The sequence below is a fragment of the Sprattus sprattus genome, assembly GCF_963457725.1.
Source record: "Sprattus sprattus genome assembly, chromosome: 1".
NCBI classification, from domain to species: domain Eukaryota; kingdom Metazoa; phylum Chordata; class Actinopteri; order Clupeiformes; family Clupeidae; genus Sprattus; species Sprattus sprattus.
In genome coordinates this window covers 47,093,938-47,166,026 of record NC_137920.1, presented here as the reverse complement: position 1 = coordinate 47,166,026, position 72,089 = coordinate 47,093,938, and the positions used below count along the sequence as shown (strand labels likewise).

General features: G+C 41.3%; 1 protein-coding gene across 2 annotated transcripts; it reads left to right on the top strand.

The window, feature by feature from the left end:
* Positions 1 to 30,935: 30,935 nt before the first annotated feature.
* Positions 30,936 to 53,164, top strand: jakmip2 (janus kinase and microtubule interacting protein 2; the record flags this gene model as incomplete). 2 transcript variants are annotated; one of them, XM_080848538.1, is made up of 20 exons in its annotated part: positions 30,936 to 31,064; positions 31,699 to 32,196; positions 33,308 to 33,517; positions 35,764 to 35,862; positions 36,270 to 36,416; positions 36,515 to 36,655; positions 37,030 to 37,086; positions 37,203 to 37,325; positions 37,560 to 37,688; positions 38,058 to 38,141; positions 41,893 to 41,955; positions 42,095 to 42,193; positions 42,706 to 42,804; positions 43,697 to 43,750; positions 43,860 to 43,925; positions 44,063 to 44,131; positions 50,845 to 50,922; positions 51,194 to 51,397; positions 52,459 to 52,524; positions 53,114 to 53,164. In XM_080848538.1, 20 exons carry the CDS (start codon positions 30,936 to 30,938, stop codon positions 53,162 to 53,164), a joined length of 2,466 nt encoding a protein of 821 aa, XP_080704664.1. The 2 variants fall into 2 exon arrangements, with proteins under 2 accessions (XP_080704664.1, XP_080704665.1); XM_080848539.1 differs by lacking the exon at positions 41,893 to 41,955.
* Positions 53,165 to 72,089: the final 18,925 nt, after the last annotated feature.

Genomic DNA, 72,089 nt, shown 5'->3' with positions numbered 1-72,089 from the left:
CAATAGTCTAACTTAGCATGTTGGGAAAATGAGGTACAAGACTCAGGTTTCAAGATTTTCATGCTTGAAATATAAAATGTGCACTGTACTTGTGTGGATGTAGTTTAACACACTACAGTAAATGGGTTGTATCTGATTACCACGTTTCATTTTTTCTCACCTACAATTTACATGCTGTCCAGCAGATCTGGCACCACAGGCGTAACACAAATGTTTGTGTGATTGTTTATTTAATCTTTATTAGAGAAATAAAATATAAATATAGCTGTAAGCAGCGATGGCGGTTTCCTCCTCCAGACATTGCGAACCAGGGAAAAATGTGTTTTTGTGACAATTTGTCACTGTAAAGAAAAATCCATGCTGCAGACTTGCCAATGGGATATTACATTTCAAATGCATTACTTTGAAGATCCTCAAGGGCCATGGCTTCAAGCTAAGAGTGAGAAGGGGTGTGGTCATCCCTAAATTTCCTTAAATGTTGTGTGTGTGTGCTTGCGCGTGTCAAAGGAGCCTGTCCCTGTCCCTGTGTGTGTGTGTGTGTGTGTGTGTGTGTGAGAGAGAATCTGGAGCGCACACGCGCGCAAGACCAGAGGGGCAGGGGCAGAGAGGCAGACTTGAGAAACACCCTAGCAATTAGCCAAGCATGCGTATTTCAAATATTCACCAAAAATCTACTTTTCATCTTACAGTCAATTTTTTTCAGATTTGTGTTCTAAACATTCTCAAGTGTCTTCACATGAACTTGTGATTCAATCAGAGTATCTCTTTTTGACCTGTTGATGTGTAAAGCATTGTTTTAGCGTTAACAATCTATCCAATTTGCTTTATATCAATCATTTTTCAAGATATGAAGTTGCCTTTGCACATGGCAACATGTTGTAGTGTCTTCCAGTGACATATCAAGTTTGGTGTTGATTTGTCAAAGATTTGCCAAGATATGACCTCACTTCCTGTTTGGCGACTTTTCTGCTGAATTTGAGTGGCTGTACCAGACAAACGGTTGTGAGGATCAAAATTCTAAAAAGTAACTTTTGTGAGGCTAGGTCTGAAGATCATCTCTGGTGATTTTGAAGAAGATTTGCCAAAAATTGTAGGAGGAGTAGGCTTTCAAAGGTTTTTGATAAAACCGGAAATAGCGGAAAATCTATATAACCGGAAATTGACGCCATGGGATGGGTTTAATTCGTCTTGATCCAGGGAATCCAATGGTACCTCATTTTTGAAAATCGGTCATACGTTTCAAAAGTTGCGTGTGTTACAAAAGTCCAACTTTGACCTGTTGGTGGCGCTAGAGTGGTGTAATGAGAGCCATGGAACTGGGTGTGAATGAAGAAGGGACTGCCCTTAATGTGTGCCAAATTTCACAAAAAGTTACCAAATGGTTCTATGGGCTGCCATTGACTCCCATTGCAGCAACATAATAATAATACTAACAGAAACAATAGGTTACCTCCTACCGGAGGAAACCTAATTAGTTGATTTTTCTGCCAGTGAACACTGAGAACAGGTCCCTAAGCCGCAGGACGGTTAAGACATATGCACCATGGATTCATTTGTACAAGGAACACTTTATTAGGGATGTCCCCCTGGGATCAAAACAATCATGAGCTATTTAGACCAGATTAATGGGCATTGATTAGCATTTGTCTGAAGTGAGAGAGATTCTATTTTTCCCATGGTTGGTGGTCTCTTTAAAAACATAACAAACTTTTTTGACTCCTTATTCTCCCAGGTCTAACTTGATCACACTTCTTGGAGTCAGTGAAAGGGGATTCGTTGATTAAGCTGTTTGTGCTCTGTGTGTCTGGATATGTTAGACATATTGGGATCGGGTTTAAAAGTTCAGCGGAAGCGTGTGATGAAGTCCTACACAGAGCTGTCAACAAAATGACACAGCATCTGCTGAGGTTTATCAAGCATTGGCGCCCCCTATAAGTCATGTTTGGGATTTCATGTGCCTCTACTCAAACTGCTCTAAGGCTGAATCCCATTACACCCCTTAGCCCTACGCCTTTCCCCTTCCCCTCCGTTTTGCGCGTTCACGTGTAGGGGTAGGGCTATCCAAATTCACGTTAAGACAGAAAGGTAGGGGTGAGGGAAGGGCTTTCCACCCCTCCAAACGGAGATTTTCCGAGGGCACACTTCAAACGGAGGGGTGAGACCGATTTCCCCCAATGCATTGCGAACCCGTGATCATTAAAGAAGAAACATCGCGCGAGTCCCTTTAAAAATGTCAGAAACAGCAGGAAAAGCATCACAGAAATGTAAGTATTTTCTTTGTAATTCATGGTTTTAAAACTTGTTTGATGAAATGTTGCATTGTGTAAACAACAGCTGCAGGCGCCATGTTTGTTTATGTCTGGTGAGTGACAGCTGTCGCTCTCCGGTTACGTAACAGCTGACGCAGCGTACTGATGACGTACGTAATTGTTGAAGGGATATCCCAATTCGAAGGGCTAGCGTTTCAACCCCTACGCCTACACCTACGTTATTGCTCCGCTTGAAAAGGCGAGGGCCAAGGGGTAGGGGTGGAGATTAGAAATGGGATTGGGCCTAAATGTAGCTGTCAAATTCTCACAATTGGTGAATTATGTCAAATGCAGTAGTCCAAATAAAAGGTTTTATCCCTTACAATTAACATTTTTATTTGAAGGACTTTCATAGGTTAATGCATGGTTTCGCCCTTTATAACCTAATTTATAAATAACTCCTTATTCTCCCAGGTCTAACTTGATCACACTTCTTGGAGTCAGTGAAAGGGGATTCGTTGATTAAGCTGTTTGTGCTCTGTGCGTCTGGATATGTTAGACATATTGGGATCGGGTTTAAAAGTTCAGCGGAAGCGTGTGATGAAGTCCTACACAGAGCTGTCAACAAAATAACACAGCATCTGCTGAGGTTTATCAAGCATTGGCGCCCCCTATAAGTCATGTTTGGGATTTCATGTGCCTCTACTCAAACTGCTCTAAGGCTGAATCCCATTACACCCCTTAGCCCTACGCCTTTCCCCTTCCCCTCCATTTTGCGCGTTCACGTGTAGGGGTAGGGCTATCCAAATTCACGTTAAGACAGAAAGGTAGGGGTGAGGGAAGGGCTTTCCACCCCTCCAAACGGAGATTTTCCGAGGGCACACTTCAAACGGAAGGGTGAGACCGATTTCCCCCAATGCATTGCGAACCCGTGATCATTAAAGAAGAAACATCGCGCGAGTCCCTTTAAAAATGTCAGAAACAGCAGGAAAAGCATCACAGAAATGTAAGTATTTTCTTTGTAATTCATGGTTTTAAAACTTGTTTGATGAAATGTTGCATTGTGTAAACAACAGCTGCAGGCGCCATGTTTGTTTATGTCTGGTGAGTGACAGCTGTCGCTCTCCGGTTACGTAACAGCTGACGCAGCGTACTGATGACGTACGTAATTGTTGAAGGGATATCCCAATTCGAAGGGCTAGCGTTTCAACCCCTACGCCTACACCTACGTTATTGCTCCGCTTGAAAAGGCGAGGGCCAAGGGGTAGGGGTGGAGATTAGAAATGGGATTGGGCCTAAATGTAGCTGTCAAATTCTCACAATTGGTGAATTATGTCAAATGCAGTAGTCCAAATAAAAGGTTTTATCCCTTACAATTAACATTTTTATTTGAAGGACTTTCATAGGTTAATGCATGGTTTCGCCCTTTATAACCTAATTTATAAATAACTTATAAGTTCAAACTCCTTACAGATATTTAACTCCAGATGAGGAACTATAAACCATTTGAGTATCCTACAAAATGCAGAAGGCATGACCAACTGCTACCAATAGCTGTGACATGCGGCCTTCCAACAGTAGACGATAAAAAAACAAAAATAGCAAAAAAAAACACTTCGATGTAAGTTGCTAGGCTGTCAGATATATTGCATACATCACATCCTACGGATACTATTTTGAATCTTCTAATGATGCTTGCGCTATATTGGATAGGGATAGCCTGATAATTCCAACAGCCATACAGTAGCCTATACTTCTCTACTAAAAGACACCGTGTTGGCGGATAACTGAAGTGGCGTCCAGCCCGTAGGCGAAAGCCGAATCTCTTTCCTTGATTTACCCGTCCCGACTTAAGCAATTCCTCACATCAGTAAGCCTGCAGTCAGAGTAACGGTACCGTGCTTTTTTGAGAAAGAAGAGTAGGCCTACGGCGGTAGCGTGTGGTGTGGTAAGGTGGAAATAGGCCTACTGCAGTTCTCGGTGAATTCAGTGAGATCATTTTCCCATAACGATGAGGGCGGGGTCTGGGAGCATCACGGATCTCAGTGCATTGAATGGTTGCTGATGCTGCGAGGAAGAGGAAAAAATGTAGGACCATGGTGAATGATTTGGGGCTGGAAGAGCTTGAATCATGCCGGAAATTAATTACACGGTAAGCAACTATATTTGCGTTTCTTATTTCGTGTAGTCGAAGGCGACTTCTCAATATGCTACTGTTTGCCGGGTGACCATCTCAGTGTAGCGGTTTTTAAGACATGTAAGGATAGCTAGCTGAGCAATGGCTAACTACCGTTTGCGTCGAGAGTGGTCTACAAATCCCATGTGTCTAGATTATTTAACATTTTGCCTTTATAGCCTACAATAAGGTTATTACACTACTGAAACCTTTTGTTGCCATTTTTAGCAACTCTATACATCCCCATCGTAACAATTTAAGGTGGGTTTACTCGTCGCAGTCTCTGTGAAGATGACGAGAAATTGTCTTGTTGGTGTTCGGTCGTGTTATTGCTGTAGGCCACATAAAACAATGTAAGCTAGGCTACTCAATCGATGGATTTAGGATACAGCATACCATTATAGGCTACTGCAGGTTGTGGCTTGCATCAGAATATGCAGCTAGTAAACTACTTTGACATGCATGTCAAACGTGTTAAAAAGCCTATACGAGGTTAAACCAGATGTGCGTTGAACAGTGTGTGTGTGAAGTCAGCGGCGGTAGCCTGTTCCGTTGAGTGCCTATAATGCAGCAGATATGTGATATTGGGCTATTCCCCGAGTAAAGCATTTGACAAATACTACTGTTCATATGCATGTTCACCGTATAGTTTACGGTAGGTAGGCCTACGAAATTCACCATCTTTCCCTTCTTTTGTTTGGGTATGGATCTTGCTTTTTTTCTTGACCTCTATTTGTGAGCTTACAACTGAATTTTGTGAATCATCTTTGGCCTGCTGTAGATTTAAGGAAGGAAGGTTGCACTGGATGATAGTTAAACTAATCTAAAGGCCTGTGGCTTATTATGTGCCGATTGATATTTTCTGTCAACCCATCCGATGCGTTTTATTGTTCATTTTTTAAAGCAAAATTAATATTCACAGCTGTAGCACACTATAAGCTGTAATTCACTGTAGGCCTATGCACTTCTGCATAAAAATCAGCTAGATTGTAGGCTTCTAAAAATACTATACAGATAATGCATTGATTTAGCAGAGAGCTCAAAGATGGGCCCCAGGGGAGGATGTGGTCGGGGTAACCCCCCTCCACAGGTATCAGGGCCACCTTATTGTTAATGGAACCAAGTTTCTTACTGTAGTCAGGAACATCCACAGAAGGGGCCGTATACACTCCACAGAGTAGTGATATTATAGCTTACAGTGTATTTGCAATCTGAGTTCATGTGTGTACCAGGACATTAGTACTGGCAGGCTTTGTGGAAATTTAACCGTGTTATTTTTGAAATTACTAGAGTGAGGAAAAGTATTTTCTTGTGTTTAGTAGACTATTTTCCCAGATCAGAAATGGCATTTTCAAAACATCTTCCCCTACCAATGGCTTGCATGGACACGAGTGATGTAATACTGCACGATTGGGCAAGAGTCCAACACTAGCCTAATGAACTCAACATTAACTAAGAGCCTGGCCATCTTAGACACAGAAGAACTTGGACCTGCTGGACCTCGACGTAAGGTTCTATTCTCCTCACATTATTATGTGCGGTGAGATTCAAAATACTGCTTTTGGGGAGGCAAAAAAAAACTACAACACAGTTGTAATCAGTTGACTGTGCCAGTCCAGCATTAACAATCAGACAGGATAACCCCATGCTGGGCTACAGACCTGATTAACCAGGGGCTATCTTTAGCATTGGCAGGCAGGCCAATTGGAATGGGTGACATCGACCAACAGCCATTGCATAATCTCTATAACCCAAATATTATTTCCTCTGTCTGGTGAAGAGAGGAACATCCATAGGGACTCCATAGGGGACAGGCCCGTGATGCCTACACATTAGCCATGCATAGCTTCCCTGTATTCATGCGGATGACTGTAGGATACACACACAGCAATATAACTGAATGAACTCAGGATAGTAAGAGACATATTTATATCCCAGGATATTTTGTGCAACAACACAACATTCAATATAACGTCAGCAAAGCTCATCCAATTACATGTATGTTATTACAGCTGTGTGTGTGTGTGTGTCAGAGGTTCCGCTAGAGAAAAATGTTGCCGGTCGCTTGTATGGATCTGCACCGACATTTCGGCTTTTTTCTCTGGTGAAGCTGTTCGAAAATCTAAGGCTTCAGGTATTCAGTGTTTGCAAAGTTCACTTTCTACATGAAGTAGTTGTGTTTGACATGAAGTAATGTTTGATCCTTCTCACTCATCAGTTCGCTCCTTGTTTGAAACTGACGGTTTGCGCTTTATTTAAAATGCAGCATATGCGTGTTGTTTAATAACTTTGTAACCGCAGATTAGCCTGTTCCTTTAAAACATAATAAGGGCAGTGCACGTTTGCTTTATAGGCCTAAATATTAGGATTGTTGTCAAATTAAGATTGTGTTTGCGAGACGGGATTCATAAGAAATTCCAATCAGACAATTTGACCGGTGAGCTCTAATATTTTCGGACATTTCATTTTTTTTTCAGACAAAGACCGGCAATTACCGGACAACGGAAACGCTGGTGTGTGTGTGTGTGTGTGTGTGTGTGTGTGTGTGTGAGTGTGTGTAGTGGTCTGCGGGCACTCCTGCACAGTAGTACAGTAGTAATGGCTAATTCTTACTCCTGCTCCCGGCAGTGTCTAGCGACTTGCACAGAGAGGGGGACAGAGAGAACGATGTTACCTCAGTGGGGCCTAAAACTGGGTCACGGAGGCAGTGTGCTTCTGATGCATTCAGATCACATCAGCCAGGCTGGGAAAGAGGGCCACCCGCTGCAGCAGAGGCAGCCTGTCAGCTCTGTGCGTCCCCTTTCTTTTACCACAACTGGCAATGGCTGGACCATTCTCTGTGCCACCCCTTTCTTTCACCAAAACTGGCAATGGCACTACCATTCTGTGTCGTTTCTCCTACCACACGAGGAAGAGAAGTTACAAATGGCAGAAATTTAGTAGAATTTCTGCTGAGTGTGTTCAAGGACTACACGTTTTATGCCAGTTTCAAGTCATTTGAACACATTAGAAGTGTTACAGATATGAACACACCAATGTGTTATTTGGACACGCTGTGTGTCAGTAATGTATAATACTGTATGAGCACAGAAATGTATTTATTATATGGCAACTATTGATGTGAAATCTACCAAATATACAAATAAGATATAGAATACTATCTATTTATTAAATTATTTATCTTTCACTGACATTCAAGATCGGTTCAGATCACATTCCAGAACTATTCAATAAATGCAAGTCAATTTTAAAAAGTATTTACGTGTAGTAATGTGTTATTGCATCAATTACCATAACATATGGATACATCCTATAGACACACACTATAGACATGTAACATACATTGTACAGAATCATTATACAACAGTACATACAATCAAGTCACAGAAAACTAGGGATGCACTGATACCATGCTCATATACTTGTACTTAAATTCTCCGATACCACAAACTGATACCACACATTGATACCACACACTTGCTACCACACACTTGCTACCACACACTGATACCACACACTGATACCACACACTGATAGCACTTGGCAACATTACATTAAACTCAAGGCTGCCGACTGTCATTTTGTGCTGCCCAATCAGATTTGCCTACCAGAAACAGTTGGATATGAAATTGAAAGAACACTGGCATAGGCAAATTATTAGGTGCTCGTATCGGTACTCAGTATTGGCAAGAACTCGTACTCAAAAATCGGTGCATCTGGTATCGGTGCATCCTTCACCTCAAACATTTTCGCTGACAGAAGATGTCAGCAGTCACCATAGCATGGAAAACAAAGATGTAACAAGGGGAGAAACTCCACATCCTAAGCAAGTTAAAAATAGCTTGTGTCTGGGATGCAAATTTAAAACATTTGACATAATGTCAAGAGGCCTAACTTCTGCTACATCTGCTAAACCAGGGGTCGGCAATCTATGGCTCGCGAGCCAGATGTGGCTCTTTTGATCACTGCATCTGGCTCGCAGATAAATCTTAGCTGATAGTTCTTAACGCAAAAAGTAATGAATATTTCCGCTGACATTAAAAACATTAAAGAAACCACAATGCTTATTTGATCATGTTATTTTAATAACGTTAAAAATATAAACATCTCATGCATTCAACGTTTCTCATTCCACGACATCGAGACCAAAACTCTATTTTCATTGGATAATGCCATAGCCCACGTCATTGAGGTGAAGAAGTAAACTCCCCATCTTTCAGCTAGCTAACTTATACAGAGCAAGCCCTTTTAAGAAGAAGATGGCGAAAAGAAAAAAAGACGAAGAGTACCGTACATTCCAGCAGGAATGGACGGAGGAATTTGCCTTTGTTGAAAGAGCAGGTTCTGCGGTGTGTTTAATTTGCAATGATAACATTTCATCGATGAAACGCTCAAATATAAAGCGGCACTTCGACACACGCCATACTACATTTGCATCTAAATATCCACCGGGGGACAGTAGTAAGAAGGCATGTCAAGAGCTACTGAGCAGAGTGCAAGCTAGTCAGCAGCAACTCCGTGTATGGACCCGACAAGGTGACTGGAATTCGGCTAGCTTTGCTGGTTCTTTAGTAATAGTGAGGAACGGAAAGCCATTCACAGATGGCGAGTATGCTAACGGTGCAGATCCATTCAAGCGATCTGAGCGACGCAATCAAATTCCATTGCTTTGAGTGGGCGTGGTGTAGCGTGTGGAAATAGACTGGACTAGTGATTTTTCAAACCGTCAAAGACGAGAAAAATCGCTCCTCATTTGCATAAGTTTGAGCATGTTCGAATTTTCATCAGGCGCCTCGCTCAGATCGCTGGTCTACGTCACAATGGAGCTCGCTCCCGTTGAAATGCATGGGGTCGCCCAGATCGCGTCGCCCAGATCGCTTGTATGGATCTGCACCGTAAAACATTTATGCTTGATGTGGCCAATGAACTTTTTGATGACTTTTCGGATAAAGACAAGATAATCAAACGAATAAAAGACATGCCTCTGTCAGCAAAAACTGTTCACGATCGTACCATCATGATGGCTAATCAAGTGGAGGAAACACAAGTGAAGGACATAAATGCAGCGTTATGCTTTTCCCTTGCTTTAGATCAGTCAACAGACATAAGCCACATATCACAATTCAGTGTGATTGCAAGGACTGCTGCCGTATATTATTATATTGTATAACAACGTTGTTAAAAATAAATTCTGAGACTTACTATACTCTAATATGATTGGTCTTACTTAACAATGTATGTGTTTATTTGTATTCAGTGTTACAAAATATTAGGCTATATGGCTCTCACAAAAATACATTTTATAATATGTGGCTTTAATGGCTCTCTCAGCCAAAAAGATTCCCGACCCCTGTGCTAAACTTAAGCAATAAGCCCCAAGAGGCCGTGCTTTGCGCTGATTTTAGAACAGGTAAGGGAGTAGTTAGGCACGACGCGAAGCGGAGTGCCGTTAAACCCCCTTACCTGTTCTAAAATCAGCGCAAAGCACGGACTCGAGGGGCTTATTGCTTTTCTAAACCTGTTACTACACATTTGATATGGTTTCATAAATAAAGACAATTCAATTTAAGAAACAATAGTTTAATGATAAACCGTCATTCTTCCGCCACTAAAAAATATAGTTCCTAAATAAATCGTTGCCACGCAACCCTTGAAGCAACGCAACAGCCAGATGGAACACTGGGTATGAAATGCGCTATATGAATGCCTTTCCATTCGCTGCGCAGTAATATGGAATGTAATCAGGTCAAATTGTAAGGTAATGCTGGATTTTACAACGGCTTTTAGCCAATCACAATCAAGGATTTGAACAATCAGGTTTAGAATAATCATTTCATAATCCTTTCTGTACAACATATGCATACAAATGCACATAAAAATAAACAACTTCCAGTTACCTGGTATCCATGAAAAAGGGCCAATTAGGCACAATATTAAAAACCTCACAAAATAAATATGGATCCAGTTCTGTGCCGGTCCATTTACACTTAGAGGCAGCATGGATCCAGTTCTGTGCCGGTCCATTTACACTTAGAGGCAGCATGGATCCAGTTCTGTGCTGGTCCATTTACACTTAGAGGCAGAATGGATCCAGTTCTTTGTCAGTCCAGTTACACTTAGTAAATTGGTGACATGAATGATACTATGCATTGCCAGATCTTTATTTAAGGCTGCCTTCAAGGGAAACTTTGAGATTTTTCAATTGGGCCCTATTTTTAGAACTTGACTACTAGTTTTTGCCACATACAGGCTCGTAAATTTGTATCTTACGGTTGTCTTGTTTTGCTTGTCTTCACGCTTGTAAAGCGACTTTGGGTATTTAGAAAAGCTCTATATAATAATTAATTATTAGTAGTATTAGTAGTAGTAGTAAATGTGATTATAAGGGTAAGGAAAAACACCTGCATACCTTAATATGGTAAATTACTCGAAAAAGACTCTGACGTGACACCCAATTTCGGCCCTGTAGTCAGTCTAGTTTAACTGAAGATATTATAAGAAACCAATACTGCAGGACAAGCATTGCTGAAGTCAATGTTTTAAGAAAATGGATCACCAAGTTTAAAAGTGTACTGCTGCTGATGTTTACACACAGTATAGTTTTTTTTTAATTGCACACTACATGTGCTTGTATCTTTAGTGAATAGTGCTTGCCCTCACACTGCCTACTACACCATAGCTGGAGATGGGTCCAAACATGCAGAGAATTATCAGGAAGTGAGACTAGGTGCTTGGAAATTAATTTCCTGCCAAATAGTTTTTAACAGCATGTGGTACAATGAGCTGCTGTAAAAATAGAACTGACAATACTGTAATGAAGGTGTTCTAGTTAGGGATGCACGATATTATCGGCAAGACATCGGTATCGGCAGTTATCGGCTTAAAAACTTAATTATCGGTATCTGCAGATATGAAAAATTTCTGCCGATGTACCTGGCCGATAAGGTGACGTGTAAATGATGCGCACGCAAAGCAAATGTTTATGAGCGTCGGCTGTGTGGCAGTATCCTACTTCACAGTATCAGAGGATGATGACAAAATGCCTATTTGTCCGAAAACTTTTCAGGAGAAGGAGGAGGAGATGCAGCTTGGCCATAATGTAGGTTGCATGCATAGATGCAGACCACCCGCGTGTCACGCTTTACAACATTACCTGTCGCGCTAATTGACGTTAATAAGTCACGGAGTTAGTTAGACAACACTAGCTTGTTAGCTTGCATGCTACGTGACACCAGAGAAGTTGATGATACCTCATTTCACGGGATGTGAAACGTTATGTCTCAAGCCCACGCTATCTGTACATGGCTCACTATGGAATTTATACAGCTAACTTGGCAATAGCGTTACATAGCTTAGTCTAGAAATCCTAGAAGGGACGTTACTAAACTGTAAATCAGTTAACCAAGGTTAGCTTGCAAAGTTAGCCAAGCATGCTACGTGACACCAGAGAAGTTGATGATACCTCATTTCACAGGATGTGAAACGTTATGTCACAAGCCAACGCTATCTGTACATGGCTCACTTTTGCATTTATGGAATTTATACAGCTAACTTGGCAATAACATTACATAGATTAGTCTAGAAATCCTAGAATGGACATTGTTAAACTGTAAGTCAGTCAACCAAGGTTAGCTTGCAAAGTTAGCCAAGCATGCTACGTGACACCAGAGAAGTTGATGATGCCTCATTTGACCCGATGGGAAACGTTATGTCACGAGCCCACGCGATCTAGATGGCTTACTTTTCCATATGTGGAATTTAAACAGCTAACTTGGCAATAACGTTACATAGATTAGTCTAGAAATCCTAGAAGAGACGTTATTAAACTGTAAGTCAGTTAACCAACGTTAGCTTGCCAAGTAAGCCAAGCTGCATTTCCAGAGTGTAGTTGTTCAAGTTCAAGGAGGTACTGTTCAAGTATGAAAATTGTGACGTGAAAATATAAATAAATCTGCCATATTTGAAACCATTTCAGTTTCATGAGTGAATGTCTATTTCTAAATTGATACACATCAAGTCTGTAATGTCCTGTATTTACAGCAATACCCTAGCATAATAACAGATTTATTCTAGTACAGGAGAGACTTTTCAATAATTAAAAAGCTGAGGTGTATATATCGGTATCGGCATCGGCAATCGGCCAAAATGAGCTTGTAAATACCGGCATATCGGATATCGGCTAAAATTCAATATCGTGCATCCCTAGTTCTAATGTCAAATTATTTTCTTCATAAATGAGGTGACACAACAACCCATGCCAATGTGGAAAAACGTCTAACAAGCTGGGTCTTTAAAACGTCACCTGACAGTACATGGCAGGGAAGGTCCACATAAATGTGCCTGACCTTTTATATGTTTACAATATGTAAAGGCATTTTCACTGGCATTTTCATATGCAAAAACATACTATGTGGGAAAACATTTACAAGGTCTTCAACTCTGTTTGTGTGTGTGTGTGTGTGGAAGAGAAGACTGGAGAGAAGCCTCGTGAAGGTGCCCAGTGTGTGCACACTCACACTCACACACGCACATCCTCATATAGGCTGTAAGGTGAAACCTGTTTTCGTTTCAACCCGCTCCACTGTCTGGCATCTACAGATGTGGCAGTCATTGCTGTAAGTGTGCAGACAGATTTGCCATGCACTTTATATGTTTTCACAGGGACTGGCAACAGGACACATAGCCTATCATTGACATTACCAAGGTGTCATCAGCTCTTGGAACCAGTGTGTGTTGATCGGAATTCACACATTGTCTGGGTGTGACTCCACAAGTGCCTTTTATGGCAAAGGAAAAAGAAAGACATTTTCTGTTGCATGTGAGAAAGATGAGTACCTAAAGGCTTTTAAAAGTTCAGGTACTAACTTTAACTTGGAGCAGTCAACATTTGCATTTCTTTGCCAGTATGTATGCCACTTATATGATCCGCCAGCTGCTGATAATGTAAATGAAGCTAGGTACAAGGCTTTCTGTATGGCATCATCAGCCTAGCCAGAATTATCCATTCCCCCTACCACTGATGCCCTCCATCAGCACTGCAAAAGGGCAAACTACCAGGCTGCAATAATGAGGTCCTCTCTCAAACAAATTATAAGTGCTCCATCACATGCTGGATATGGTTGGCAAATAGAGGAAGGGAACTTGCATGTCACCTGGATGACTAGAAATCCGGCCCCTGACAGTGTTTTGCATGTGATACACTGCGGCTGCAAAGGTGCCTGTGAGACAAACAGATGTTCCTGTTTTTCTGCAGGATTGTGTTGCACAGACCTATGTCATTGCTGTAATTGTGCCAACACAAAAGAATCTAAGGAACTGGAAGATAACTGTCCTGAAACTGACAGTGAGGACTGAGTGTCCTTAATCTGTTATTTCTTATTCAGTTTTGTACAGTTTTATATATCATATTTCATGTTTCATAAATAGTGTTTTTATGGTTCATCAGTGTTGTTTTCATTTGTGGAAGAATGAATGAATGAATGAACAAACATATGGTCATTGGTATAAGTACAATTACTGCCTTTTATTGATACAATGACGGAGGTTTATTTGTCACATAGAAATACTACTGTTTTTTCTGTGCGAGTGTGAAGAAACAAAGATCAAGAAATATTTTTCATAAATAGCAAGTTTAAGGGAGGGAGTTTAAGGTGCAGTGTGTGTACAGTCCATGTGCAAGTGTGAAAAAAGGTGTAGGCTAATTGATGTTTATAGTCATTGTGTGTGTTAAGGATATAGCCTGACGATGTCATACTCATAATTCTAGTCAGAATATGAGTCTGATCCTGACCCATTGGGCTGTGATTATGGGGCGTGTTTCAACGAACCAGGAAAGAAAATGCCTCTTCGCTGAATTTGATACCTAGAACCAATCAGAGCAACGTAGTATTAGGCTACCATCTGATAGATTAAACTTTTACCTGATCCCGTAGGAAGGACGGAAAAAACATCTTTTCAATCGACAAATGCCTTGATTCCGTTTCTCTGTTCCTCTTTCAAAATGAAAGCGCTGTCAATATCTGTTGAGATATGCCTGCTCACGTTACTTAATTAGCAGCAAGGCTAGAAGCTACAGTTGTTTCGATGAGTTTTTGGTGTACGCGTTAGCAATGACCTAACAATAATGGTCTAGAGAGCTTTAGTTAAGCCAAACAATACTCTGCAACATTCGTGTTGCACATACACAACTAACCGAGTCAATGTAGACATTAAAAAGTCGTGTAGATAGCTTAATTCACATAAAATATTCCCCACTAAGCTCCCGAGAAGCGGCCATCTTGGTCGGAGTTCGAATCTACCGGTTAATTCAACTCAAGCGTTGGTTGATCATCTGTCCATCATCGTATAAAGCCCGCCCTTACAATTTGATTGGTGGTCAGATTGCTTTTTCGACTTTTTAGAAAACTTGAACCTCTCTCAACTAGCTCAAAGCCAGACTGAATCTCCCAGACCAAAAATGTTGTGGGCGGAGTTCAGCACTAATGAGAATCAATTTAGCCCACTTTTGAGAATGTTCGGGTGTTATTCTCTATCGGTAACGTTGACTCTAACCACACGGGAGCCGCCATCTTGCCATTTTGTTGACAAAAAGCAGCCCTCTCATTGGTGTAGCGTGATCACGTGTCGAACCGTGCCACGGCGCCCGGGCAAAATCTTATTACGCTCTGAAGACTCTAGTTCTGCATAAAACAAAGACATATCGACAATCGACTGGAATTTCAGCGACAAACTTTTTTTTGGTAGGTTAGCACGACTCGTTCTTTTTTATGAGCTAAAGATTATGTAGATGCCGGGCAGTGGAGCGGGATTCATTTTCTAAAGGACTTTTCGTGCTTCACCTTGCGGCCTAATTGAAGTGGCATTTCTCAACACAAACAAACCTGTGGTGTGTCGCATTCATGCATTCAGTGGTTAGGCCTAACACTCGTGTTCAATTTACACCGTCCAGCTGTGAGATTTCTTTTCTGGGTTAATACAGAATTTTCACCCATATTTTTATGTGATAAAGACCTGTCACTGGCCGGATGAAGCTCCAGGCATCCCAGAGAGCAGCTTAAACTAGTCTGCATCTACAGCTGGCCCAGATCCAGCACATATCAGAGTCCTCTCCTATCTGGTCTGGCTCACAGAGACACTGCAGCCCTAAGTTGACAGGCCTGGCTGTGAGTCACATTGCAACTTCTGTGGGGGCATAACCTATTGAGTCTGAAACGCAGTGTTATTTATCAACAACACGGGGCAGCCATTTGACCTGGCTTTGTGCTATTGTGTATGAGGGGAGTTAGACATAGGTTAGCCTCCTGTGCTATTGTGTATGAGGGGAGTTAGACATAGGTTAGCATCCTGAGCTATTGTGTATGAGGGGAGTTATACATAGGTTAGCCTCCTGAGCTATTGTGTATGAGGGGAGTAAGACATAGGTTAGCATCCTGAGCTATTGTGTATGAGGGGAGTAAGACATAGGTTAGCCTCCTGAGCTATTGTGTATGAGGGGAGTTATACATACCTAGACTAGCCTCCTGTGATTCATTTTCTTTTAGGGTTGCCAAAACACTGATGCAGAACGTCCAGTGTTGTTCTACATTTCCTCTGTGGATTATAATGTCACAGAAAATTATAGTTGTTCTGTAAGAATGTTTCAATCCTTCCAGGATCTTGCAAGGGTTGGTTGTGAGTGTTAAGACATTTTGTTGAAAATGCTGTGATTTTTTCTTAAATAGCTAAGAAATTCCATGACATTGTATTTCTCTGCGGGGATTTGGCGTTAAAAAGAGGAAATTGCACCAGTAATTGCAGTTGGGGAAGTGCTTGAGTTTGAACTTGAAAATCTGGGAAGTCCCCTGTACCTACCATCAATATAATATTATTAAATTAGCCAACCAACAGTGTAAAGTACATCAACAAAATAATAGTTTTTTTTTGTCTGATGACAATATTTTTCTTTGTACAAAATATAATATAAAAGATCTGGTAACATTTTGGCACTGTTCTGTCCTATTAATTTAGATGAGTCAAAATAAGGACAGGAGATGCAATTACTGTATCCCAAACCAAAATGCATCCTATGATTAAGGACCTGAACCAGTGGGAATCTGTAGAGGAATTTGGGGGATTTTATGTGGTTTGCCCTATAGACTCCATTATGATGGACACACATTTACATTGAATCATTCACCCACAGTAACTTATAATTTTGCATGGCGTGAGAGACCTGGCTGTGCTTCTTCTGTGATGATATACAGTATAGAGCTGGGCTGAGTTCCTCAGTTAGATTGGCCCTTCTTGCTAAACTTGTGCGTGGCTTGAAATATGTTCATTCCCAGTCAGAGTGCACACTCAGCATCACCTTAATGGTGTCTCTGGCTATGGGCGCGCACAGCATGTTGCTTTTATTTTTATGTTCTATTATTTGTATTGATTTAGTATTGATTTAATGTTGATTTAGTATTTATTTAAGTGTATTGTGTGTTATTATGTATTATTATTATTATTATTATTTTTATATTTTTCACTAGCAGACAAAAGCTTTGACCTTAATTAGATTTAGATTTAGAGAAGCATATGATTGGATATACAAAGTAGAGGAGTGTGGAAAGGAGGAATGGACTAAACCGAGCAGTTCCACATCCATGGGGTTCACCACACGGCTGCAGGGGCTTAACCCTGCAGACACTGAACAAGAGGCTTGATCTCAGGGCCAGCAGCTCTCTGAGATCCTTGAGCACACCATCTGGCCACCACAATGCTGCTATCGCTCAGTCCCAGGGGCAAGGTCACTGGAAAACCATCCCCTACTGTTCCTTTGACCTAGTTGGGTGCTCATAGATATATGGTGTGGTTCTAACTGTGATAGTAAAGTCTGCCTGGTGGTTGGCTTGTTGGGAAGATTAATGGGGTAGAAATAGATCTGCTCTTTCAGGGGTAGGGATGGCCACAGGCAGTCTGTGATTTGGATCGACAAGGAGTCGAAGAAATAAATCCATTGTGTTGTGCCTCCTCAGTCCAGTCTACTGTAAATCATAGTCCTATTTTTGGATGGGAACCACTGCTAGCAAGAGTGGCCCAGCAATTATGTTGGTTAAGTGATCATTTACAGTAAAGACGATGAAGTAGCCTGGATACTAGCACGAACCACCACAACATTTTTGTTCTGGGAAGTTCGGTCTGGCGCTGCTCGATTGGGGAGACAATATCAGTTTTCAGCAAAACGATCTCACCAATGAAATTGTCAGGGTGGGCTTTATACGATGATGGACAGATGAGCAACCAACGCTTGAGTTGAATTAACCGTAGATTTGAAAAAGTACCAAGATGGCGGCGTCTCGGAAGCCTGTTAGTGGGAAATATTTTATGTGAATTAAGCTATCTACACGACTTTTTTAATGTCTACATTGACTCGGTTAGTTGTGTATGTACAACACGAATGCTGCAGAGTTTTGTTTGTCTTAACTAAAGCTCTCTAGACCATTATTGTAAGGTTATTGCTAACGCTTAGACATATTGACGGGCGCATTCATTTTGAAAGAGGAACAGAGAAACGCAATTAACACTAAAAGGTCTATATCCCTCGTCCGGGATATTTTTATTTTTGAGTTTTCGTCTTAGAGACATAAAAAGAACAACCACGGAAACTTTGAACCATTTTCTAATATTATTGCTGAGGTCTTCTAGAATAGAATCATATATTCCATTTGTGCATCAATGTTTTTAGTTAAGCAAAATGTACAAAAACATCAAGGCATGTCAGACAACTTAGAAAAGTCTAAAAGGCCTTGTACCTTAGAGTGTTAAGGCATTTGTCGATTGAAAAGATGTTTTTGCCGTCCTTCCTTCGGGATCAGGTAAAAGTTTAATGTATCAAATGGTCATACTACGTTGCTCTGATTGATTCTAGGTATCCAATTGAGCGAAGAGGCATTTTCTTTCCTGGTTCGTTGAAAACACGCCCCATAATCACAGCTCAATGGAGCAGGATCAGACTCATATTCTGACTAGAATTATGAGTATGACATCATCAGGCAAATGACCAAAGGAGGAAGGAGAGAGTATTTGCCCATAACTTTTGAGTCCTCCAAGTATTGATGTTTTACAGGCAACCTAGGGTAAAAATGTTGATTTAATTTAATTTCATTGGGAATATTGTACGTCATTGTGCATCAGTAAGTCATTGTGCAGACATTCTGTCATATTTCTCAAATAAGAAATAATTCCCAAAAATTCTGTTTATAAACATCATGGTGAAACTAGTCCCTTCTTATTCACAGATGCACTGTTACCATAGTGACAGGACAGTCTAGAAATAGAAAATAAAGCCTAAAAAACACAGTATATGTTGTGATGCAACTGAGTCACTCTTTTTATCATAAGACAATAACAACAGTGCCACTGACTTTAAAATACTGTGACCCGTATCCCCCAGGATATTACTACTGTAGGGAGGTGACTCAATTTCATGGACCTGTACACCTCATCTACCAGTTTCTCACTCTATTAATAGCATTGCTGAAGCCTCCATTTTTGAGGCAGCAGTAAGTGGAATAGGAAGAGATTCCAATCACTGTTTTTTATTACGATTCATTTTTATTACGTTATTATGGCCTGCTACGATCATCAAGGTTACACAGATAGTCCTTTGACTGATCATTCCTCAGTCAACGAAGTTTATTTAGTGTCTGAGGAATGTGAATGTTCTCCCCTTCAAGCCAAATGTTTTCTGTGGTTCCTGATGAGAACTCGGCTGAGCGGAGCCGTTTAGTCACAAGGGATATGCCACCAGTCCACAGCCCAGACGTCATTACACAGTGAAATCACATGGGCTGTAATCACGCCGAACCAGCCAAGTGTCAGGCTGATCTGTGTGAAGCCCATGTGTGATGTGAATGAGGGGGGTTGTGTTCAGTGGATCCTTGTGACCAGAGACAGGGTGAAGGTCAAAAGGAGGCCAGAAGTTCACGTCGCAGTTCATACAGAGTGATTGGCGCTGAATGTTCTGTTCCCCATTGGATTACAAGGAGATGAGGGAGATAGAGGCCCCACCCAAATCAAGTGTAGACACCCCCACATTAGGTAGAATAGCCTTGGGATTTCACAAAATGGCTACATGAAGAGGCATGTCGTCCTTTTCAGAACTGGTTCTCTGAATTTTCAGTCTTTTTCTGCATGACTGACCCTGCAATGAGTTAACATTTCAACCTCACCCAACCATGAACAATAGTGGGTAATCTTTTTGATTGCAAATCAATACATACTATTTCAGAATGGAACCATCTTACTTTGTTATGGAGAAATAGCAGATCATCACGCCAGAAATGTGTCCAAGCTCCAGCACACAGTTTTTAAACACATGGAGGACATTTTAAGCTTAGAGTTTTAGTCATGCACATGGGTTGCTTTCCCCCATCATTGCACATACAGTAGGTCTCCGCTTTCCCAGCAACAGTAGCACCAAGCACAATAACACCCATGGTTGACTAGCAGGCAAGCATAGCTACCAATATTTCACATCAGTGTTTTAAACGTAAAATTGATCAGGATCAATGCTTGCTTGAGTAATTTTAGCTGACCAACCATCCATTTATCAGCTAGCCATCAATGTTACATTTAGGGATGTCCGATATTGGCTTTTTTGCCGATATCCGATATGCGATGTTGTCCAACTCTAAATTTTCGATTCCGATATCAGCCGATACCGATGTCGATATTTGGGTTATTTTTCCTCAAACCTAATTTAAGTAACATTACATATCTCCTATTGTGGAATTAACACAACATGCTTAACGTTATTGTGATGCCCCACTGGATGAATTCTTGAATGCAACAAGGCTTTCCAAATGTTAACATTGTCTGTGCAAAATAAGAAAAATACTTCCCTTAATTTAAGGGAAAAGTGCCATGTTTATTTTTTATTTTTTTAATGGTCTCAGACAACAGTTTGGATTTAACTCTCCCTGAGATAATCTTGACAATGCCCACAACAAATAGGGCAAACTTGACTTCACAAATGATAAAACATTGTACCTGAACAACTATGTGCAACATAGCAGTATGTTTCTTTAACTAAAACTCAATAACCTTAATTGAATAAATGCACAAATATGAGTCAATTACAATGTGCACTGTACTGCACAATTTTGAAAACATTTGTTTGAGCTGACTTAAAAAAAAAAAAAAAAAAAAAATCCAATACCGATATTGACCGATATTACATTTTTATGCTAATATCGGGCCGATAATATCAGTGGGCCGATAATATCGGACATCTTTAGTTACATTCATTACCTTCACATTGCATCTTAAAAACAGATATTTTTTTCCAACTCTCCCTACTTTTACAAATTTCCCAACTGCACTGCTCTTAACAATAACTAACTCTGCATTCACACTGGGAGCAGCAAGAGTGTCAAAATTCGCCAAGGCTACCCAGCTACCGACACCTTTATGCAAGTTGAAAATCATTGACAAACATACACACATTAACTTAATATGATCAACAATGTTTTGTCAAGAAGTACTGAAAACATAAAATTGCTCATGCTTACATTTTGAATGAGGATTGTTTACAGCGGTAAACTTGGCTAACAATTGCACAGCTTAACAACTGCAAACACTAGCTAGATCTCTCATTCTCATTACTAAAAGACACAAAAAAAGAACAAATGTTCCAAATTTAATACCATAACAATATTAACCCTGCAAACAGGGAACGTCCCCAGGACGTTAACAGGACATTCGCAAGGTCCCCAATCGTCCCCAATTGGTCCCCGGCACAACGTTCGCTAGAGGACGTTACCAGAACGTTTTTGACTTTCGTAGCAAGTCAACGTTTGGTCCTCCTGTGACGTTCGCATGAGTCTTATATCAGACTTTTAGGGAACATTATAACTTGGTCTCTCAGCACACGTCCCCAGGACGTCCTTCAAAAACGTCCCTGTTACCTTATCCTGCAGGTCCTCTGCGTGACGTTCGCATGAGCCTTAAAACGGACTATTAGGGAACGTTCTTATTTGGTCTCTCAGCATACGTCCCCAGGACATCCTTTAAAAACGTCCCCTTTACCTTTACCTGCAGGTCCTCTGCGTGACGTTCGCATGAGCCTTAAAACGGACTATTAGGGAACCTTATAATTTGGTCAGCACACGTCCCCAGGACGTCCTTTAAAAACGTCCCCGTTACCTTTACCTGCAGACCTCTGCGTGACGTTCGCATGAGCCTTAAAACGGACTATTAGGGAACGTTCTTATTTGGTCTCTCAGCGTACGTCCCCAGGACATCCTTTAAAAACGTCCCGTAACCTTTACCTGTGGTCCTCTGCGGGACGTTCGCATTCGGTCCTTCCAAAACGTCCCCTTGACGTCCTCTGATGGTCATCTCTGAACCAGAGGTTCCGCAAGAGAAAAATGTTTTTCATTTGGGAGACGTGTTAATGATAAGCCGGCCAAATATCTATTTCTGCTTCTAAATTAGCCTATTGAAGAAAACTGACGACCTGCATAGCTTAAATAATAACATAATAAGGTAGTTTAGAATGCAACATTATTTTCCTAAGTTTACAATGGGAAACAAAAACATTAATGTCTGATGCGCGTCAATAAGTGGCCTTTAATCGCAACCTGCTGTGGCGTTAAAATGAGCGCCGCAACATGGTCATTGCTCTGTTTAATGAGAGCAGAGATTCTTAAATTATTCGACCCTCTAGTGAATCCTTTGCGTCGCCTTTTCGCATTGCTAACAGAACATTTTACTGTGACTATCAATTACCTTGCACCTGAGCCAAGAGAACTTGTCACTCCATAACGACATAAACGCCCGACATTTCAGCTTTTTCTCTGGTGATGCTGTTCGAACATCTAGGGCTTCAGGTATTCAGTGTTTGGAAAGTTCACTTTCTACATGAAGTAGCTCAGTTCATTGTTCATCATTCAAAATTTTGAACTAAGTTCACAGCTCCAATTTTCAATATGCTGCGAGTGCGAGCTATAGCCTAATTTTTCCAAATCTCTGTCTGCAATACCGCTCTCGGATACGCAACTTCGACGCTAACGCACGGGCATAGACAGTATAATAAAATTAAACGCGTTCAGACGCAACACTGCAGGTATTACAGGTTCATCCTCGTCAGAAGGTTTACCCTCATCAGTTGTGTTTGGCCTCTGAAAAAAAGCTTTTAAGGCTAGTCTGCTTGGCCATGTTGGATCCTTCTCACTCAGTTCGCTCCTCGTTTGAAACCGAGGGTTTGCGCTTTATTTAAAATGCAGCATATGCGTGTTGTTAAATAACTTTCTAACAGCAGATTAGCCTGTTCCTTTAAAACATAATAAGGGCAGTGCACGTTTGCTTTATAGGCCTAAATATTAGGATTGTTGTCAAATCCAGATTGTGTTTGCGAGACGGGATTTTTAAAGAAATTCCAATCAGACAATTTGACCGGTGAGCTCTATAGGCTACGTTCTGTTGCAGCATCTTTGAGGGCCTGTGGAAAGCTCAATGTTAAAGCTAAAGACACTTGATAGACCTTCCTATGTATGCATTGTATTGGAATCATGCAGACATTACATTTATAGCACAGATCAGTAGAGAAGCATTCATATTTATTTTATTTCATCATTCTTAGTTTGGCTAGTTATTCTGCCTCCCTGCCCGCACGTCCGTGACGTGCCATGGATGTTAATTAAAAAAGGAATCATTAAGGAAAACCCTCAATGCGTAGTGACTGAGATCGCTACAATATGCTATGAATCTCGATTCTTCCCCTTGCCTCTTTTGCTTTGTCTTGTCTTTGTCTTAACCCTAGCACTTGCAAGTGTAAGGGCCAAGGGCTGAAAACTTTCCCCTATGAAATGAGACGCCACTCGGTTTCGGGTACCTCACTTGGCGTCGCTGGATAATACAGGATGGTACATGTAAAGCACAGGTCGATGTCTTCAAACAAGTGCTGTCATTCACAGATATCAAACGGAGTTCGAGGATAAGTTATCTGTAGACATGCGTGACTGTATGAGCTATGAAACTAGCGATTTAAAAAAGGTTTCAATTATGGTTGCAAATATATATACGACTGTATAGAGCACAAAACTAGACTGTCATAATTGTTTTGTGGACGGTACATGTAAAGCACGGATCGATGTCTCCAAAGCAAGTGCTGTCATTCACAGATATCAAACGTAATTCGTGGATAATAAAGTTATCTGTACACATGCATGGAGTCAGGCTAGTCCTAGCAAGCTACCATATAATCCAATGAAGTGGTGGCATACGCGCTAATTGTAACCTAAAACTACCGTTTGAAAGCTTCAGTTAAGACCTACAATACTATGCATAGTTCGTGTAGCACATTTCAGATCAAACCGAGTCATTATAAACATATAAAAAGTTGTGTAGATAGCTTTATTCATGTAAAATATTCCTCTCTTCAAGCAGCCATTTTTAAAAAAAGCTGGTTTCGCTGTGTGCTCTAGGATAGCCCTTGGAGGAGCAAGGTAGCTCTCCGATCAGCTTAAAAACGAGGGCCATACACCACTTAATCTTACCCCTTAATCTTGATCAAATTGGGTATTGAGACACCACTAGCTCTCACATCACTGCACGAAAAGCAAGATTATCGGGCCCGTATACGCTGTGATACAGCCGCGAATGATCACCATTCCTGGCTGATCGCGGACATTCCCCCGAAATATCTGTCTGCCGCATACTGACGGAATTTCCCGGGAAGGAACCTGCGAGTGGAGGGGGGCCGATGTGTTTAGCATTCTCACCTCCCGCTGACAGAGGTGCGAAATGCTCTTATTAGCATATTGACTGTCAGCAGTCTAGCCACACACACCCTGCTGCAGCCATTGGTTGAAAACGACAAGGAATTGAATTAAAACGTCTTGTGATGAGACGGAATGAGATTCTGTCTAAAGGTCAGCTTTCAACTGACAAAACGTATCCCCTCCCATTTACAGCTATTGCCCCATAAAAACGAAATTAAAAATAATGTAATAAATATTCTTTCTTTAGGTCCGGGGTTATCACATTTCTTGATTCACCTTCCGTTTTCAGAGTTCTGCCTTTAGGGTTTTGATTCCGTGGATGTCACGATTCTTGCTTTGCTTTACCTTTCATTTTCAGAGTTCGAAGTTTGCAATGTACTTTGGAGGCTGTTCCACTTATATTCCCGAGCGTCCTCTCTGTAATGTTCTTGAGATTCACTTTTGGCATGTAATTATACAGAGTCGGGCTTACTCTGATATTGAGATAGTCATTTCGCAACTTGGGACATGTTGGCCACTCGTGAATATCTGTCCTGTGTCTTTTCAGGTAGATTTTGAAATCTTGCACGAGCTTTGCGAGCTTTGAACCTGCCCTTTTCAGGTTGATGGTATTGTATACATGTGTCTAACCTCTTAGCCACGTTGCTGGTAAGTAAGCTTGTCGGTGCGACCAACTACCTGGTTTATCATTCCTCCCCCCTCTGGCGTATTTCTCTTCTGTTACTGGAGCGTGCGAATTGGGAATTGTTTAGTGGACTTATGTGACGTTTTAATTATGTTCACGTAAAGGCGCCCGAGGCAACATTAGAAACTTTAGACTCGAATAATAAACGTTCAATTTCTAGTCTTTTTTACACGTAGTAAGTTTTAATACACAGGATAAACACCCTGTTTTGAGAAGTGGGTATACCCAAAAAAATAAGTGGGTATACTCCGTATACCTGCGTATACACTGGACTACACCACTGGACATTCAAGGAGCAAAGATGAGACGTCGTTGTGTGGTGAGAACTGATAAAAAAAAATCGCCTGCCTTCTGTTTTCCACGGTTGATCGCATGTTATGCTAGAAATGGCTTAGCAGCATGGGTGGGATGGGGAAAGATAACACCTTTCCATTCAGACGCAAATTTAGCTAATCGGAATCTGTAAGTGGTTCCAGATATATATATATAGTTGATCTCTCTTATTTGACGAAGCAGTGAGTTAGCTGTCTTTCAATGTCTCTTGTCGAATGATCTCACATGTTTATGGTGGTATGTGTTTAAAAGTTTTAACTTAGGCTATGTGTAATGTTCCTAACTTATATATTATTCCCAGATAGCATTAGGTTAGCGGCCCACTGGCGGCCCAGCAGCGACAGAGTTGGCGGTCCAACGGCGGTACCCACCGGTGGCCCGCTGGAGTTTTGCTCATCGGTTCTCTGGTGGTCCGTCGGCGGCTCAAAAGCGGCTGCAGATAAAGGGCCGCCCTTGTGCCGCTTTTGAGCCGCCGGCGAACCACCAGAGAACCGATGGTGGGCCACCAGCTTCGAATTGGCCTTATTTATGGCCTTTATGGTCTTATTTATGGCCATAATAATTCAAATTATGTACTAAAATAGTCATCTAATACATTACAACACTTTCCATTTGCCCTCAATCAAAAAAATTACAATTATTTACTGGGCTTACCAAAGTTACCAAAATGTACCAAGGTAAAGACAGCCTGCTGATGAGAAACCTAATAATGTGTTCTATAATTTAGTAATCCAGTACAAAAACATATATCCTCAGCAACTATTACACAGACTCACCACACATAGGCTATTAGGTTCAATATTTTGTTTATTTCATAAGTGAAAGAAAGTCTCTGTAACATGGATGTGTTGACCGCCACCTGCTGCTTCACCTCCTTCAGCTCCTCCTCAATTGTGCGGAGGTGCTGTAGAACAAGTCTGTAAAAATCTATGAATAAAAAAATATATATTAGAATTGGTATTCATACCAATGACACAAAAAGTGACACATACCGATGACACAAAAAGTGTATGTAATGTAAAGAAGTTGAGACTGAAATTACCTGACTTAATCAGGGATGAATGTCCTTCCCACATAATGAGGCATTCATGGCTTGTTTCTCCCTTAATATTGGCGCCAGATTAATGAAAATGCAGTTCTACCTTGCTGGGGTGGTACTGGCAGAGATGTGGGCGAAGTTGACGGAGGAGTGGTGGTCTGAGTTGTTAACTCTGTTGAACAGATTGGAAATGAAAAGGCATAGCCTACTTAGTGAGGTGATTACTGCAATGGCAGGGTTCATACAACAATTTGTGCTAAATTTGTTCCCTTTTTAACGACTTGTGTGCAGATGTAGTCCTCTAGGACTATCACTACACATCCGTTGGATGTCTTAAAACACAAACAGTAGCAGCTGACAAAGTCCAGAAACAAAACAGAAACGTGTGGGGCTACCACTATGGGTATGATAACAGCCAAGGCTTGTTCGAGAGAGGGTGGCCTACCAGAATTGGTGAAACTAAAACGGAGCTGTAATTAACCATTTTTTGGTGACAGGACCTGTGTTAAACCTCATACGCCATCCATAAACCCCAGTAGTCTTAATTTCGAAAAAGTCATACTGTGATTTGTCTTTGCCCATCAACCCACGACATCTAAAACTGCTTGTCGATCAATACCCCATTTCGCGATAGCATCGTTGCTAACCAGTTAGCAACTTACTAGGTTTCCAATGGGAAATTGTATTGCAAGTAAGTTGCTAACTTAGTTAGCAACGATGTTGTCGAGAAACACACACCAGAAGGCTAGCCAAATTGATTTTGTTTGTTTGTTTACATTTATCATGTGTGAGTAAAATATTCCAGCGCAGCCACTTATATACGATTCGATGTACTTTGTTTATCCTACTGGCCTAATGTATTAGTCAAACGATTGAGGTAACTCTACAAGCCGGTACCCCACCGGTATGTTGACAAAGTTGTCTTGCTGTCAGAGAATGTCGCTATGCCACACAACAAAAAGGCAACATTTTGGAAACAGACTTACAGTCTAAATAGGCTACATTATTTTTTTTTTATATGAAAATTATGGTATATTTAATTAAAACAGTGGAGATATGGAGAAGAGATGTTTTACTTACCTAGTCGTCCTATGTCTGGATCGAGTCTTGATGCTGGCGTCCGTTAATTATTTTCCGTTATTATCGGGTAGAGTCTAGCGGTCCTCCAGCGGTCCGAAGGTGGCATGCCACCGCCTTGACAGTGCAGCTGTACTCGCGCACCGTCGCGCATTACCTACCAAAATCCGCCGATGGCCCGATGTGTGTTTTGTTACTGTCAGTGGTCCGATGTCGGGCCACAGTTGGCATACCACCGGTGGCTTGCCTACCTAACGCCACCAGTGGTCCGCTATATACATGCTAGCTGGGTTATTTCACCTTAATGTTCTTGGGATTCGTTTCTGGCATGTAATTATACAGTCAGGCTTACTCTGATAACAGTCATTAAGAGTCGTTAACAGTCGTTAAGCAACTTGGGCCATGGTTGCCACTAGTAGGGATCGAACCTGTGACTTTCATGTTTTTTAAATCAGTGAAGCAGTGACGGGATGCCTCCCCTGGCGGGGGGGGGGGGGGGGGGGGGGGGGTTGTTTTCAATCCAGGTAAATTTAATTAACATAACAAAACCTAGGCTAGGGCCAATAGTTTTCCGCGTCAAAAAAAAGCAAATTCCGTGTCACGTTTTTGGTAATTCCGTGATTCCGCGTCAAAAAAATAAAAACAGCCTATAATGCCTTTCCGCACCTTAACTGTATGAAAAACTCTGTTGATAGGGATGTTGCCTAGCAACGCTGTTTGCGTGCGTGCAGCACAGTCAGTTAAGATACTGTCGAGTTCAGTTTGTCGCCAAGTAGTTGACCATACTGTGCCTTATACATTTCCAATGCTTAAATCATCATTGTTTGACCTGTATGTGAGGCATTATGTGCATACTTAATGAAAGTAAGGGTTTTCATGAAGTTGCTACTGTGATAGATCGTGTATTAAATACCAAATTTTGGGCTACCTGCTCGTGCTATTAGTAGTGATTAGCATGATGCTAAGCGGAGATTTAGCTATGTTCTGTTCTTATGTTGATACGCTGTAATAAAGATGGGTTCAATCCTGTTAAGATTTCAACTGGATGAGATATGAATGAGATCCATGTTGCCTAGTGTAATGTCCACTATTATATGTATCTAGTAATATTAGTTGTGTAATTGTTATTGTGTAGCAATAACTCATGGTAATGTAATTCAGTGCAGTGCTAATTAGTCCCCATAAATGAGACTGCTTTGGTAACTCTGAATAATACGTGCCCTTCTTAGATTGTTGTTTGCCAGCCATCAACACAACAGAAGACTTAACATTTTTTGTTTTTAATGCGATTGGGAAGATGAGCAAATTAACGTGGCTACCGTTGAAAAGGGGGCGTGGCCGGAGCAGAGTTCAGCGCAGACGTGACATTTTCTGACTGCTTTTGTTCTTTAATTAATGTTTGTTCATTGTTGCGATCGTTGTTGTGTTTATTTGAAAGAAATTCAGTCTTACAGGGTAAAATAAAGGGGGTTTTGGGCGATTTTGATGCACAAAATTATGTTTCTGTTTGAAAAGTTGCAATTCCGTTTTCAGTGGTCCATTCCGTTTCAGATGGTCCATTCCGCGTATTCCGTCCGTTTTCCGTTTTCGCGGAAAACTATTGCCCCTACTAGGGCTGGTCAAGGGAAGGGGTGGGGGGGCTTTCACACCAATGTGGGCTTCTACGGCAATACACAGGGTCGAATACTGTCGTAAATCCCACATTTCATGCAGTGCATGAACGCGCAACTTCAAGGGTAAGGGGAAAGATTAGGGGTAAGGGGAAGTATTGAGATTGGGCCTAAGTTTGTTGGCTGTCTCACATCGTGATAAACGTGTTAAAGTGACACAATAGTAATCAGACAGTGTTAGTACAGTAGGTAGCGATCTGGTTTAGTAATAGGAAGGTTTACGGTTGAATTCCCATGCCCGCAATCAAGTTTGTAATCGTCTGTGTCTGTGTGTGTGTCTATGCATATCATATGAAATGTGTAATATAAATGAACTTGAACTTGTGTATGTGTAAGCAAAATGACGGCTTATTTTATTTTCTTCATTTAGCTCAGCAAAAACGGTCGTGCCTGCTACGTCCGCGGTGCATCCTTGAATAACGTACCCAGGACGTCTAAAACACGTTTCTCAGATGTCACCACAATGCCCTCAGGACGTTCTTGCAACTTCCTGCAGAACGTCCCCAGGACCTATAGAAACACGTTCCCCAGACGTAACCACAATGCCCTCGGGAGGTGCTTGCAACGTCCTGCATAACGTCCCCAGGACCTATAGAAAACGTTTCCCAGTTGTCACCGCAACGTCCTCGGGACGGTCTTGGAACGTCGTGCAAAACGTCCTAAAGTTGTCACAGGAACCATACACATTTACGTTTTTAGAACGTTCAGAGAGACCATTACAGGACGTCTAGGGGACGTCATTTTGCTTACAGGGAAGACGCCCACACCACCCCACACACGCACCATCAATGGTCATGCTGCCGCTCACTGACGAGAGACGCTTACTTACATAGCAAATGAATGGTGTTAGATGCTCTCGCCACTTCTAGTGTGAACACAGAACGTCGGGGGGCAAAAGGGCAGGTGCTTACAAACGACGCCTGGTCGAGTTGGCAGTTCCTCCCCCAGGACCTCATCCCACCTGCAGCTCTGCAGGCCGGAGGAGAACCTGAGCACACATGCGCTCTCACAGCCCTATGCCAACTCACCTCAGTGTACCTAAGGTTACTGATTCCAGATCAGTTACACAGGACACTTACAAAAGTTAGCCCGTCTCTTATTCACCTCAGTATAGACCACTGATCACTTACACTGGGCACTAATACTTATCCCAGCCTACATTACAATACCATCCCAATACCTCTCGGTTTCCCACAAGAATGACCACAGTCAAAGCAAAACTTGTAAGTGACATTGGATGAAGTTTCCTAAATGCTCTTTAACGAGTATCTTTGTGTTTACTGCCATCCTCAGAGAAGCACCACAGTAAGCCCACATTGATTTTATATCAAGCTGAAGACAGCTTCTACTTAGTCAATAGAATCTCAAGCCTGGTCTTGGGTCTCGTTTTTTTCATTTCTCTCAAGATTGATGATATCGGCACTCCCCTTCTCGTTCTGATTCAGTGGAAGCCCATTTGGAGTTTCAGGTGTGTGATTAACAGTCAGACACAGCAGACCACAGCCGGGAAAGACTGATGGTCCAGTCGATAGACACACCGTAACTGCCAATCACAGAGGACACTCACCGCCATGACTGACAGTGTGGTGGAAATCTCTATTCTCTCTGTACCGTAATCCCATGTAGAAGTGTATCGGTTCTAGCTGGTTCTAGCTGGTTCTAGGATCTTGGCAACCAACAGACCTGGGCCGGGCCTATTTCAGCTGCCCCATTTATTGAGCTGCTATCTGCAGAACCACATGGGGAGCTTATGGTGTACTGGTCAGTGGTTTGAAGTTCCATGTGATCTAAGTTCTACGTGTTCTAAAAACTGTTGTTTTTTTACATGTCATAGGTCTACTCTCTGCTAGGAATATGAAGAAGAGGAAGAACTGGAAACTTCAGCAGAATTCTTTAAAGCAGTGGAAATGGATTAAATGAACGTCTCTGAGGAGCAATTGTAGCAACGCATCGTCATGGCGAAGAAGGCCCGTACTAAGGGCGAAAAGCCCGAAGCGCTAATCTCTGCCCTTCAGGCAGCCAATGAAGACCTCAGGTCGAAACTGACTGACATTCAAATTGAACTGCATCAGGAAAAATGCAAGGTAGGCGTTGCATACTTTGAATTACACATACAATGTGGACGTATATCACATTTTTTTCAGCATGTTCTAAGTGTTAACCCAGACAGATAACCCAGACACCTACTCAGTTAAATGCTTTTGGCCTTGGAAACTGCTCCGTTTTTGCCATATCCAGGCCAGCTTTAGGCCAGATCTAGGCCAGAGGGAGTCATGTGCTGTAGGTATTCATCCAGCCTGTTATCAGTACAGCTCTGTGCCATATGATGTCTCTCAACATCACACTACTGGCCTGAATGATGAACTTCTCATAGTCATCAGTGTCCGTTTTCATGACTGTTTCCTCTCTTGACTTTCGTTACCATGGTGACTCCCTAGTGTCTAGTCTTGTAGAACCCTAGTGAGACTCTAGTCTAGTCTTGTGATACCATGGTGACTTCCTAGTGTCTAGTCTTGTAGAACCCTAGTGAGACTCTAGTCTAGTCCTGTAATACCATGGTGACTCCCTAGTGCAGACCTGGGCATTGTACGGCCCGCGGGCCAAATATAGTCTTTGAGAACCCTAGTGAGACTCTAGTCTTGTGTTACCATAGATCTCTCATCTAACTTTAATGTTGCGTTACTGTTGTGACTCTTGTGCGGCTCACTTCCCCTGTAGGTGACTAAGCTGGAGCGTGAGAAGGTCCAGGAGGCCAAGCGCATCCGTGAGCAGGAGCAGCACCGGCACACGGCGGCCCTGACGGAGCAGCGGGCCAAGTGGCACGAGGAGAAGATGAAGGAGCTGCAGGCGCTGCGGGAGAGCCTGGTGCGCCAGCACGAGCAGGAGCTGCTGCGCCACGCCAAGATCAAGGACGGCGAGATCCAGCGGCTCAAGGCGGCCATCAGCGCCATGCGCGACGGCAGTGGCGAGAAGGTGCGCACGGCACTCACCCTGGAGGCCAAGGAGGAGGCGCGCCGCTTCTTCGACCAGGAGCGCGTCAAGCTCCTGCAGGAGATCGCCGAGCTCAAGTCCACCAAGAAGCAGACGGACGAGGCGCTCAGCACCATGATCCAGGCGGACAAGATGAAGGCGGGGGACCTGCGCACGGAGCACCACATGCACCAGGAGCAGATCTCCAAGATCAAGTGGGACTGCGAGAAAGACATACGCAGGCTGGTACGACCTCCACCGCAGTGACCCTTAGGTGTCTCAACCCCCAAGGGTATCAGCTGTGTTGTGTACATAGTTACAGAGAGATGACAGCTACATGCTTACATACTGTATTGTGATAGTCATTGGATGTCAGGATGCTTAAGCATGTGAGGATCTAGATTGATCTCCATCTCCCTCTGTCATGAGTCTGTGACAGAGGGGTAAGCAGCCAGTACACCAGCACTTTTTCCCTTAGAGTTAGTCTGAGTTCACAAAGATACAGAGGGAACTCTCACATCCATACATAGGTGCATACTGTTAGCTACCGCACTCAATTACTATTAAAAATCACAAGCACATTCGTTTAAGTGTCAAGAGAAGACTTGGTTTCATACAAACACATCATCATAAAGACCAGAAGTTAGGGTTTTTAGGTATGTTAAAGTCATGTTGTAGAGTTTTTTCTGCTTGATCTATATCCGCCACTCTGCACACTGCATACTCTTTATTACCGAAGTCTATTAGTTTGGTTTGGCTGGAGTTGGCAGCTAACCAGGAAGTTGTCGTGCTGTGTAAGTATTTGGAATAGGCAGCCATATCAGACTCTTAAACCCTACTACCTCATATTGTAGCAGTGCAAGAGTTTTGAGGGTGTGAACCTACTCCTGCCATTTATCTGGTAATGTTAACTTCTAATCTTTAGAAGATTTTAAAACTCTGTCCTCCTGTGAAGAATTAATGAAAATGTTAAGGGGAAAAGGTGTGTAGACCATGATCATTTTGTAGGATGTTACTGTAATGTAATATCAGCCATAGCCACTTGATGTTTAGCCTCCAAAATAAGATTGCAGACTCAGTTCTTTTTAGGTCAGTTCAAAGAAAAGACCTGAGGTCTAGGGGCATTTTTGGAATAATTCTCTGTGTTATTAAGATATGTTTACAATGAAACCAGAGATCAGGTTGAAAGCATTCAGAACATCCAACACTAAAGGATATCAACCAAATTGCTTTTATGCCGTAAAAAGCTACCACCCCATTGCATTATCCCATTTGGTAAACTGGATTGACGGCCAACAGATTTGAATCAGATTCTCCACACATGGACGTTGCTCTGTCTCCATTTCCCATGATTCAGGTGGATGAGATCAAAGCAAAGGACCGCACCATCTTCGCCATGGAGAAGGAGCTGGAGTCGGCCACGGGCTTCGTGACCAAGCTGCAGCTGCAGAAGGACTTCCTGGACGAGCAGCTCTTCCTGGTGAAGGAGGCTGAGTGTAACTTGGGCAGCCCCAAGAGAGAGATCCCCGGACGGGCAGGGGACGGAGCAGAGTACTGCGGGAGCCCCGTGAGTCACCATGCCAATACCAGCCAGATATCATCTGTTAATCGCCCTTCCAAAGTAGCCGTTTCTGTGTAGTTTCATTCAATGAAATGCCCATGAAGGCGTTATAGGCTAAAACAGGGAGAATGATCCACACCTACACACTTTGAGAGTTTCCAGTTGTTTATAAGTCATGATGGCACCATGAACTGGACATTGTCTGTGTATCTTCCCTCATCCTATACATCTGATATGATCGGCTATATCCTCACCTCCAGCCCAAATGAGCTGTTTAATGCTGCTTACGAAACAAACATGATCGTTGCCATTTCAAGCTGTTTAATGCTGCTTACGAAACAAACATGATCGTTGCCATTTCAAGCTGTTTAATTTTGCATATGAAACAAACATGTTCGTTGCCATTTCAAGCTGTTTAATGCTGCTTACGAAACAAACATGATCGTTGCCATTTCAAGCTGTTTAATGCTGCTTACGAAACAAACATGATCGTTGCCATTTCAAGCTGTTTAATTTTGCATATGAAACAAACATGTTCGTTGCCATTTCAAGCTGTTTAATGCTGCTTACGAAACAAACATGATCGTTGCCATTTCAAGCTGTTTAATGCTGCTTACGAAACAAACATGATCGTTGCCATTTCAAGCTGTTTAATTTTGCATATGAAACAAACATGTTCGTTGCCATTTCAAGCTGTTTAATGCTGCATACGAAACAAACATGATCTTTGCATCAGATCTAATCATCCTGTCCGGCAGTATTCTCATCTGTTGTTGCAGTCACTACCTGGCCAACTAGTGCCAAGCGCTGTAAGATGGCATACGGGGCATGTGGTCTATACATTGCCCATCATCTTATTCTTATTCATCTCAGCACTGGCCAAACTCCTGTAGCCAAACTACTCACATTTGAAGCTGCATTCATGTAGTCACATCCATTAAACATTTTCTAGCCTTGGACATAAATATATCCAACACTTGTTGGTTTTGAGTGTATATACATTGAGGCCAACTTATAAAGAATGTGATCATTCAGTGTTTCAGCCTGTCCGAAGTATGACTGTCATGAGGCAGGTTTTTTGTCCAGTGTTTCAGTCTGAGTCTAATCAGCTAATTTTACCACTAAATTCAATTACTGGCCTCCATCTTATGTGAAAGAATAGCGTATTTTCATTTAAGAGATATATAATATAGACCATTATAAACGCTCTCATATAATAAAGAAAAGGAAATCTTACCTTTAAGAGGGAGAGGGGTAGATGTGCTTGGGAATGGCTTCAGATCTTGTGGCAAGTGCTTAAAACACTGTAGCAGCAGCAGCTAGTGGGGTGTGTCTTTTTACTGCCGTTGATAATAATCCAAAACGATTCAGTTAAGTTCATCTGTGATGGTTATCTGCACATGCTTTCTATTTACCAATTGGCAGAAAAAAAGGGTTTTAAAACCTTGAATTTTCACAATCAGATCCCTTTTTATAGAGTCGGACTTCAGAGGTCAACCCATGACCATGCAGGCTGAAAGTTTCAAGCCCTTTTGACCTTTTCCTATAAAAGTGATTGTGTATGGTTAGTGCAGAATTCACTACCACATAATCTATAACACCTTATTGGTCCAAACTTCCTCCATTTAAGAACTATGGTGGCCGCTGTGCTCTTGGGAACCTTTAGAAAAGTTTTTAGCCCTTGCCAGAACTGTGCCTCGACGCTCTGCGGGCTGTTCCCTCAACCTCATGGCTGGGTTTTGCTCTGATATGCATTGTCAGCAGCATACATAGACAGGGTGTGTGCCTTTCCCAATCATGTCCAATCTATTTAATTTACCACAGGTACACTCCAAACAAGGTGTAGAAACATCTCAAAGATGATCAAGAGAAATGGGAGGCACCTGAGCTCAATTTGAAGTATCATAGCAAAGGGTCTGGATATTTGTACTCATTATGGGGTATTGAGTAGAGATTGATGAATGTAAATGATTTTTGCATAAGGCTGGGACATAGCAGAATGTGAAAAAAGTGAAGGAGCCTGAAAACTTTCTAAATGCACGGTATTTGTCTGTATGGGTGTGTGTGTGTGTGTGTGTGTGAGTGTGTGTGTGTGTGTGTGTGTGTGTGTGTGTGTGTGTGTGTGTGTGTGTGTGTGTGTGTGTGTGTGTGTGTGGTTGTGTCTGTGTGTGTGTCTGTATGGGTGGGTGTGCGTGTGTGTGTGTGTGTGTGTGTGTGTATGGGTTTGCTTATGAGTCTGTTTTTGTGTGTAGGACATGCGAAGGAATCAGCGGCGTGTGGCTGACCTGAACTCCACCATCCGGAAGCTGGAGGATCGTAACACACTGCTTGGCGAGGAGAGGAATGAGCTGGTAGGAACATGGACGTGATGTTGAATAACCTTGTGTGCTGCTGGAGTTACTTCCATTGTGATGCGCACATTATTCTCAGTTGTGTCTCAGTACTTTTGATCTCCCAAATTGACCAAAAAAAAGTACAGAGTCTCAGAATGTAGAGCTTGGTGTACAGTAAGTATTGAGAGAAGAAAAGCATCCAGAAACAAGCATTTTTCACATGAGACATTGGGCTTTAAAGTAACATACCTGTTTCTCCCACTGTTGCAAGTGTGCTTGCTCCAGGAGTATAAGGCCTTAGGGCTCTAAGTGTTCCTCTCTCTCTGTCTCGTTAGTTAAAACGTGTCTCTCCTGTCGTTAGTTAAAACTTGTCTATCTCTGTCTCTTTGTCGTTAGTATAAAAAGTGTCTCTCTCTTCCCTTAAGTTAAAACGTGTGCGGGAGTCAGGGAAACAGTGCAAGCCTCTCTTGGAGAAGAACAAGCTGTTGAATAAGAGGAACGATGAACTGACACAGTCCTTACAGCGCTTGGAGGAGAAACTGAAGGGTCTGGTCAAGGAGAACCTGGAGATGGTGAGTGACGACTGCTGCTATGGAAGTTTGGCACAAATCTGTGGGACTGTGTTTGCTGTTGATGAGAATATCAAGACATTGTGTCCCCTCTATCACAGAAAGAGAAAATCAGTTCTCATCCTCCACTGAAGAAGCTGAAGTCCTTGAACGACCTTGACCAGGCCCACGATGACCAGGAGATTGAGTTCCTCAAACTCCAGGTTGTCGAACAGCAGACCATGATAGATGAACTGACAAGAGTAAGTGAAAGCTTCTTATGTGGTTTCTGCACAACTTCAACTCCCGAGGTGATTGCAGGTCATATGATTTTTGTGATGTTTTTGTATGTATAAATTTGTACAAAAACATGTTGTTGCTATGTTAGTTTATATAAATTGGTACAAAAACATGTTGTCTTTATGTTAGTTTACATAAATTGGTACAAAAACATGTTGTCTTTATGTCGAAGACAATTATGGTTGTATGCCAAATGACATAGTCTTATCTGAATCTTTTCCATGTTATATACCATACAATGCAACTAACTACACTCATTACCTTCTAGCTAATCACAGATCATGTTGTACTTTAGCGAGTGCTTTTTCCTTGTCTGACTGATTTCTTTGGCCCTCAGGACAGAGAGAAACTGCTGAGGAAAAAGAGACATAAACGAAGTTCCAGGCCCATCAAGGTAGGTGGCATTACACTTTTAAATCAAATGTCTAAAATGTAAAAGGTTAAAAAAAAAAATAAGGTTATTGTAGCTGTCAGAATGGCCATTAATCACTGCAGGCTTCTTTAATACAGAGGCACATTGTTGTGGACACGTTCTTTGGGTACGATGAGGAGTCGATGGATTCCGAGACATCATCAGTAGCCTCCTTGAGGATGGATAGGACTCCTGCTACACCAGACGAGGATTTGGATGAGGTTAGGGTGATTTTAAAGGCCTGTAGGATGGCTTCTGTAGAGTCATCCTGCATTGCTCATTGCACATTATACACCTCACCTGTCATCTATCTTTTCAGCTTAATTTCAGCTGGGTCTTCCTTTACCTGTTTCGGATTGTATTTCTCTCATCTCAAAGCATCTCTCTTTGTGTGTGTTTATGTGTGTGTGTGCGTGTATGTGTATTTGTATGTGTATGTGTGTCTGAGTGTGCAGGGTCTGGCAGCTGAGGAGGCGGAGCTGCGCTTTCGTCAGCTGACGCGGGAGTACCAGGCTCTTCAGCGTGCCTACGCGCTCCTGCAGGAGCAGAAGGGGGGCGTGCTTGATGCAGAGATGGAGGCCAAGGTACACACAATAATTGTCTTGTTACATGCACTTGGAAGTTTAGTTTAGTTAGTTTTGAAGAACTGGACTTCCTGTCACGTTTGAATGCTAACACCAGTTTGAATGCTAACACCAGTTTGAATGCTAACACCAGTTAGAATGCTAACAACAGTTTGAATGCTAACACCAGTTAGAATGCTAACACCAGTTTGAATACTTACACCAGTTTGCCTCTACTGAATCAGAACAATGGAGACCTCCACTAGCACTTTAGGGCTGCTAAGCGCAAGTAGTGGAACTGAACACTGAACACTTGTCTCTCCCAAGCTCTGTGTCTGTGAGCCACTGGATGACGTGTGGCCTCTCTGGTTCTCTCTCTGTGGTTCTCAGGCTCAGGTTCAGCTCCATGCAGATGTGCAACGCTACCAGGCCAAGATCGAGGACCTGCAGAAGGAGCTCACGAACAAAGGACAGGTAAGGGACAGACGGTTTGTTGCTACCTTCCTGCGGCTCTAAGGTGGGGACACATGACCAAGAAGGGTTACAAGGAAAGGTTAACAAACTGCAGACAGGTTTAACTATCACTTAAGAGCCTTTAGTTTTTCTATGGAGTGCAGGTAATCATGGCTTCTCTGACCCTCTTCTCACTGGTCCCAGTAGGCCTACTCCCTTTCTATGTCATCCTCATGAATCAGTGACTCTCCTAGTGTTAAACTGTGTTAAGACTAGGTCAGTCCTAAGTTTTCAGACTCTCTCTGTGTTGAACTGTGTTTAGACTAGTTAGTCTTAAGTCTACACACTCTATCTGTGTTGAACTGTGTTTAGACTAGGTCAGTCTTAAGCCTACAGACTCTCTGTGTTGAACTGTGTTTTGACTAGTCAGTCTTAAGGTTTCAGACTCTCTCTGTGTTGAACTGTGTTTAGACTTGTCAGTCTTAAGTCTACACACTCTCTCTGTGTTGAACTGTGTATAGACTTGGTCAGTCTTAAGTCTACACACACTGACTGTGTTGAACTGTGTAGACTAGCCAGTCTTAAGTCTTCAGACTATCTCTGTGTTGAACTGTGTTTAGACTAGTCAGTCTTAAGTCTAAACACTCTCTCTGGGCCCTATTTTAACAATCAGAAACGCAAGTAGGACAGCGCCAAACGCAAGTAGCTGTGTGGGCGGCTCTATGGCGCATTTGCTATTATAACGGCGGAAAAAACACACTTGCGCCCGGCGCAAATGTCAAATGGGTTGGTCCAAAGGAGGTTACTCAGCCATAGGTGTGGTTTGGGCGTAATATGCAATAAACCAATCAGAGCGTCATCTCACATTCCCTTTATGCGCGAGGAACGCATATTCCATAGCGGCTTGTTATTATAATGGCGGAATTACCTGGAGGAAGACCGTGAGGCCACCAGAACATGTGTTTAACAATCACGGCAATATTTTCCCATGCTTGTTTGGAGAAATGTTTCTACTTTTCATTTCTTCGTTTGTATTTTTTCAGTTACTAGCATTCGTTTTTTGGTGGCAACATATTTGAAATAAAAGTCACAAAAACATACTTTCCAATTTGGGTTCACCCTCACTGAATCACTAGGTTATGTATGCATGGTAATAATATTGCACCCATCGGCACATGCAGTTCAACCTCACGTCTTCTAAAGTCCGCTAATCTATCCTCATTTATGTCATTGACACATCCATGATTCATGGCAATGTTGTGTAAAACACTGGGGGGGCATGTATGTGAATATGGGTGCAGTCTATAGCGCCAAGGACGCCAGGGAACCCATACTTCTCCCAGAACGCCTGTTTAGCCCTCTCTTGGCTGTTGGGTGTTACGGGAAATTTTATGAATTCCCCAGCATGTCGGACTAGACCTGACGTAACTGCATGTATAGCCGAACTTATTGCAGACTGTGATAGGGACAGTGTGCGTCTGTCCCCAGCTCATCTGCCAGAGAGAGAGTGAGTGAGTGTGAGTGTGTGTGTGTGTGTGTGCGCGCGCGCGTGCGGCCAGCCACTGATCAGGCTCTCCTCTCTTCCGATCTCTCCCTCTCCCTCCCTTTTCTCCTTATCTCGCCGCAGACTGTGATAGGGACAGTGTGCGTCAGTCCCCAGCTCATCTGCCAGGAGATGGCAGACATCAGAACCGCCATTACAATTAACCTGAATCATTTGGGTCAATGTGTACGCTAGATGTATGCCTATTTTTATCTTGGATATGGATATCACAATGATTCCCTCATGTGGTAAATACTTTATTGTCCTTGTAATTATATATGGCTTGCCAAAAAATTGGTGTAAATCTCTTGTGCAGCCAAGCACGCGTCCTTAAAATAGCGTCTGAAAACGCGCTACAGACTCTACACAATGCGCCTCTGACATTAGACTAGGTTTATTCTGGTCAACGGCGCAGTGTTGTTTTGAAACTGCAAAATACCACTTGTGCCTGAAAAACGCCTTCTCTGTTCCGCCCCGCCCATGTCGGCGCAAGTTGATTTCGACGCGCGCCTCTGGAGGGAAAATCCCGCTGTGCGCCGGGTGCAAGATAGGAATGATACATGCGTCGGTGACAATGTCAATTGCGCTGGGTGCAAGATAGGGCCCTCTGTGTTGAACTGTGTATAGACTATTCAGTCTTAAGTCTACACTCTCTCTGTGTTGAACTGTGTTGGTTTTCACGTTTGGTTTTCATGTCCACCCAAACAAACAGCCCTCTCTACGGCGTCCATTTAAGATGCTAGTTTGTTTACGACAAGCACGGCCCTAAATGGGGGAGCTGCCAGGTGACATTCTTAGCCTTTATCTGAATACCAGCCTGCAAGTGTCAATGATTCCAGTTGCACCAACTGAGTTGGATTTTTGGATCATGGACACCACACTACATCACGACAGAACATGGGCCCCTAGCACAGGTTTGAAATAGAAATGCCCCTGAATATCAGCTAAATAGAAATACTAAGAAATGTGTTTTTGATTCAGGTGGCTTTTGAAGTGTTAGTACTTATACTAGTGGAGAGAATGAAGCTTCTGTCTGTAATGTTCTCTGTAATCTGTACAGTGCAAAACTTTGTTCTGCTGGTATGAGACGACAGTGTTCTGACTTCAAACTGATTTTACAAGCACATTCCTTGAAAAAAAGGGTTTAGTATCCTCCCTGGCATGTTCAGTTGAGTGGTAAAGGGGAATTATGTTGAGTTCTCTCTTTCTTCTGGGAGTCTCAAAGGGCAAGCGTGAAAAATGTAATTTCTAGGAAATGTTCTTCCTAGTCACAACATCAAACCGTACTCTGCATAAGCAATCCTCACAATAAGTCTAGGATGCCTTTTTTAGAGAATATGACAGAATGACCATAGAACTCAGTAGTCTATATTGTTAAGTTATTAAAGGTAATCGTCTGTCATATCTGACTATAGAGAGAGATGATATGACATAAGGACATTGTAACACACCAAGTCAAAAGGGAATTGTAACATACTGAGTCAAATTGGATAACATAATTAGAATTTTGTTGTTGACGGAACAATGTTTGCCAACTGGGTACTGCTTAAGTAACTACAGACTGAGGGCATCTCCTCCAAAGAAACCTTTGCAGTCTAACCTTTTGCTGCTTGTACTGAGAGGCAGCTGATGTGTAAAGATGTTGTAAACAAGCAGTTATTTATATTTATAGTTACAGTATTTAGCAGACACTTACTGTATGTCCAAAGGCACTCACAAAACATAACATATTTTCATTTCAAGCTAAAAAAAAGGCTGCATGAGATTCATAAGTCAGTATTGCAGTATTGTAGTTTAGGCAGTGTTTGATCCAGCGTACATGATCTGATTCATAAGTCAGTATTGTAGTTTAGGCAGTGTTTGATCCAGCATCCATGATCTGATTCATAAGTCAGTATTGTAGTTTAGGCAGTGTTTGATCCAGCATCCATGATCTGATTCATAAGTCAGTATTGTAGTTTAGGCAGTGTTTTATCCAGCATCCATGATCTGATTCATAAGTGAGTATTGTAGTGTAGGCAGTGTTTGATCCAGCATCCATTATCTGATTCATAAGTCAGTATTGTAGTTTAGGCAGTGTTTTATCCAGCATCCATGATCTGATTCAAACATCAGTATTGTAGTTTAGGCAGTGTTTGATCCAGCATCCATGATCTGATTCATAAGTCAGTACTGTAGTTTAGGCAATGTTTGATCCAGCATCCATGACCTGCTGTCGTCCACTCACAGGACTCCAAATGGGTGGAAGAGAAACAGCTGTTTCTGCGACGGAACCAAGAGCTCCTGGAGAAGGTCTGTTTGATTCCCATGAGTCTTGTTAACCTCCGCTGTAATTGGTTTGATTCGTTTGATTATATTTCTGGCTTTCAGTCAGTCAACTGGTGACTCCTACCTTGTCATTCAGTTTGTAAAACACTGGTTTTCCCCGTAGGCGGAGAAGCAAGATGGTGAGCTTGGCAGGCTTCATCAGGAACTACAGGACTCCAAAGACCAGAATGAGCTCCTGGAATTCCGTAACCTGGAACTGGAGGTACCTCCTCTGCCGGCTAAACACACACCATAATACAGTTTAAATGAAGCTTCAGGCACTTGGCTAAACACACACCATCATACAGTTTAAATTAAGCTTTAGGCACTTGGCTAAACACACACCATCATACAGTTTAAATTAAGCTTTAGTCACTTGGCTAAACACACACCATAATACAGTTTCAATGAAGCTTTAGGCACTTGGGGTTGTATATGTTTGGATACTATTGACAGAAGCTGTGCATCTTGTGATGTACTTGTCTTGTGATGGGTTAGACGGGGGAACCATCGAGTGAGGAAAAAAGGACCCTTACAGTGATGTAGTGTGTCCTAGTCCTTCTATTGTGGAGCTATATGTTTGCTAAAAAATCTTTAAAAATGCTTTCCATCAACAACTTCATACTGCAGCATTGCACACAAAACATTTTTAAGGAACGAGAGAGGTTATCTTTGTTTAACCTGTGGATAAAACATGTTAAGGTGTTGGAATTTGTATATCTTTATTTCCTAAAGGAAAGAGAGAGAAGGTCTCCTCCGTTTAACCTGCGGATCCATCCCTTCGCTGAAGGTGTCAGTGCTCTCCAAATCTACTGCATGAAGGAGGGGGTGAAGGTAGAGCATTCTGTCAAGCCTGTTTATTTATGCCATAGACATTATAGCCCTGTTACTGGTACCTCAGAGCACTAGAATCACTCTCAGTACCATAGACGTTACTGGTTCCCTAACTCAAAGCACTAGAATCAATCTCGATACCATAGACAGTACAGCCCTGTTACTGGTGCCCTAACTAGAAGCACTAGAATCACCCAAAGTCAGTACAAGTCTCGTACAAGTTATCAGGGTTCATATACATTTCCATGACTTCCCCATGCCTTTGAGGCAAATTGTCATGGCCATACATTCTCTGATGAAAATAAGAAGTCATGAGATTATTCAGAAAAACAATCATGAGTATTCCTTTACTGTAAAACAGAGCAGAAAAAAATATAAATATAAAACAAAACGTGACCATGCCTTCCCTTACAGTTCACCAATATTCTACCTGCAGCACACAAATGACCCTTCAGGGTCTTTTACTTTGAAACACATTCTCAGTGCAAGACCATTGCTGTGATAAACATTTGGCTGCAACAACATGCTTTAATTGTAAATAATTCACATTTAATGTCATGATTGAGCACCATTTAAGATTTCAAAACTGAATGCAAGGCAGCATAACATGATGTGTAAGTAGTTACTTTTAACTTAATAAATGTGAATATCAGGCAAATGTCTACTTTCATGCTAACTTCACCAGTCAAGTGATGTGACTGTTCTCCCTGAACATTCAACAACAGTCATGTGCTAGTCTCAGTCTTTTAGGTGAACCCTGATGTGTCATACTTGTTCTTTACAGCACTGCTGTTAATCCGTGGCATCTGTGTCAGGTCATCATGTCAAGTCATCATGTCAGGTCATCATGTCAGGTCATCGTGTCCTGACCTTCACTTTCTCTCTTTTTTAGGATGTTTGTATTCCTGATCTTATTAAACTCCTCGACATACTGGGAGACAATGGGGTAAATCAAAAGCTCTGTTGCACGTTTTGACATGATTCACTTGATATCTTATAAATATAAGTGTTTGTCCAGCCATAACTAATTCATATTTTTCTTTCTTTTTTTTCAGAACTTACGGAATGAAGAACAAGTAGCCATCATTCAAGCAAGCACTGTGCTCTCTCTCGCGGAAAAGGTGTGTGTCTGAGTGTATGTCCAAAGGCGCTTCACGTGAATCACACAGACATGCACCACATGTAACATGGTTTGAGACTGACTCTTGACAATCAGCAGATAGACTCTGTTTCACTCTAACTCTCTGTCGTCCTCTAGTGGATACAGCAGATCGAAGGAACGGAGGCGGCTCTACATCAGAAAATGATGGACCTGGAGCTGGAGATGGTGAGTCATCACAGCCTCCCTGACTGCCCAGAATAGCAGACTTAATGAGAGAAAGATTGATTCAGCCAGTGTGGAATATACACATACTGTACACAGTGTTTATAGATGAGCTGAGCATATCAGTCATGTTATTTAATAATAATAATATTTAATTAATATTTAATTAATTTAACCCACTGACCTATGTTACACCTACAGCATAAGAAAAAACAAGCAGATTGGTAAACATATAGTACACTGCGTCGCATTTCCACCCTCTACTCGGCTCGCTCTACCCAAAAGCTGAAACTTATGAGCATGTGAATGAAGACTAGGTACTATGTGAACAGAGTGTGTTTGCAGACTAGGTACTATGTCTAGAGAATGTGTTTGCAGAAAAGGTACTATATGAACAGAGTGTGTTTGCAGAAAAGGTACTATATGAACAGAGTGTGTTTGCAGACTAGGTACTATATGAACAGAGTGTGTTTGCAGACTAGGTTCTATGTGAAAAGAGTGTGTTTGCAGACTAGATACTATGTGAATAGAGTGTGTTTGCAGACTAGGTAATATATAAATAGAGTGTGTTTGCAGACTAGGTAATATATAAATAGAGTGTGTTTGCAGACTAGATACTGTGTGAATAAAGTGTGTTTGCAGACTAGGTACTATATAAATAGAGTGTGTTTGCAGAAAAGGTACTATATGAACAGAGTGTGTTTGCAGACTAGGTTCTATGTGAAAAGAGTGTGTTTGCAGACTAGATACTATGTGAATAAAGTGTGTTTGAAGACTAGGTAATATATAAATAGAGTGTGTTTGCAGACTAGGTGCTATGTGAACAGAGTGTGTTTGCAGACTAGGTGCTATATGAACAGAGTGTGTTTGCAGACTAGGTTATATGTGAACAGAGTGTGTTTGCAGACTAGGTGCTATGTGAACAGAGTGTGTTTGCAGACTAGGTGCTATATGAACAGAGTGTGTTTGCAGACTAGATACTATGTGAATAAAGTGTGTTTGAAGACTAGGTAATATATAAATAGAGTGTGTTTGCAGACTAGGTGCTATGTGAACAGAGTGAGTTTGCAGACTAGGTGCTATGTGAACAGAGTGTGTTTGCAGAAAAGGTGCTATATGAACAGAGTGTGTTTGCAGACTAGGTTCTATGTGAAAAGAGTGTGTTTGCAGACTAGATACTATGTGAATAAAGTGTGTTTGCAGACTAGGTACTATATGAACAGAGTGTGTTTGCAGACTAGGTTCTATGTGAAAAGAGTGTGTTTGCAGACTAGATACTATGTGAATAAAGTGTGTTTGCAGACTAGGTACTTTATAAATAGAGTGTGTTTGCAGAAAAGGTACTATATGAACAGAGTGTGTTTGCAGACTAGGTTCTATGTGAAAAGAGTGTGTTTGCAGACTAGATACTATGTGAATAAAGTGTGTTTGCAGACTAGGTACTATATAAATAGAGTGTGTTTGCAGAAAAGGTACTATATGAACAGAGTGTGTTTGCAGACTTGGTTCTATGTGAAAAGAGTGTGTTTGCAGACTAGATACTATGTGAATAAAGTGTGTTTGAAGACTAGGTAATATATAAATAGAGTGTGTTTGCAGACTAGGTGCTATGTGAACAGAGTGTGTTTGCAGACTAGATACTATGTGAATAAAGTGTGTTTGCAGACTAGGTACTATATAAATAGAGTGTGTTTGCAGAAAAGGTACTATATGAACAGAGTGTGTTTGCAGACTAGGTTCTATGTGAAAAGAGTGTGTTTGCAGACTAGATACTATGTGAATAAAGTGTGTTTGAAGACTAGGTAATATATAAATAGAGTGTGTTTGCAGACTAGGTTCTATGTGAAAAGAGTGTGTTTCCAGACTAGATACTATGTGAATAGAGTGTGTTTGCAGACTAGGTAATATATAAATAGAGTGTGTTTGCAGACTAGGTAATATATAAATAGAGTGTGTTTGCAGACTAGATACTATGTGAATAAAGTGTGTTTGCAGACTAGGTACTATATAAATAGAGTGTGTTTGCAAAAAAGGTACTATATGAACAGAGTGTGTTTGCAGACTAGGTTCTATGTGAAAAGAGTGTGTTTGCAGACTAGATACTATGTGAATAAAGTGTGTTTGAAGACTAGGTAATATATAAATAGAGTGTGTTTGCAGACTAGGTGCTATGTGAACAGAGTGTGTTTGCAGACTAGGTTATATGTGAACAGAGTGTGTTTGCAGACTAGGTGCTATGTGAATAGAGTGTGTTTGCAGACTAGGTTCTATGTGAATAGAGTGTGTTTGCAGACTAGATACTATGTGAATAAAGTGTGTTTGAAGACTAGGTAATATATAAATAGAGTGTGTTTGCAGACTAGGTGCTATGTGAACAGAGTGAGTTTGCAGACTAGGTGCTATGTGAACAGAGTGTGTTTGCAGAAAAGGTACTATATGAACAGAGTGTGTTTGCAGACTAGGTTCTATGTGAAAAGAGTGTGTTTGCAGACTAGATACTATGTGAATAAAGTGTGTTTGCAGACTAGGTACTATATGAACAGAGTGTGTTTGCAGACTAGGTTCTATGTGAAAAGAGTGTGTTTGCAGACTAGATACTATGTGAATAAAGTGTGTTTGCAGACTAGGTACTTTATAAATAGAGTGTGTTTGCAGAAAAGGTACTATATGAACAGAGTGTGTTTGCAGACTAGGTTCTATGTGAAAAGAGTGTGTTTGCAGACTAGATACTATGTGAATAAAGTGTGTTTGCAGACTAGGTACTATATAAATAGAGTGTGTTTGCAGAAAAGGTACTATATGAACAGAGTGTGTTTGCAGACTAGGTTCTATGTGAAAAGAGTGTGTTTGCAGACTAGATACTATGTGAATAAAGTGTGTTTGAAGACTAGGTAATATATAAATAGAGTGTGTTTGCAGACTAGGTGCTATGTGAACAGAGTGTGTTTGCAGACTAGATACTATGTGAATAAAGTGTGTTTGCAGACTAGGTACTATATAAATAGAGTGTGTTTGCAGAAAAGGTACTATATGAACAGAGTGTGTTTGCAGACTAGGTTCTATGTGAAAAGAGTGTGTTTGCAGACTAGATACTATGTGAATAAAGTGTGTTTGAAGACTAGGTAATATATAAATAGAGTGTGTTTGCAGACTAGGTGCTATGTTAACAGAGTGTGTTTGCAGACTAGGTGCTATGTGAACAGAGTGTGTTTGCAGACTAGGTTCTATGTGAAAAGAGTGTGTTTGCAGACTAGATACTATGTGAATAAAGTGTGTTTGCAGACTAGGTACTATATAAATAGAGTGTGTTTGCAGAAAAGGTACTATATGAACAGAGTGTGTTTGCAGACTAGGTTCTATGTGAAAAGAGTGTGTTTGCAGACTAGATACTATGTGAATAAAGTGTGTTTGCAGACTAGGTACTATATAAACAGAGTGTGTTTGCAGACTAGGTTCTATGTGAAAAGAGTGTGTTTGCAGACTAGATACTATGTGAATAAAGTGTGTTTGAAGACTAGGAAATATATAAATAGAGTGTGTTTGCAGACTAGGTGCTATGTGAACAGAGTGTGTTTGCAGACTAGGTGCTATATGAACAGAGTGTGTTTGCAGACTAGGTTATATGTGAACAGAGTGTGTTTGCAGACTAGGTGCTATGTGAATAGAGTGTGTTTGCAGACTAGGTTCTATGTGAATAGAGTGTGTTTGCAGACTAGATACTATGTGAATAAAGTGTGTTTGAAGACTAGGTAATATATAAATAGAGTGTGTTTGCAGACTAGGTGCTATGTGAACAGAGTGAGTTTGCAGACTAGGTGCTATGTGAACAGAGTGTGTTTGCAGAAAAGGTACTATATGAACAGAGTGTGTTTGCAGACTAGGTTCTATGTGAAAAGAGTGTGTTTGCAGACTAGATACTATGTGAATAAAGTGTGTTTGCAGACTAGGTACTATATGAACAGAGTGTGTTTGCAGACTAGGTTCTATGTGAAAAGAGTGTGTTTGCAGACTAGATACTATGTGAATAAAGTGTGTTTGCAGACTAGGTACTTTATAAATAGAGTGTGTTTGCAGAAAAGGTACTATATGAACAGAGTGTGTTTGCAGACTAGGTTCTATGTGAAAAGAGTGTGTTTGCAGACTAGATACTATGTGAATAAAGTGTGTTTGCAGACTAGGTACTATATAAATAGAGTGTGTTTGCAGAAAAGGTACTATATGAACAGAGTGTGTTTGCAGACTAGGTTCTATGTGAAAAGAGTGTGTTTGCAGACTAGATACTATGTGAATAAAGTGTGTTTGAAGACTAGGTAATATATAAATAGAGTGTGTTTGCAGACTAGGTGCTATGTGAACAGAGTGTGTTTGCAGACTAGATACTATGTGAATAAAGTGTGTTTGCAGACTAGGTACTATATAAATAGAGTGTGTTTGCAGAAAAGGTACTATATGAACAGAGTGTGTTTGCAGACTAGGTTCTATGTGAAAAGAGTGTGTTTGCAGACTAGATACTATGTGAATAAAGTGTGTTTGAAGACTAGGTAATATATAAATAGAGTGTGTTTGCAGACTAGGTGCTATATAAATAGAGTGTGTTTGCAGAAAAGGTACTATATGAACAGAGTGTGTTTGCAGACTAGGTTCTATGTGAAAAGAGTGTGTTTGCAGACTAGATACTATGTGAATAAAGTGTGTTTGCAGACTAGGTACTATATAAATAGAGTGTGTTTGCAGAAAAGGTACTATATGAACAGAGTGTGTTTGCAGACTAGGTTCTATGTGAAAAGAGTGCGTTTGCAGACTAGATACTATGTGAATAAAGTGTGTTTGAAGACTAGGTAATATATAAATAGAGTGTGTTTGCAGACTAGGTGCTATGTGAACAGAGTGTGTTTGCAGACTAGGTGCTATGTGAACAGAGTGTGTTTGCAGACTAGGTTCTATGTGAACAGAGTGTGTTTGCAGACTAGGTGCTATGTGAATAGAGTGTGTTTGCAGACTAGGTGCTATGTGAATAGAGTGTGTTTGCAGACTAGGTACTATGTGAATAAAGTGTGTTTGAAGACTAGGTAATATATAAATAGAGTGTGTTTGCAGACTAGGTGCTATGTGAACAGAGTGTGTTTGCAGACTAGGTGCTATGTGAACAGAGTGTGTTTGCAGACTAGGTTCTATGTGAACAGAGTGTGTTTGCAGACTAGGTGCTATGTGAATAGAGTTTGTTTGAAGACTAGATACAATTGGAATTTAGTGTGTTTGCAGACTAGATACTATTTTAACAGAGTGTGTTTGCAGACTAGATACTATTTTAACAGAGTGTGTTTGCAGACTAGATACAGTACTATGTGAATAGAGTGTTTTTGCTGTCCTACTGATACTGTGACTGAGAATATACTACATACCTCTACTTCTCACTTGTCATCAGTTATTTGAAGTACTTCTTAAACTATACTCTTATTTGAAGTACTTCTTAAACTATAGTCTTATTTGTTAGTGGATGGGAATGAAAAGGCTTCCAGGTTCATATTGTTGACCCCAAGGCTTAGACAGTAGCTCAGTGAAACACTGGCGTCTGTGCTTGTAAAAGGCTACTGTTTGGTCACTAATGCCCAGACATAACCCTGTTAATGGCTGACATGTTCTGCAGAGGACATATGGAGCGAATACGCAAATACGACAGCACAGGCACTAGCCAATCAGATCGCGTTTCTGCTCAAGTCTAAAGAGCGCGAAGATCAAAAATAAAAGATGGCGGACCAAACTCCATAGCTGGTCTTGTTTGTACCTATAAATTGTTAGTTTGACATTTTTTTGCTTAGATTTAAAAAAATAAATAAAGAGAAATAGACACTGTACAAGGTCAAAAAACGTTAATTGTAACTGAAAAATAAGTCTGAGAGGATTTGCGAGGTGTATGAGCCCCCTAGCTAATGTTAGCATGCTACTACCTACAATCTTAACAACTTGCTAGCGGTGTGATTGGTTTGTTGACCTGTCAATCTCACTATAACATCTATGTTGTCAACACAACTCCATGCGCCAGACTCCTCCTCCGTCATCCGTTGGATCGTGTCAGTCAGGAGTTATTGAAAAGAAGATACATCTTACTAATGTGGGAGGATGTGTGCCATCGACAGATGCTTGAGGATTCACTGTCCCTTTTTTATGTATGATGAAATAAAAACATATATCTGTGAATTATTTTAATAAGTTGTTAGCTCAGAGTTGTTTGCAAGATGTATGTTTATAAATGGCAGTGGCACGGCCACCCTGTACCTTTCATGTTGTTAAATGTTAAATTAAATTCAATGTTAAAAAATGTTAAGTTAAATTCGTTGTTCAAAAATGCTAGGTTAAATTCAATGTTAAAAAATTAAAATGTTAATTAATATATTAACCTTTGTATTATTTGAATAGCTTAGTATTGAATACACAATAACAGGGTAGTTATGTTTATTTGGCACTAGGCCCAGTATATTATAAACAAAATTTTAGGCAATTTATATAGTAGGGGGTCCCTGCTCATCTCGCCATCAGTTTGGGGGTCCCTGGCCTGAAAAACGTTGAAGACCCCTGCTATAGCATATAACAGTGTGCAGAGGTCATGGAGTTCTGCTGGCCACATCTGATGCTTGAGGCATGCCACAGAGTGTTTTGAATATAACTGTGGAAAGGATGGTAGTTGGGCTGTTACTGACAATGATGTTCATTCTCAGGAGATGTTCTGCAAGCAGAAAGGTTATTTGGAGGAGGAACTGGACTACAGAAAGCAGGCTCTGGACCAAGCGTACATGGTAACCCTAACCACTGCGTTTCCCCATGGAGTCTTTGTCTTTCTTTTTTCTTGATGTTTCTGTGTGTGTGTCAGGGTTTGTGTGTGTGTGTGCATTTGTATGTGCAGAGTAAATGCAGATGGGTGTGTGTATGTGTATGTGTATGTGTACAGGTGTGCTAGTGTGTGTGTATGTGCTGTGTGCGGTGTGTGTACAGGTTTGGGCGTGTGTGTGCATGCGCTGTGTGTGGTGTGTTTGTACAGGTTTGTCTGTGTGTTCCTCTCTCCCACAGCAAATTCAGGAGCTGGAGGCCACCCTGTATAACGCCCTGCAGCAGGACAAGGTGATCAAGTATGGGGAGCCTCTGACGGACACTCAGAAGGACGAGCTGCGCACGGCTGTGGAGAAGCTACGCAGACAGATGCTCCGCAAGAGCCGAGAGTTTGACTGCCAGGTGCTGCAGGAGCGCATGGAGCTGCTGCATCAGGCCCACCAGGTACACACGTACACACACACACACACACACACACACATAGGTACTGTATGTGAGGTGTGTGTGTGGTATGTGAGGTGTGTAAGGTGTGTGAGGTGTATGAGAGGTGTGTGTAAGGTGTGTGTGTTATGTGTGAGGTGTGTGTGTGAGGTGTGTGTGAGGTGTGTGTGAGGTGTGTTTGTGAGGTGTGTGTGAGGTGTGTGTGTGTGTGTGGCAGCCCTACAGTAAGCAGACATACTGATGTAAAAAAAAAAATACTTTTATGGTGCCCATTCGGGATTATACTGCAGTTCTTCAACAGAGGGCACCCTAGACATTATGACTGAGCCATGGGTGCTTCAGCTTGATTCTGGGACAGAGAAAGAGAGATAGCGAAAGAGAAAGAGTGAGAGAGAGAGTGAGAGAGTAGGTTATAATGGCCACTGGCATGGGAGTGGCGATCTTGATTACCTGAATGTCAGCAGTATGACAGTTTACATTTTTACTTTATGATCTGGTGTGATTTTAAGAAGTGCGCTACCCCATCATTGCCAGAGATGTTCTTTTCATCCTTGAATTACTATTATAATTTGTCCAAAGATTGGTTTTTGGCTTTAATAGGACAGTGAAGGTTTGGACAGGAAGTAAGATGGAGAGAAGAGGTGGGGAGTGGGATCGGGAAATGACAGATTGGAACCCGTGTCCCCGTGGGCGTTCAAGCCTGTATATGGTCGGGGCTACTGCTAGCGCCACAGTTCCCCCTATCCTTGAATTTTTTGAATGGATCTATGAATAAGGAAACTGCTGAACATTTTGTCCTAGTACCAAGCACTTCTATGGTAGGGAGAAAAATGAAATGAAAAAATAAGTTTCTGATGAAATAATTGTATTGTGTGCCTCTACATACTCGAAAAAAGGTTGTATATTTGACTCAGTGTCCTTACAGAACAGACAAAAAACTTGTGTGTAAGTGTTCCTGTTAATATTTAGCCAGCTCCCACAACATCTGTAAAGAGGACTTAAATGTCAATACTGTAAATCTTTGAACAAATAGAAGACACGTACCATCTCTCTCATTCCCACAGAGGATACGTGACCTGGAGGATAAAACAGACATCCAGAGGAGACAGATTAAGGACCTTGAGGAAAAGGTAAGACCCTGGAGTAGCGACAATGGTCTCGGCATCGGCTCACTCTCTCTCTTTCTTCAGCATCTTATGGGGACTTATAGTAGTGCTATAGGGGTACTCTCAAAGAAGATTTAAGATCACTAGGATTTTGTATAGTTTTGCAATTTGAAGACTTCGGCATATTGCTTTAAAACCATAAAAAGAGTTTATTTGATCCCATAATATAAAGTGGACGTAGTGAAGTAAATAACCACCTGAATTCTATGTATCTTTCTGCAATAGAATTCTAGAATATAATAGAGCTCTAGAAATGATCTCATTCAACCGTACCTCCTAGCTAAGAGAATACATGGGTCGAATTCCTGTGTTAGAACATTTCATTATTGACATTATTACTCTAGAATAATAATGTATTTATAGTGATTTCTTAGTGAATAATAATGTATCGCTAGTGATCATCCAGCTATACTTCCCTACGTATTTGTAATATCTTTATCCCTTTCAAATGTGTTTTTCTGACTAACACCTGTGTTTTTTCCCCTTCCTTATTTCTTCTCTTCTTTCTTCCTCTTTCCATTTATTTCCCTTCCTCTTCTCTTTCTCCTCACAGTTTTTATTTTTGTTTTTATTCTTTTCTCTTGCCTTTATCCTTTGGCCTTGATGTCTGTGACATCATCTGCCGCTCAGGTGAGTTGTGGGAGGTGTGATCCCGAGGCCAGAACATCTCATCTGTGTCCCCACCGTATCTGTTCCTCTGTGTCACTGCTCTTACATTCTTTCAAGAAGGGTTTAGAGAATTTGATGTTGCTGTGGATCCACTGTTAGCCAAATTGTAATATGCCTCTATATGCTTTGAACATTCATCCTAATTACTAAGGAGATGGGTCAGTGCTTGCTAGACATCATCACATCCCAAACACACCATCGGTAGGGCAATGCCAACCTGTCTCACCACAGTCTAAGCTCTGCTCCCGTTCCAGTGGATGAACACTCCATCGCTTGGTGCATTCAGCTCTGCTCATTGCTGCCATTGGCACGTAGACACAGTTTGACATGACTGGATGTCTTGTCTTTTGCTTTGCTGTATAGTGCTCTTGTGTTCTTCTGTGGTAGAGCTTACATTGGGTCTTTTCTTCTCTCAGTCAAACAGGCAACCTGAAGATCGTGTTGGCAGCAGCAGCAGTGTTCCCCCTGTGAAGACCAAGGCCTTACTCGTGTCTCTTAATATTGTATGTGGATGGAGGTGGTCTATTTTCAGATGGACTCAGTCTAGATCCTCTGAGAGACTTTTTATTTGGGACCCTTCTATGAGACTCCACCGTGTGACTGTGCTGGACTTCCTTCTTCTCGGGAGCTTTCTGGAACTACTCACCAATGTGGGATTACTGGGAACAGACTTTCAGCCTGAAGCCATCTCAATCTCTCTTTCTGTTTTACACATACACCACCACACACAACCACACAAACACACACTCACAGTCAAAAGCCAAAGTCCCTGCCATGCAGGGGAACCACATTTCCACCTTTCCAACCGAGGATTGAGAAGAGGATGTAGGCTACACAATACCAGAACAATACAGTGGATCTTCTCTCTCTCTTTCTTTCTTTTTCTCTCCCCCTGTTCCTTCCTTTCTTCCTTGCTCTCTTCCTTTCTTTCTACCACTCCACCTGCTCTCTTATTTATCCCATGCACTCTCTCTCCATAATAAGGAAAAGACACATACAGACACTGAACGGAGGCCTATCTCATCCCACCCCACCACCCATCCCCACCCCCGAGACAGGACTGAACGGAGGCCTATCTCATCCCACCACACCACCCCTCCCCACCCCAGAGACAGGACTGAACGGAGGCCTATCTCAGCCCGCCTGAACGCATGCCTGATGGGAAAAAGGAGGGTAGAGAGGGGTGGTCTGACAACAAACTCCTCTCCCACCAACTAGACCACCTCTTCAGTCCAACACAAGCCTACAGGGGGCTTGTGAGAACTGCCCCCTGTCCTTTTATTTTTTAAAGAAATCTAATAGATCTGACAGATGTTTCTTTTTTTAAAAGACAACCCCAGGAAATCATTGAGTGTAAATATTTCCATACTTGAGACTTATATTCTTGGTTTGTAATTTATATATATGTATACATATATAAATTACATGTAATTATGTTTGTTGATATGTATATGTTGTCTGAAATCTTTTGAATTGCCTTTATTTCTGTGAATACTAATATTCTGTCTGCAGCTTGAACAGTAGAATGGCTAAGCAGTTTATATCTGTTTATAGTATAAATTGCCCTTTATTGTGGTGACGGCTGCAAACTAACTTTCCTTTCCCCTGCTCCTCTACGGACCTCAGTGGCCCAGCTCAAGGCTATTCTCCCCCCCCCACACCCCCCACCCCTCCCTTGTTTCTACTCTTTACTGATGAAATGCTCTGTAACCTGCCATTAGAGGCTTCTCTGATCGGTTTGTACTGAATGCTCAAGTCCCCTTTAAAGCTCAATTCCACCTGTCTTGTAAATACGTTTGAGCTTTGTATATCTCCTTTAGGTTCTGTTAATTGACCTGACACAAACACATTACAAATATACCATTTGGCCAAAGGTATTTGGACACCCCTACTAATTATTGTGTTCAGGTGTTTCAGGCTCACCCAGTACTAACAGGCGCATCAAACCAAGAACACAGCCATGCAGTCTCCAAAACCAAACACTGGCAATAGAATGGGTCATGCTGAAGAGCATGGTGACGTGGCACTGTCAGTTGGTGCCACAAGTCAGTTTGTGAAATGTCTGTAATGCTAGATCTGCCCCAGTAAACTGTTAGTACTGCTGTTGTGAAGTGGAAGCAGCTAGGTGCAACCACAGATCAGCCAGGAAGCGGTCAACCACCCACACTCAGAGCAGGGCTTCCGTGTGCTGAAGGTGTCAAAAACGACTATTGCATCACTCACTAATTCCAAACTACCTCTGGAACCAACATCAGCAGACGAACTGTGTATCGGGAGGAATAGGTTTCCATGGCCAAGCAGCTGTACACAAGCCTAAGATCACTGTGGGCAGTGCCACACAAGCCTAAGATCACTATTGGCAGTGCAACACAATCCTTAAATCACTATTGGCAGTGCCACACAATCCTAAGATCACTATTGGCAGTGCCACACAAGCCTGAGATCATTATGGGCAGTGCCACACAAGCCTAGATCACTATGGGTAATGCCACACAAGCCTAAGATCACTATGGGCAGTGCCACACAAGCCTAAGATCACTATGGGCAGTGCCACACAAGCCTAAGATCACTATGGGCAGTGCCACACAAGTCTATGATCACTATTGGCAGTGCCACACAAGCCTAAGATCACTATGGGCAGTGCCAGGGATCAGATGGAGTGCTGTAAAGCCCACCGCTGCTGGACTGTCGAGCAGTGGAAACGCTTTCTCTCGAGTGATGAACGATGGACATATCTGGGTTCGGTGGATGCCAGGAGAACTCTACCTACCAGATTGCCTAGTGTCTACTGTAATGTTAGTGGAGGAGGTGACCTGGGCTGAGGCTGTTTCTCAGTCTTTGGGTACCTTAGTTCCAGGGAAGGAAATGAGGAAAATGTTAATGCTACAGCAACTCCATATTAATGGCCATGGTTTTGGAATGTGATGTCCAACTAGCTCATATGGTTGTGATGGTCAGGTGTCCATGATTTTTGCCCATATAGTGTACCTCTACAAAAATGACCTGACTTGATATGTTACGTTTTACTCCCCTAAATTGTTGGATATCACAGGGATCTCTTTCTGATTTCTGAGTAGTAAAGGGATGACTTCTGTCAAGATATAGATAACAGGGTTGCCGCCCATAGCAAAGCTTCAGAGATTCCCACCCATTATCGCTGTCCCATGGCAATATGGCAAACTGATTTAGCCTGCATTACAATGAGCTGTAGGCGCCATAATATAGATTTAGCCAACAATTCTAATTTAAGATATCTGCAATGCAATTTTTTTCTGGGATAAACTCTAAATTAAAAAATATCTGCAATTGAATAGTTATAATTAATATCTAGTCTAACGTTATAGGCATCTATAATTCAATTTGGTTTAGTCAGGTATTGCCATGAAGTTTTTGATTGTTTCATATCCATATTTAAATTTTTTAACTGTAAAAACTAATTGAAGCGAATTAATTGTTGTAGTCAAATCTCAAGTTCCACAAAGTTGAAGCACTGCGATGGAACCCAGGGTATAGAACTTTTGACGAGTCACACACACAATCTTTGGAGTGACACTGACATATAGAACCCTTGAGTACACACAAAAATACACACACACTGAGGTGCAGAACTCTTGAGTACACACAGACAGACACACACACAGACACAGGAGTGGATGCCTAAATAAAATTCATCATAAAGTCTGGTCATACTTTACAGTCTCCATTCAATGTTTACATTACACATCACTTCATATGCCTTTAACCTGAGACATAAGAGGACACAAACCACAGCTGGGGAGTCCGTAATGCTCAACATGGCCGATCTATATAACTGGAACTCTTTCCCTGTATTATAAAGAGCCAATTGACCTATCGCTAAGCCCCGCCCCCCAGTGTGACAGTTGCTAAATCGGACACATAATTCATTTTCGCATATCCTTTAGTCTAACCACTGATTTTATTAACCATCATAATGTAATGTTGTTAATTGGAGCTTGAATGTCTTGTGTAATGTGTTTATCCTCGTGCTTTTTAGACTCTTCTTGTAGGTTTTTCACGTTTTTTCAGTTGTGTAAAGCGCCACCCACAGGCGTGAGGTATGTACTACAGCCCGTTCAACACAATCTGGTGGCTCCGTTTTTACGCAAATCTCTCGTTGTCAGCCGTATTTACGAAATTAAAAGATTCGATTGGTGTGAAAAGTAAATCCGGCCCTAGACTTCGTGTGCATATGACCTTAATCAGAGCTGACTAGAGTTTACAATGGCAGCTATCAGTGACAAAACTATATCCCAAGATGCTCTAGACAACTTTTGGAGACAAAATGACCTGATTTCGCCTAGAAGCCTTCAAAAGGGACTTAATTATGCAATGGAGGGATATGTATACAATTTCAAACTCGATATGGTGGATAACAAGCTTTAATTTGAGGCGAGAATTTACAGAGCTCAATGCAAGAGGGAGAAGCCTCAACTCACGGTCATCGCGATTGCAGATAAATGCATCCAATACCAGCATTGTTCATGCACCGCATGGGGAAGATACAATGAATTCACAGTCAGTTAATTTAACTAATATGGAAGACACCGTAGCCTACACCTACGTTTATTAACTAGCATGAACCTGCCCGACAGGACAGTGTCCTAACCATAGGCTATGGTCCTAACTGTCTAGCTTGTTAATGTAACCTTGTTAATTACCGGCATGCGTGTGTTTCATTCACGTTGTCATGTTAATCCATTATTAAACATATCGTTTGTTTAATAGAATGGCCAATTTTTAATAAACTGTCCCATAACTGACAAAGTTACGCTAGCGCAGCTATTGAAATATTGACGTTAGCTAATTTGAACCAGAGATAACTTGCCTAAGCCTAGCATAACATCAGTGGTGAAAGTAAGCAGGTACTGTGAATAATGAGTAGGCCTATGCCTTTTATCATGTAGGCTTAGTTGATTGCTTTAGCAAAGGGAAATTCTAACAAGAGTATGGCAGAAAGCTAATGAACGTAGCGTTCACTGAGTGGTCTCACTGCTGAAAATACCAGCCTGACCAGCTTATGATGGTTTGCTGGTTGACCAGCTTGTTTGACCAGCTTATGACCAGCTTTAAGCTATGTTTTCGCGAGAATGTTGCTGGTTTAGCTGGTTGACCCAGCTTATGATGGTAATTATGCTGGTCAAACCAGCTTAGGCTGGACATTTTAGCTGGTGTTGCTGGTTTTGCATTGCTGGTTTTTGCTGGTGAAACCAGTTTAAGCTGGTCATTCTAGCTGGTTTTGCTGGTCATATCTAGCTGGTCTAACCAGCTACCCAGGTAGCAATCTGACGTTGGGCCAACGTTGGGTTTGGTTGGCTAGGTTGGGGTGACCTATGTAACGTTGGGCCAACGTTGGGCCAACGTTGGTACAGTTGGCCATTTTTGGCTGACCTGTACAACGTTGGGCCAACGTTGGGTCAACGTTGGTAGAGTTGGCTGTGTTTGGTTGACCCACACAACGTATGCCCAACGTTGGGCCAACGTTGGTAGAGTTGGCTGTGTTTGGCTGACCCACACAACGTATACCCAACGTTGGGCCAACGTTGGTAGAGTTGGCTGTGTTTGGCTGACCCACACAACGTATGCCCAACGTTGGGCCAACGTTGGTACAGTTGGCCATTTTTGGCTGACCTGTACAACGTATGCCCAACGTTGGTAGAGTTGGTTGTGTTTTGCTGACCCATATACCATATGCCCAACGTTGATCATGTTGGCCACTTTTTGTTCACCTATGTGACGTACGCCCAACGTTTACAACCAATTCTGGATTTTAGAAAATGTGTTAATTTGTTCATTGATTGATTGCTTTAAAATACAATATTATGATCTGAAAATGTGTTCATTTGTCCATGATTGGATGCTTTGAAATACAATATTATGATCTGAATAATTACAAGGCAGTTTTAGCCTATAGTTAGGGTCCGCCTACCCTTGATGGAGGCCTTCTCACATAATATAGGCTAACATTATATTCTCATGATGTGCGTTTAACTGAAATGGGTGCCTGTCTTTAAATCATTAATTTTAGACTGCGAAGATATTCGAAGTATTTGTAACCAAGGTTAAACAAAACACATTTTAGATTCTGATATGAATAAATAGTGAATTAAAGTCTAATAAATTTTGTATTGGACTGATTAGTATATATTTATAAGTACTTTAGGAATTTAGCATATAATATTGTTTTAATGAATTAATTGTAATAAATTAAATGAAATGTAATGTTGGAGCGCCCTCTACAGGACGTAGTGCGTGCCTAATAGCACGCGCAACTTTTATTTTGAAAGAAGGAAAAAAGAGACGTTGACACTCAGAGAAAAACGATTTCAAAAAGCTTACGGTCACAACTTTTTCAACTCACAACAAGTTAGCGTCTTGATGACCCAATTAGTTAGAAAAATCAGTTTGATGATATTTAGAAGTTGAATTGTTTTATATGAGTTTATTGAAAACGTACAGTTGTAGTAACAAGTTGTAATTTATGATTTATGTTATGCTAATGGAGTGCTAACGTGTAGCCTAGCCAGCTAGCTACAGTGAAACTACAGAGGATCTGCTTGATGTCTGTACAAGGATGTTTGTTTGAATATCGTACCCTTGAAGATCGAGACGAGGATTGTCCTTGTGTAGTTATCAACACTGAATTATTACTGACTTACCGACTGACTTAATACCCCTTGAACTAAGACGACAACTGGATGGCGAGCTTCCCACCGAACTAGAGAGAACCCAATTCTACATCACAAGTGACAGTTTGTTAGCTTCATAGCTGAAGACCCACGAAACCCGTAAGACTTTACATGTTTTTATTTTAAGAAGAAATGAAATGAACTTTGATATTTTGAACATTGAACATATTGATTGGATATTTGAATGTATTTATTGTAAATGAGATATCTATTTATGGTTTATGCTAGTTACTGTAAACTTGTAACCTGTGCAAATGTGTTAGGTTATGTGCATTTAGGTTAAGAAATAAGGTTAAGATCAAATGCAAGTTGCTGATCAATAAATACCATACATAAGCCATTGAATAAATACATTAATAAATAGGAATACACGCATACATAGAATGAATAGTTTTAAATATAGTGTCCAAACAAATAGCTCTTGAAATCACCTCTTGAACTCACTCCACTACAGAATGATGGGAGTGTATAGTGTTGTTATTTTCCACCTTTTGACAAGCTTAATCATGTATGCACAACTATTTCTTTTCATAGGCAAAACATCTCATGGGTTTGGGTTGGACAACCACAAAGGACATCGTGAACAGGATAATGCCAGAAACTCTTAGCAATGATTTAGCTGAAAGGTTGGTAGCCTACACATTCATTATATTATCTACCCTACAGAACAACACTTATGTCATGTTCTAAATCAGTGGTTTCTAAAACTGATTTCAAGAGGTGGTGGAATAAATAATATCTTCCTGTTTGTCTTCCACAAAATTTTAACTGTCACTCTCCATTCCTCCAAATTCACCACGGCAGAGGCTGAAGAAAGAATAAAAACATGGCTGAAATACAGCGGTGATCGAAATGGAGGAAGGAAGAGAAGATCAGAAAAGGGTACAGATTTCAACAACCAATCAAACAAATATTTTTCTAATTGCCTGTATGCTTATATTGCTGACTTATCACAGTGGTGAAATATTAAGTATTTAACTTGAATTTCTTTCCTCAATTTAGAGAGGCAGGTGCATCCTACAACACATCCTCCATCGAGTGAATCTGAGTCTGAATTATCTGACATTGTACGTTTTTTTTTAGTCATTAGTCCACAGTCCTAATATTACAAATGTCGTAATCTCTTGTTTACCAACACATGTTCTTATGATGAAGTTATTTTGAGCAAGCAAAGCAAAATAATAAAACAATTTCTGTTATTTTTATAGGAGCAGAACTGATTGATCAAAGGATTCCAAAGAAGGAAGGATCTCATCAATAATAAAAAGTGTATTATTAAATCAATGTTTGTTATTAAATGTATTTATTTGAACCCTTAATCGTGTGTTGGTATATCACTATTAAGATTACAAGTTCAGGGCAGATTGGTAAATTCATTGCAGTAAGTCATATCTAAATTAGGCCTACTGTACTAATCATAAAGGTGGCAAAAATGTCAAGATGAGTGTTCTGCTGAAATAAGCAGTCCGTTTAAGATTAGAAGGTTAACATAGTGTTGGTATTGCTTTTTAAGTTGGCATATGGTTGGGTAAGGGTTGGCAAAAGGTCTGCTGATGGTCTAATTAAATGGTTGGGCCAACGTTAGAAAAGGTAGGTTTTTGGGTTGGCAAAGCGTTGGTTAGGTGTATTTGGGGTTGGCTGGGCAGGCGTTATAAGTTGGCATATGGTTGGGTTAGGGTTGGCAAAAGGTCTGCTGATGGTCTAATTAAATGGTTGGGCCAACGTTGGGCCAATGGACAAAATTACGTTGGGCCAACGTCAGCAGCCAACGTTGGGCCAACACAACCACTGACGTTGGACCAACGTTGGCCCAACGTCAGAATGCTACCTGGGTACCAGCTTATGATGGCCACCTAGGCTGGCATTGCTGGTTGCTACTTTGCTGTTTTTCACTGTTCAAAAGAAAGACCTTCACAAATACACTGCAGTGGACATTTTAAACAATTTATTAAAATTGAGTGTGTTTGTGGATAGGCGGAGATGTTATGAAGTGTGAGTGGATGCGTATGGTGAGGGTGCAGTCGTTCTTTTTTCCTTTTCCTCCTTCTTCCTTATATCCACAATTTTCTGGCTGATGTAATGGCCAATGCTGCGGAGCCGCTTTTCTCTTCTCCTCTCCCTCCACTCCTTGTTTCTCCATAGAAGATACAGATAGGAAATATTTAATAATTATTAATAATTAACAGCACAACAGCCAGTACCATCCATAAGTGCTGTTAAAATATGCTAGTTGTGGTTCTTCTACAGTGTTATTTTCTCCTCCATGCATGTAATAGATCCTCCAAGTTTTGTCAGCTGCTCTCTTGTGGAGGAGAAAACACCACTGCATGGGCCAGAACCACAGCTAGCACTTAAAAAACATACAGTAGGCTAAGTGTATTTCCTGTAATATTTCCTCACCTTAACATATGCTCCTTCAGAAAAACGACTGATGTAGTTGGGAATAATGAGACAGTAGTGGTCTGGGGGCAGGTGTGGTCCGGTGTAGGGTTTGATTCTTCAGCCGCTCTATTTCCAGCAGAAACTGCAAGGGTAGAAATGTCACAGGTTTCAGAGTGTATTGAAATGGTACAATCTAGTCTAACATATTCGTGTTGCAGTGAACATTTGTTAAAGTTTTGTCAGCTGGTCTCGTGTGGAGGAGAAAACACCACTGCGTGGGGCAGAACCACAGCTAGCACTTAAAAACATAAATGAATTTCCAGATATACAGTGCCTGACAAAAGTCTTGTCACCTATCCAAGTTGTAGGCACAACAGATGATAACTTGACTTGTAGTTGATCAATTGGAATCAGAAATGGCTTCTATGAAAGGCGAAGGCCTTTAGATTATGCTTATTATACCAACATACAGTTGTGTATCATTAATTGAGTTTTATCATGTAATAAGGACAGACAGGTCAGATTGGGTTTGGACAAATAATTTTTAATTTTACTTTGATAACACAAAAATGCTACAATAACATCAGAGCATAAAGTCATGGTGCCTTGGAAAAAACAAATAATATTGTGTAGGACTCCCATGAGCTTCGAGGACTGCATCCATATGTCTCGGCAATTACTCAAATAACTAATTGATGAAGTATGGAATGGCAAAGAAAGCAGTCTTGCAGGACTGGTTTCATCTTCCAAGCCTCCTCCTTCATCCTACTTCAGACATGCTCAATAATGGTCTTGTCTGGTGATGGGCTGGCCAATCCCAGAGCACCTTGACTTTCTTTGGTTTCAGGAACTTTGATGTGGAGGCTGAAGTATGAGAAGGAGCGTCATCCTGCTGAAGAATTTACATTCTCTTGTGGTTTGGGATGCAATAATCTCTTGATACTTCAGGCTGTTGATATTGCCATCCACTCTGCACACCCATACTGGTTGTAACCCCAAACCATTTTTTTGCCAAAACGATAGACAGTGGAAAAGTGTCAGAAGGTTGATTTTTTTTCTGATGAATCATCCATTAAACTGCATTACGATCGCTACGAATACTGCAGAAGACCTGTTGGAACCCGCATGGACCCAAGATTCACCCAGAAAACAGTCAAGTTTGGTGGAGGAAAAATCATGGTTTGTATGGGGGTGTGCAAAAGATCTGCAGAGAGGATGGCAACATCAGCAGCCTGAAATATCAAGGGATTCTTGATGGCGATTACATTCCAAACCACAGGAGACGGCAAATTCTTCAGCAGGATGGCGCTTCTTCTCATATTTCGACCTCCACATCAAAGTGGATGCAGTATGGATGCAGTCCTCCAAGCTCATCTGAGTCATATATGATATTGTTTTTTTTTCCCCAGGGCACCATGACTTTATGCTCTGATGCTATTGTAGCATTCTTGTGTTATCAAAGTAAAATTCAAAATTAAAAAAAATATTTTTGTGTATGCGACAAGACTTTTGTCCAAACCCAATCTGACCTGTCTGTCCTTATTACATGATAAAACTCAATTAATGATACACAACTTTATGTTGGTATAATAAGCATAATCTAGAGGCCAATGCCTTTCATATGAGCCATTTCTGATTCCAATTGATCAACTACAAGTCAAGTTATTATCTGTTGTTCCTACAACTTGGATAAGTGACATGACTTTTGTCAGGCATTGTATGGTAATTGGGATAATTTTACAGACTACTAAACATACCTGTCGATAGTGTGTGTCTCATAGACGAGGGGAAGGTGCAGCTGAAAGACAAGTTGCTGGTGGGGGCTGTGCTGCTGGTGGGTAGCATATTGACAATGTGTCCGCCTCTTTTCCTCATCAGCACATTTCTGAGAGATGGCCCTCTTTACCTCTCCTGGTCGACAACGAATCGTTCAGTGATGTAATCTGTGTAAACAAAAACAACAGGAAAGTTGGTTGGTCAGTTTTTGCATCCTCCCAGAAGATGTTTGCCATCGCCAGAATTGGCTCAGTAATCAACATAAACTTGGGTAAATAAGATATAGCCATATTGTGCCTTTCAGTGCCCTCTACATGTACTGGCACCCATGTTAAAGTTAAAGTAGACTAAAAAGACTTACTTAAAGTTGCTGCTGATGGTGGTTGCACTGTTGTTGGTGGTGCTGCTGATGGTGGTTGCACTGGTGTGAGGAGAGGACAGAATCACATACGTTAGGAAACACTGATCGAAGGACACAAATAATAGTCCACATACAGGAAATTATATGAACATTGCTCCTCCCTTCCTTTCGTTATGAACTTCATCAATCAACTTAAATTCATCACATTATTCGGATATAATGTATTATTTCAAATGGATCCAACACCCATCTAACTTATTTGGAATTCCAGCCCAATAGGTTTACCTCGTACATACTCGAGATGTCCCTATTAAACTGCTAATTCTTTGTTTAAACTGTAACCTCTCAAATTTAACAACAAAGAGATGTTCACATACCTCACAGATCTTGAAGAACTTAGAGGGCTGCTCTCTCAGGAAGTAAGGAAGGCCAAGAAGGACAACTGCTCTCCTACGTTGGTTCGAGTTCTGCAATAGGGCACACTGAATATTCCGAACAGAATCTCTGATCATCCAGTCGCATAAGTGTCGCATGAGAATATGATTTCTAACAGACATGAAAAACTGTGAAGGAAATTTTGATTTAATTTTAGAAAAACAAATACTCATATCATCATCAAGAGACTGGACAAGGCTCTTGAGCTCTTTAATGCCATCTCTCGCCTTGTACAACCGCAAGAATCTTGGCACATACTCATCAAGTCGATCAAAAAAGGTCTTCTTGAGGTCTGAATTCTGCTGGAATCTAATCAAATGCAAGGCACACAATGGGAATATATTATACAACAAAACAGAAACACATGGTCAGATTTTATGTTTTGAGACTAGGCTAAGTGGATCACCTATCTTTATCATTTATGTTTCAATGCAATTCTATTTTTAAGAAAGTAACCCCCGCTACAAGAAAGGATACTAACCTGTTTTGCTGTTAACAAAGCAGGCCATCTGCTCTTCACATCCTTAACCAAAGGCTCGTCCTCGATCATTTCCTTTCGCCTCAAAGAAAATGTGCTGTCCATAAGGGCATCAACTTCTTTCCAGTCCACAGTCCTTTTCTTCATCTCACACTCTAAACTCTTCATCTTCACTCTCACACTCTTACAGCCAGCAATGCGCAGCTTCTGCCTGAAGTTCCCCATTTTAAACTTCAGGCTTAACTTCCAAGCAAACCATCCACATGTAGATCAAGGCTCTACACACACACACAACCAAACATTCATGGTTAAAGATAAAACAAACACTGAAATGTTCCATGGTATGTCAACATATGATTTTCACAAACTACTATACAATTAAATACTAGTGCTGTACCTCAGTGGAGCAGAAAAGCCTTTGGAGAGATGAGATGCCCTCCTCGAATGGTGTACAGTGAGAGTGGAGGGTAGTCATTTAGATCCTGAGGGTCTATGATGGTGATGTCAGAGGCCTGGCTCTTGCACAGTTCAAAGCATCAGAGGTGCGCCACAAACCATGCTGCTAAAGGTTCAACAATGAATAAAGTTTTTTGAGAAACAATAAGGTACAGTGACAGTCTATGTATATGCAGGGCAAAGGGCAAGAGCTTCCATAATGTCCATGCTTACATTTATAATATCTGATAAGAATGTGTTGATTTCCCGAAGAAAATGTGCAAAACTTACAGCTCCAAAACATGAATCAGCCAGTCTACCTGGTCCAGTACAACCATATATTTCTGTTGAAAAGAAAATATAGTGTTAGCATATCTAAAGTGCAAAAAATACCAGAATTTAATTTAAAAGATAGCCATACACATACTTTCAATTAAAAGATGATAAAGATTAAAAGACCATTACAAGCATTGAGATATCACCTAGTGGCCAATGCATTTTTCTGCACTTCAATACAGTCTAGTCTTTTGAAAATAACACTACAATATTTAATCAATGGATTGTCATAAAGAGCCACATGGGTTCTTGCAGGCAAATCCGTGCCATGCAATACTTTTTATGAGGCTATGTGTTCCCAATAAAGTATTGTTAAAAAGAAATTCAATTATTCAGTTATCAATAAATTATCCATCATTCATTTAATGTAATTGCTACATTGAATCATTTTGGGGCTTTCAATTGTGGTGCTTGAGCCAAATGACGAAATGGTGCCCTCTCACATACACATGATCATGAGTAGCTTAGCTAGCTAACTTAACCACAACTTCTGCCTTATGAGCCAGAATAAAAACACTGCATTAAAACTGCCCTCAAACGACCAAAACTGCCCTCAACAGCCACAATTCAAGCATAACAGGCTTAACTAGTATTGGAGAGAATTAAACTATACTTGTTACTTAATCTTCGAATCAGGAATCAAGAGTCAAGGTTTGAAGAACACTGGAAAGCTGGGTTTATTATTGCCAAGGCAACAAGAGAAGGATACCGGTCATCGTTCTAACAAATACAGACTACGAGTTGTTCTTATACCCTCCAGGCATCCCAGAATAGTATGTAATTGTACCCTCACATATGAATTGTCTCTAACACTACCCAAATAGGGAAACAACCCCTTTTAGCCAGAGTCTGAGTGTCTGACTAGGTAGGCTACAGCTGCCATTCTGCTAAATTTACACTTAAGTTACAGTAAGTAAAAAACTCTCTCTCTAGCCGTTAGGCCTAAAATACAGTGAACTCTGACCTCTGCTTTACCATTTAAGGTACACTGGAGCACCCAAGAGCCACACTTATTAATAAAGAAAGAGGAGATGCTTGGGTTAACTTAAACTTAATAATTTCAGGCCTACATTCGCCCCTTTGTGGATTAATCCACACCTTATCCTAGCACATGTTATAACCCAAACATTTATCACTATACTATACAGCAAACAAGCACAGTTTTACTTATACAGTAAAGCCTACAACTAACCTTATGCTAAACATCACATTACTCCAAACATCCAATACAGCTATGTCACCAACTTCCAGTAGTTTACATCACAGAACAATAATGCCTCCCTAGGGTACGCCTAGGAGAGTTTTACACACACACAGACCATGGAACATTCCCATATGGCCTGTCATATGAAAAATAAAAAATACACAGGTATGGAAATATAGCCTTGTCTAAAAAGCTACAAGCACATTTGTCTATTTTACTAAGGCACTCTCTGTTCATCTAAACTATTACACACACAATTTTACTATAGACGTTAACTTCACTATGGATACTGTAAGATTCATGATCAAGCAGCTGCTGTGACCACCAGCAGAATACCCAAAATGGTTATCTTATCATGGTCACAAAGAGAAAGTCCCACACTGGATTTCCTCAGACACCTGGGGTCAGGAAGCAAACTGAGGTGTGAGTGACTGCAATTAATCATAGTATGGGAATGGGGGAGGCCATTGAGAACCATCTCAGACAGAGAAACCAGATTATCATATACCACAACAAAAGGTTGCCAGACCTGTTTGCATTACAAGCCTAGCTCATTTACATTAGAGGCCTAGGAGTGGTCTTAAAACAGTATATATGCCTAGAATTGTGAATGCTTGTTATTCAGTGCTACCATGCTGAATCCGGAGTAAGGCTGCTTCGTCACTGCACATTACTGGAATAAAGACTGCTGCATCCGAAACAAAGAAACCTCCTTCATTTCTTACAATTGGCGAGCCAGCCCATCTTGCAATTTCAAAAAAAAAAAAGAAGAGGGGAATTGGTAAGTATTCTTCTAAAAAAACTTTTTTTTCAGGAAATTTGCACGTTTAAAACAACCTAGAAAGGAGGTTTAAGAATAGAAATAATCTGTTTCATGTCTTTATTCCATTAATACGCAGGAGGTGTCTGGCTGTGGGTTAGCTCTGTGCAGTTTTTCTAAAGTAACTGAATCAGCCCGAAGTAGTGTGGTAATTGAATTGTATCAGAAAACCTAAAGTAATTGAAACAAAGGCCAGACTGTGAAAACGTTTTTGAAGTAACTGAAACAAGTAGCTGAAAAGTAGTGTGGTTTATGCACTAAGTCCTGTTGCCTAAGGCAATTTCAAGAATACTGTTGTGCCCGATGGACAGAGGCATAATTATTAACCGGTGTATTTGTGAGTGTGAGAAAGAAGTGAAGTCAGCCCGACGAATAATGACTAGATAATAGCCAGTAGTTGAACATGAAGCATCATAGACATACATTCAGATTTTACGGCACAAATCTATAAGCTTGTGATAGGATCCGACTTAACGGGAAAGATAAATCATTTGAATTTCAATTGTGCGGTTGACTGTTGAAAGGCGCTATTTCATTGTTGAGGACGGAAACGTCATAGCCTAGCCAATACGTGACATAAGAAGCATAATACCAAGATTGATTGACATAAAACGGAGATTGTTGTTGTTAGTTTTTTTTGTTTTGTTTGATTTAACTTTAGAATGGAAGATATTATTGTTCAATACATCAGGAAACACGGTTCGCATGGAATATTTGACGGAATAGAGAACGCAGAGGATAAGCCCTACGAGTGGGCAGGGTCCCGGTTCGAAGATTATTCCAAGATACCAAAACACAAAAAAGGGAAAGTTGCAAATGCCCTTCAAGGACTTCTTGCCACATACAAAGTGACCAAGAAAAGATTAGACGACGTAGAAGCAAAGAGAGACCTACTGAAAGAAGAGAATAATTCACTCTTATCACGTCTTAATGACGGCTTGGCACACATAGAAAATCTTCAGATTACTGAAACGCTTTTGAAAAGAGAAAATGGGCAGTTGCAGAAAGAAATGGAAACTCTCATGGCTAAAAACAACTTGTTGAAATCATCAGTGGAAGTGTTGTCAGGTGAGTTAGATTTGGTGGTACATAGGGTTAGCCAGTTCTCCATTAGCACATCTGAAATTGGCAGCAGCAATGCCGTCAATGAGGAATGTTGCAAGAAACAGTCAGGTTCACAGGATAGTCAGTGCCAATATTCAGGTGTCACGGTAAAGTACCCAATGGCACCAATTAACTCCACCATTGTGCGGAATGGAGCAAGTGAGGAGGTTATGTCACACACCATAAAATGGCTTAGCCCCTCAGAGTTAGCAGTAGTGGTACAGAGTGTGGGAATATTTGAACCTGGGACACAGGATCCTGTAGAATTTCTATCCAGTCTGGAGAACTGCGTGGACATATACAGATTGACAGATTTTGATGCTTGTGTTGTGTTGAGCCTGTGCCTTCCATCTACATTATCAAGAGCCTTGACAGATAAAGTGAAGAATAGGATGGGAAATAATCAGGACCGAAAAAAAGCACTACTGGAGGTTTTGGGGATTGCATCTGTCAATCCAGGAAAGTTAGCAGAGGTGGCAATGACAAAAGGAGAACATCCCACAGCTTTTGCACATAGGTTACTGGAAGCTTTCACGACGTACAGTGGTAACCCTGACATCATGACTGAGGATATTGGCTATAAATATGCTTTGATCAACAAGAGTGATCCCCAGACTCGTTCTGCCATAGAAATGTTTGTGACTCATCTCTCAGGCTATGACGAAATTATTGCTAAAATGACACAATTTTACAACAATCAAGCCACTTCTAAGAAATCACACCCCGCTACAGTTGTAGGATGTAAGCTTGCCCAGCAGAACAGGAGACAAAGAGGGCCAGAAACCAGTTCGTCTAGTTGGCAACACAGAGGTAATGGCTTCAGGAGAAGCAATCCAGTGGGTGTTATATGCTATTCATGTGGAGAAGATGGGCACATTGCAAGACACTGCCCTGGTAGTGGGGGAAGGTATGAACACTATGTTTGTTATGCATGTGGAGAACAGGGTCACATTGCAAGACATTGCCAAGACAGAGTGGGAAGACATCAAGGCATTGACTGTCATTCATGTGGAAAAGAGGGACACATTTGTCTGGGAATTCCCTGCCCCTTCACTGCATTCCATTTGTTCAGTTGGTCTGGCCAACTCTCAACGGCGCTCCACTTCAGCCACCTGATTGGACAGTCCTTTAACCAATCAGACCAACGATACAACGATCGGTAATAAAGCAAACACATATTTTTTCTGTATGAATTGTTCCAGGGCAAGTTTCTGTTCTGTTTTCAAAGAAAACTTGCCTTATCGAAGTTTTGCGGTGCTTCGGCGGCCACCATGTCCAATGTTTAAAAACTCTCCCTGCAGTAGATTTTGTAACGTAGCCGTGGTAAGTTTAAATCCGCCAATGGCGCGCCAGGTAGCCAAAAGCCTTTGTGATTGGCTCCAAGGATTCTGGAAATCTTGAAATGAACGGGTATGCAAACTTGGCCAGACCCAGTTCTGAGGCTAAATCAATTTGGCCGGAAGAAGTGGGGCGGGACTTCCCAGACTAGGGACACATAGCAAGGAACTGCAGAAATCAGAACAGATCAGAAAAACGGAATGTTGTTTGTTTTTCTTGTGGAAAGAGTGGACACATAGCCAGAAGTTGTAACTCTTCACAGACAACAAGGGACAACTATCAAGAACTATTTCACAAAGTACATAGTCTACAGAGTCAACTGACATTGCATCAAGACAATAGACCACAAGAGGAACCTATTAACACCTGGCCAGACAAATCACTGCTTGAAGAGAATGGCTGTAACTCAGACACAAGTAGCCAAAACATTGGGATTCCAAATGATGCTGATAGTAGCACACTTTGAAAATGTGTGCTGTATCAAAAAGGGGGGAGTTTATATTTGTAATCCTGTTTTAATGTTGTGTTTTGATTAAGTTTGTGTTGTAATGCGGTGTTTTGATTATGTTTGTGTTGTTGATACCTGTTGAATGTGTGGACATTCTTGTGGGGAAAGGGGGGGCAACATTATTTCTTTTCTTTTATATAAAATTTCAGACACCAGATGACTAACCCAATGTAAAGGGATACCACTTGTGGAAATGGAACCTGTGGGGCCGGAGTCCACTTGAGTGACCACAGCGCCAAGGGTCAAGAGGATTGAGGTGTGGAAAAGGGCCACCACAAAGCAGAACTGGGACCAACAAGAAAAATCCAGACGGCCACCACACAACAGATTTATACAGACCAGGAATCCAAAGGACCTGAGACCATACATGGATCTGAGATCCACAAGCCCAGAGATTCACCTTAAGATATTGACTGATGGAACGAAATGGACCACAACTGATGAAGACAATAAAGAAAGCAACCCAATGAACAATCAAAGATCTTGACACTTTTCAGAGCTTCATCTGCTGAAAGGTGAAAGGCACACTCAATAGAGTGCATGGACAAGAAAGACAATGAGAGATTCAGAGAGCGTCTTCTCTGAAATTTGAGAAAGTGATTTCTCCAGGACAAATATGCATATCCACAACTGGTGTGCATATCCTTACCCGAACGAACACACAAAACACTCAACACACACATACAAACAAACACGGAAAGATGAAAAGAAGATGTATGCTTTGATGTTTGACAACAATTGGGACCATTTACATTTATGTTTACTTGTGTTTAGGATGTCAGATGCATTTGTGTTTTGCTCAATTATCTTAGACTGTCTCCTTGGCTGTGGTGGTTCTCAAATGCTTCTCCAAACCTGATAAAAGATATTTATCTTATAGTATCAAATTACAGAATGACCCCCTGATAGGTTACCTATTGGGACTGGGAGATGACCAGTGTATGCGAGGGTGATGAGTCCAATGACGGGTAAGACT